The 60,948-nt window shown below is 41.3% G+C and overlaps 4 protein-coding genes across 4 annotated transcripts; all 4 read left to right on the plus strand.

Moving 5' to 3' along the window:
• The first annotated feature begins 23,921 nt into the window (after positions 1-23,921).
• Positions 23,922-27,685, plus strand: LOC310853266 (beta-1,4-galactosyltransferase 1-like). The gene is made up of 2 exons (XM_083757532.1): positions 23,922-24,344; positions 26,785-27,685. Exons 1-2 carry the CDS (start codon positions 23,994-23,996, stop codon positions 27,445-27,447), a joined length of 1,014 nt encoding a protein of 337 aa, XP_083613658.1. The 5' UTR covers positions 23,922-23,993; the 3' UTR covers positions 27,448-27,685.
• Positions 27,686-30,566: 2,881 nt separating this feature from the next.
• LOC310853671 (beta-1,4-galactosyltransferase 1-like) lies at positions 30,567-31,884 on the plus strand (the record flags this gene model as incomplete). Its single annotated transcript, XM_083758066.1, has 2 exons — positions 30,567-30,599; positions 31,167-31,884. The coding sequence occupies 2 exons, from the start codon at positions 30,567-30,569 to the stop codon at positions 31,830-31,832; spliced, it is 699 nt and encodes a 232-aa protein (XP_083614192.1). The 3' UTR covers positions 31,833-31,884.
• A 6,711-nt stretch (positions 31,885-38,595) lies between these two features.
• On the plus strand, positions 38,596-39,933 carry LOC310853332 (beta-1,4-galactosyltransferase 1-like). Its single transcript, XM_083757637.1, has 2 exons — positions 38,596-38,833; positions 39,263-39,933. Exons 1-2 carry the CDS (start codon positions 38,750-38,752, stop codon positions 39,923-39,925), a joined length of 747 nt encoding a protein of 248 aa, XP_083613763.1. The 5' UTR covers positions 38,596-38,749; the 3' UTR covers positions 39,926-39,933.
• Positions 39,934-49,822: 9,889 nt separating this feature from the next.
• LOC310853672 (beta-1,4-galactosyltransferase 1-like) lies at positions 49,823-53,971 on the plus strand (the record flags this gene model as incomplete). The annotated part of the gene is made up of 3 exons (XM_083758067.1): positions 49,823-50,281; positions 50,366-50,602; positions 53,255-53,971. Exons 1-3 carry the CDS (start codon positions 50,264-50,266, stop codon positions 53,969-53,971), a joined length of 972 nt encoding a protein of 323 aa, XP_083614193.1. The 5' UTR covers positions 49,823-50,263.
• Positions 53,972-60,948: the final 6,977 nt, after the last annotated feature.

Genomic DNA, 60,948 nt, shown 5'->3' on the forward strand with positions numbered 1-60,948 from the left:
CTGCTAATATGAGAGAGAGAGAGAGAGAGAGGGAGGAGGGGGAAGGGGGAGAGGGGAGTTGCACCACTCAGTTCACACAGGTGTGATTTTTATATATCATATATCTTTATATATTTATTCTGCTTCTGGGAGTTCCTGGAACAAATATTTTGAGATGCAGCCATCACTACTGTACTGTATGTTAGTAATGAGGTCATTTGAAACTGATGTCACAGCGGATTGGACACTAAGACGTGGCAGTCTTTATCATAGTCATCGATGGCATATCGCTGCAATTACATCTCTCCGTCAGGAGAGGGTGTCAGTGGCCATACAACTTACAGGCTGTAGCTTTAAGTTACAACAACATACTTTTACTTTGAAGAATGAACAGGGATGAAATACATACCTTAAAAAAAAACCGCTGGGTGTTCCACAGTCCAACATTTACTGTTGAAACATGATCATAGTCTATAGCTCAAGGAGGTCTGGCTGGAATCCTACTCTTTTGTGCATCTGCATCTCCTACATAATCGTAATCGTCACTGTCAGGCAGAAACATTGTATCTCCATATTTCATGTATTTTCATTGAATGCCCTACTTTATACTTTGCCGCATGACTGTCGTCCAATAGTAGTTTGCAATGCATTGCGATGCGACACGCTGTAAGATTATAGATTAGATACACTTTAGCTATCATTAAAACACCTGGAAAAAAAGATTAACAGTTCTGGACATACAAGGTGTCCGCTCGACAGAGGCGATATCAAATACACGACTCCACAGGAAACGGGTCTGAAACGAATCGTATACCGGCTGCTCTTTTAGCTCTCCCAGGACAGACCAAATGCAGCTTCTGACATTTCACCAGGAGGAGGACATGGGAAATAAAAGACACACAAAAAAAACTGCAATGTTCGTCTTTCAGCAGCAACCTATGACCATGCATTGCCAGCGCATGCCATTAGCTCTTTTTACTTGCTTAGCATAATTCGATGCCTCTCTCTTGGTCTGAGCTTAGCGCCAGTCATTAAAAATGCATCTGTCTCAATTAGGCCGGCAACACATTAAGTCACATGCAAGGTGCTCCCACCTCTCACAAACACGGTGGGTAATTACTAGAACACCGGCCACCAGCCAAACACTGGTAAACTTTGCCTGCATGTGGCTCATTAACTTTAGCCATTAATCCAGCCATCACCTGCTGCTGGCCGGTGGTTTTCAATGTGGGGTCTGGGGCAGCGCCGGCGGTGGACCGCAATGAAGTACATTTTGTTAAGATGTTGGGCTTTTCGTGTGTGTTCTTTTTGTAAATTCACACGCTACTTGATCATACTACAGCATCACACAAAAGCATCAAAAGTAGCAGATCCACAAGATTGAAACGAGGCACAAAGCGATGTGTACTATACTTAAGTACATTTTGTGAGTATCTGTGTGCTTATATTTGTATTTCTGGATACTTGGATGACTTTCACTCCACTGCATTTCAAAGACGGATATTGTACTTTTGACTCCACTACATTTGTAAGAGAGGCATAGGGAATAGTATAAATAAACCACATACAGTAAGCCATATTTCAAAGATAGTGAGAATAGGACATTTACTTAGTCACAATATGCTGCGATGCGGTACGTCCATTGTGAGCTTGTAGATCTAATGTTGTCACTATTATTGATATTTTTTGCATGCATTGATATTGAAAAGAAAAGGCCATTTTAAAAGCATGTACAAAGGTACATGATTGTACATGAATACCAGTAATAATGTGCCGTATGAGTATCTATAATTTGACTTAAGTACTGGGTCTGGGTGACCCCCAGGGGTCCTTGAATGGGTGTCAAGGGGTCTCAAGTCAGAATGATGAGTAGGCTACTTCAATTCATCAGTCCAATACAAAACATTTATAGCAAATAAAGGTGAATAAAGATAAACAATTAGAGGTGTAAATCTCGGATGGCACAACTATTTATTTTCAAAATATTTTTATTTTCGTTTTATAACAGTATGGGTGTCAAGTCACAGATTCATAGAAAAATAAAAAATAAAAAATACCAGATTTTAGTATCAGTGACTGGGGTAAACAAACTGATGGCACAACTATTTGATTATGATTATTTTCTTAGGAAATAATTGTATTCAGAGAATGACATGCAAACACAAGTGACCTACTTTTTGAACATAACAGGGTTCAAATGATGCCAGAGGAAAGAGAGTGACTTCATTCTTCTTAACTTTCTTCTCTTGTTTTGTTTGCCTTTGGAACTTGATCGCTGCACTATGTGTTTGTTTCACAAATGCTGGGGAGGCATTTTGGATACTGTTACATGTGAATGTGTATGTGCAGTTGTGCAAGCATACGCAGTTAGGTAACAGGTAGCATTACCCTGCATGAGGATACACAATCCTACAATGCAAAAACAAAACAAAACAAAACCAATCAATCAGTCAATCTTGTGTCACTCTCATGGAAAATACAGTTTATAGGTGAAGCAATTGCTTTTTTTTTTTTGCTCCATTGTGCCATAAGTGCAGAGATATTCAAATTACTGCCACCTGAGCACCTAAAAATCTCCCTGACAGCCTAATCGGAGAGACTAAGTAGAGAACCTTTTTGTAAAGTGTAAAGTGTGTTTAAAATATGACACGGCAGTTAATTGCTCCCAATGTGGAAACAACTGTGGGAACGTTTAACCACTTGAACCCCAGCATCCCTATTCGACAAGCTGTGGCGCTCTGTGAGTTTGTAGATCTGCTATATTTTTGGCGAAGAGATTTGGTGTAGATGGGGGAAAAAAGCTGTCCAGTTGCAACTCAGACCCGGTTCACTAAGACTAGACTAGACTAGACTTCAAAGTTTTTTCGGTCCAAGGACTCCTTAGCTGAGAGACAGATGAAGCAGGGACCCCCACTACATATTGTATAACAGTGGTGAAACGTGGTCCATGACCAAACCGCAGCACACCTGGACAAATTATAGAATAAAGAAGAAAAAGAAAGTCACCGCGACAGCGAGTTGAATTATCCGTTGTATTCACTGAACTGGACACCATGTTTGAAGGCAAAGAAAAAGAGGAAATGACAGCTAAAATAAAGCAAATCCCACTCTCAGATTCCACTGCAACCAGTGTACTGTATTACTGGCTGGTGATTTGTCCAAACAGCTTTATGATGGAATACAAAATGCAGAGTGCATTTCCCTAGCAGTGGTTGAGTCCACTGACACCACTGTTGCAAAATGTTGTTGTTAAACCTCAGTGGACAAAGTCTTGGTAACCAAATGTGCTATTTCTCTTAAAGATCTTATTAAGCAGGCACAACTTGACAAATAATTGTTCTTTGTGCCTCAACACAATACCTCTCTTAATTATTTGCTGTGGATTTTTGAAGGTGAATATTTGTCATACTCAGATTAAACTTTTAGCACTATCATCAGTGTCAATTAAATGTGCTTTGATTTGTTTATTTACACAATTAATTATCTTTTCTATTAATATGTTGGATTTATGTTAATGTGTATTCTCAGACAGTTAACCTTTTAAACCCTCAATATTTTAGTCGACTTGACCGTTGGCTCTGTACTTCTGTACGGTCTGCGCTTTTTCCCCTCTACACCAACTCTCGGAAAATAGCAGATCTACATGCTCACAACGCCTCGTTGTAGATCTTGTTGTAGAGCCTATATCACAAAAAATGCCATAAATCACGAACGGAATGTCCAATCCATCCCAAATTTCAATCACATGTCCGGGGTGGTTCAATCAACCAAGTTCCATTTTCATCCATAGGGGGCGCCGCAAATGCGAGAAATGTAACCGTTTGTCGCAAAAACATGAATTTCGGGGGTTAAATCCCCTCCGAATTACTTACGCATGATCTAAGGCGTGACTTGAAATTGTAATTGGCTGGCAATACTAGTGGGAGGGGCATATGTAAGCCACTGCGGCAACCACACTCTGCAATTTTTTTAAATTGCGAATTTTCTAGTTATAGATCGTGCTTGTAGGCCATCTCTACGGAACGGTATGAAGCGAAAAGGAAAGTTTGGTCAATAAACCCCATTTGCTGCTATGGGGTGATCATGAACTGAAAGAGCAAATGGAAATGGAATCGTGCACAAATAACTTCTTTGACTATACAAGTATATAAACACAATGGACACAAGTGGCAGGCACTCGACTTCTGCTGATTATAGGAAAATTACAAAGAGATAGGAGAATAAGGAGAGATGAGGCAGCCTACTCTGTGCCTGCAGATATCTCCATTGAGGCGCACGCGGCATGCGCCGCTCTAACAAATTTGGCACGGCTTACGGATGCTTTTAAACTCCACTATCGACTTCCCAAATGTATGTGACCAAAATAGCAATTTAGGGGAAAGCGTGCCAACACGCCCATGACCACACCTCTAGGCGCAAATACCGGTGTAATTTTCGGGCAGCGGCTGAATTGCGGGCCGCGCTGCGGGTAAAGTCTGAGACAAAAATGGAGCCCTTTGTGTGGTAACTACTAACTGCACATTGAAAGCATTTTCCCCATATCCTTATATTGCATCATAATACCCAAGGGAAAATAATGGTAAGACACAAACTTTAAACATAGAAATATAAAACATTTTGGACCAAACTTTTAATTTATACCCCTAGGATGTTTTCAAACCATAAAACGTGGCTGTTTTTAAAGCATGTGTCCTCCGCATCGAGCCTATACGTCAGTCAGTGTAAGAATGGGGAGAGATAATCTCATAGCCCTGTTTCAGCATGGAGGGAGATGATATATCTCTGCCTCGGGCATAGAACGAATGCCTGGCCTTCCCCTGCTTTCTGTCACTGTCTCCATTCCTTCTAAATCTCTGTCTCTCTCTCTCTCTCTCTCTCTCTCTCTCTCTCTCTCAGCTCATGGTTTTGCTCTTCCTCTATTTCCTTTGTCTTTTCATCTCTCCCTGTGCTACAGGTCTCTCCCCATCCATTTGTGTCTTTCCCGTACTCTGTTCATTCCACCCCCTCCCCCATACCCCCCACCCCCTTCTCCCCCTGCCCCTCCCTGACAGTGCCGGTATCGCGTTCCTCTTTCATCACACCATGTCTTGCTGTTTGACAGGCGAGAAGTTGCCAGGCCTGATGGGCGAGCAAGCGGCCCTTCCCTCCTCTCTCCAACCCAGAGACAAGAGGAATGAATGACATTGGGCTTTCTTCTGAGGTTAACCTCATTCACTGTGAACCGTTGGTGGAAGAAGTGGGCGGATATTTTTACTTTACTTTACTACTTTAAGTAGCAATACCACAAAAATACTTACTTAAAAGTAAAGGGCCATCATGTATTCAAAAGTAGAAGTAGAAAAAGTTCCTCAAAATTGTACAACTGAAGTATAATAGTAAATATAGATTTTCTTTCCACAACTGGCTATGAAAAAGAACTTAAAACATAAAACAATTATATCTTGTAGCAATGTGTCTTATTAAATTAGCATTTCTCTTCAAATGAATGCCATGGCAAACTGCCAGGGCAGTTTCACCCGTTGAGGATTATTTTCTTCAACCACTGCATCTTGATACAAGACAGCTTCTTTCTTGCTTCATGTTGCGTCACTTGATTCAAGGAAATACTTTAAAAAATGCATAACATCGCTGTCGGTCAGAAACCAGCTAACTTCATTTTTCAACGTATTTTTTTATCCTACTATAAATGCGCCACGTCTCTGTATGCGTTCGTGCGTGCGTGTGTGTACGGTTGAAATGCACGTAACTCGAGAACCGTTTGCCTCACCGACTTCATATTCGACACATGCATTTCACACCCCCGCAGGGAGTGCAGTGCCGGACTTGAGTCGATCGGACCCACGGTTCTCCAGAACCACCACAAAAGGCTTTTGTCAGGCTCTGCCAGTGGGCCTAATCAACCTAAATCCCCTCACCTGTGCAATTTCCAGCCTCTGCCTCAGCCAATTGATTGCCATGGCAACCTCATACCTGACAATTGATTAGCCTACTTAACCACAGTCAGTTTGCCCTCTTCACACATGCAGGCAGATACAGAGATCTCCATGTGGGACACAGACAGACAGTTAAAACGGGTGATGTGACAAGTTTTACGGGTATTATTAGGTTCCCAAGTTGCATCGTTCTCAAGTTGGCCGGTAGCCGGCGGGCACGTACAGGTCTAGTATATATAAATCAGTGCTATTGAACGCCGTCTGTGTGTGAGTTTTATGAAACAATGAAAAATAAGCACTTATCGGTCAAACCACATTAACTCCAACTTTGGAGAGTTGTTTTTTTTCCATCATTGATTAGAATGACGAAATCAGACGGGGGAAAAAAACTCTGGGCCACATTAATGGTCAAAAACCTCCTAACTACACTTGGGCTGAATTTGGGTAAAGTGATGATAATAAGGACACATTCAAGTATCATAATCTGACCATGTATAAAGTCACCGTACCAACCATACCTTTTTTTGTTTGTTTGTTCATATTAATGTATATTTTCAGACTGTTAACCCTTTGTTTTTTTCACCCACTACAGTGTCAATTATCTAATGTAACACTTACATTAGATAAGTGTTACACTTCCTCTGCCATGCTACACTTCCTCTGCCAACCTGGGGGGGCAGCGGACTGACCTCATGCTTCCTTCCATGCATGAGGAGTCCAAGCTGTTTCTTTTCACCTGACAGGGGAGAGTTTCCCCGGCCGGACGTAGCACGTGGAAGGAACACGTTATTCCGACCAGTTCCTTTCCCCTCCATCAGGCGCCCCGGCTGGCCAGGGGGAGGTAGTTTAGAGACAAGGATTACTGCATGTTTTTTGTGAGGGTACCTACCCTAGGGGACACGGGGAGAACATGCAAACTCCACACATGAGGCACTTTCGCCAACCCCACCTCGGTATGGGCACTGATGAAGAAGGGGAGAGAACACGCCCCCAGCGCCCACAGCATCCCCAGTGGGAATCGAACCCAGGACCTTAGGTCTGTACTTGGTTCTGTCCTTTTTCCGTCTACACTACACCGACTCTCTGAAAATTGCCGTTGCGAGGCATTGTGAGCTTGTAGATCTGCTATTGTCGGCTTATGTTCCCCATCACACAAAGAAGATTTAACTCTGTAAAGTAACTCTGAGGACCCCCTGTCCCGGACCACCTGTTGAAGACCCCTGATTTGAACGCCTTAAAATCTCTATACTTAGTGAAACGGACCTGAGTTGGTTCTGTACTTTGTCTGCTCTCGTTTCCTTCCATCTACACCAGGGGTTTTCAACAGGTGGTCCGTGGACCACTGGTGGTCCGTGGAGGTATTGCATGTGGTCCCTGACCGTGCATTTAGTAATGTGTTGAGTAATGAGTTTGTATATGCGCATGCATAAAGTGATTGAAGACGGATATACCAAACAAACGATTCCTATAAGCGAAACTAAGCCGCACCATGGTTTTTTTTGGGTAGGCCCTAAAATGATGATGCCCTTGAACGTGGGGAATTATTTTGGGGTAATTCTGGTTCCGGGTTTGGCGGTTCCGGACTGATGACAACAAACCAGTGACTGACTACACCAGGGGTTTTCAACTGATTATGAACCAGGGACCACCACCCTGACTGAGAATCAACCTGGGGACCACTGTTGTGTTGGGAGGGGGGATATAGGCGTGGTGTGGAGGGAAAAGCAACCTTCCATATTACAATCATGTTGCTGTTCATTGTAACTTACACATGCAATTAATTATGGGCACATTTCCTTATAATGGTGAACCAGGCAAACCGGTACAGTTTCCCTTGAGATTCTACCTCCCTTTTCTGTGGAAGTTCTTGACGTCCGACTTCCCAGTAACTGACAACATTGATCGAGCGTCATCGTATGTCACCACGTCATTTACTGCATTGTTTCTCAACTTGTGGTCAATACAATAAATTAAAATACAAATCTTCCCTTTCCAGAGATGGGAAGTAACGAAGTACAAGTACTTCGTTACTGTAACTAAGTACTTTTTTAGAGTATCTGTACTTTACTGAGTACTTATTTTTCTGACTAGTTTTTACTTTTATCCGTTACATTTGAACACAAGTACTAGTACTTTCTACGGAGTACTTTTTCAAAATAGGCTCGTTACTTTTATTTTAATGCATGACACCGATTAAAATAATATTAGACCAAGGAATCTCTTTTTAGACAATAAAAAAACAGCTCCTGTAGATGGTTCCAGTCTCCGCCAATCGTATGAAGCGTTACTAGTGGTGGTCCCCTACAACACCACCAAACCTCCTCGCCTGAAATAGCTGATCTACAATTTCACAGCGGCACGTTGTGAGCTTACAGATCGGCCAATGTTCTAACACTGGATTAGGGAGCGCTATAGGGTTCAAGTGGTTAAGATGAATATGTGTGGCGGTGCACTCTCTCTACCTGGAACACCTGATTGACTAGATAACAACATCCATATAGGACTGCCCTCCTATTTCAGTAATTGGAAACAGACACCCCTGTGGTACATCCACGGGGCACATCATGCTCTTCAATCATCAAGGACAGTTTAAATTAGTTGGGGGGGGGGTTAGCATAGTACACCACAGTGTCCATCGATCACGGAAAGGAAGGAGCAAGCCATCAGTAATACTTGGACGTAATATGGGCAGAAGATATCCCTTCCTTTAAAGGCAGGGTAACATGTTGTGAGCTAGATGGGATATTTTAAAATTATCGATGCTTATCCGAATGTAGTTGCGGACCCGCTGAAACCACCTCAAGGACCACTGGGGGTCCACACTTTGAGAATGAGTACCACTGATCCAGAGCCATAAACATCCTTTGCATTATAATTGAACAATTAGTGTAGTTACTGTATACCCGACTTTCCTGTTGTGTTGGACAGAGTATAGCAGTGAAATAATTGGAAATCAGAAATAGGCTACTCAAGTAAAGTACAAATACCTCAATATTATACGCAAGTTAGGATACTTAGTTGCTTTCTACGACTGCTCCTCCCCAACAACTTTCTATTGCTGGATTTGGGGGAAAATCCTTTGCTTAAGTTTCAGTCTTTCAAAGGGAGTTTCTAAATACTTTGCTTTGATGAATAAACATCTGTTAGGGGATTTGGGAAAAAATAAATTAAAAATCCCAACAAGAAGAGTTTCCAGCTGAGATGGCAGTGCTGTTAATCTTTAATTGGACTCAAAGAGGATTGTGGCAAATGTGTTTTTTGGCAACCGTTCTACCACCACGTACACTCTGTCGAAGTCTGCCAGCGTAACATTTAACCAGAGAGAGAGAGAGAGAGAGAGAGAGAGAGAGAGACAGAGACAGAGAGACAGAGAGAGAGATAGATGGGCGGCTATAAGAGAACAAAAGCGAGAACAAGGGAGAGAGACAGATGAAAACAAGAGACTTTGAGCCAGAGAGAGGAAGAGAGGATTAGGTGTGCCTGCCAAATCAGTCTAGGGGGTCCCTGATGCAGAGTGTGCAAAAAAAGAAAATAAATTAAATAGGGGGGCTGGCGAGCTACAACAGGGGCTTTACAGAGGTGCTATAGTCTATAATACGCCATGCCGGCTAACATCACAACATTCAACTTCCCTGGTGATCATTACCATTGTTCGACAATACAACACACAATCGCAATGCGTCCCGGCTGTGAAATATTGTCAGAATAATTTCCACAAACCAATTTTGTAATGCAGCCATTGGCTGTGAAAAAGGGTTTTCCTTGTTAAGAGCTTATACAGTACACCACGCTCTGTGAACACTCCATTTCACCCTGACCCCCCCCCACACACACACACACACACACACACACACACACGCACACACACACACACACACACACACACACACACACCCCCACCCTGGAGGTAAGCATCCTTTTTTGTCACTGATAGTGAGAAAGCACCCCACCTTCGCCCATTAGCCTGACAGAGTACTAGTGGTGCAGAGCTACCAGTGGAGAGAGGGGACATCTTAAGGGCCCATTCTTCACAGCGTAAACAGGACCATAAACCATCCATAGAGGGAGCCAATTACTTCCTGATCTGACACCGCAACCCCGGTCCAGCCAATCAAACGGCAGCGAAGGGGGGGGCCCTCCTACGGCTATTTCATATGGCTGCAAACCGGGTTAGCCACGCCGGCTAACAGTGGCCCCAATGCACGTTTGGCTCTTATCAAATTGGCCCGGGAGATTTACCGTGACTCATTCACACGTACGGTACCCCCATGGCAATTACACGAACCTATAGTCTGAGCGCTTGCCCGAGCTACTGTATGCTAACCAGCTAGTAAGACAGGGGGCTGGTCCTCCTGCCAAAGTGCTGATCTATGGGACAATGGCTATGGCTGTTTTGCATATGTCCTCCTTTGGCTCCTTTATGGCTAGCTCTCCAGCACCTGCGATGCTGAAAGGGCCTGTATTATTCACAGCATCGCTGCACTTTTTGCCATAATGGCACTGCTAAATTATGGAAAATGTGTTCTCTGTTCAAATTTATGGCACGCCTGTCGTACACAACACGTCCACGCTCTATGGATGGGAATGAGACTGAGAGCTGGAAGGTGGATGAAGAGGTTGGATAGGATTTTTTTTTTTCTCCTTTCAAATAAAAAGGCAGTTAGACCATTTCAAACAGTAGGGAATTGCATGTGCGCGCGCTGCACCGGATTTAAACACCATGGGAGTTCCAACTCCATTATTGATGTGTGTAGAAAATGATATAGGCCTACAAATGTGACTAAATTTGACTGAGGGACTGCCATTGGATTTTTTTGAAGTTTTTTCATGTTTTATGAAAGCAGGGAATCATAGCTTCAAATTGACATATTGGTTGTCCAGTTTGACCCACCAGTTTTGGAGATATGTCTTATAGAGTAATGTCTTGCAGAAAACAGCGAGTTGAGAAAACAGGCTTGAAAGGTTCACTTCTGTGGTCTCTAACATCACACCTAGCTACATGTTTAAAGGTTTTATGACATTCATTTTCATTTATTTTTCTTTTAGGTTTTATGACCTGAACTTTGAACATTCAGTGGATTTTCTGTGGTCTGAAGTTTTCTTTGGGGTTTAGCCTTTTGAGCTACAATGAAAACAGGCAACACAGTGAAAACAGTGACATCTGCTGGCAAATCCCATTGACATATATGGGATTTGCAGGGTACCTGTTTGAGCCAGAAAACCCCAGATCACAGAAAATCTACTGAATGTTAAAAGTTCATGTTTTTTGGGTGCAAATGAGATTAGAAAACCTAAAAAAACCAAGAACAATTCCAAAACCTTTTTTTTTATGTCACAATCCCTTTAAGCATTTATTTCATATTTACATGTCGATTTCAGCTCTGACACTTATTTCAGACATGCTCTAGTGTGTGAAGAGTTTGCCTGTGCTATTAACTCATTTTGAAGAAAAAAATAAAAGTTTTTCTCCTCTGGTGAAAAGCTGGAGTTTGCGCGATGGCAGGCTCTCAGTCAAATCTGGTCACAATCATTTGATTAACCAACATGAGCAGTTATGGTTCTAAACATCAGTTTGAATATATATATTTTTCATTGTGAAGGTTAAGTAGGCTACATCAAACACATTACATTGTGCCAGAAAAGTGACACAAAGAAGCACTTGCTTGCTACCTCTTTGAGGAGGAAAGATTCTGTTGATGGGCTTTGAGCCGAGAAGAGATAATAAAAAAAAGAAAGACCTGTTTGACCAGCTCACTGCCACTATTGGCAACACAGAGCAGGTGTTGATTCACCATTAAAAGTCCTTTTGCATGGAAACATCATACCACCAGAACTTTGTTATGAGCTTTGACAGTTACTGTGTATTAAAAAGAATCACGCCCATGTGAAGTGAGGGGCGCTCTTATCATCTTACAAAGTAAGATGATACTTTGTTTTACGTGTAAGTTGTAACCTCTATTATTAATCTAACTCTAATATATTAAAGTCTAACTCATGTTGCTATGGTTAGGTGATGTAATGGTGATGTAAAACAAACGGTGTCAAAACAAACATTAAATTATCTTTATTGTTAATGGGATTCCATGTTTGTGTTAGGGACTAACACGTCTTATGGCGACATGATGTGAACTTGTTGATCGGCTATTTTCTAGTATGCATTGGGTTGAATTGATTAAAGGACCACTTCACCACTTTTCAACCTATCTTCATATAATAGGTACTCACTAATAATCATGATAAAATGACACGATTCTTTTCTACTCAGTCTGTGTCTCATAGGAGGGCTGTGGGCAGTTTAGAAACTGTCTTCCAGTGGCATCATCATTACGCAGACTATTCTTTTAACAAGATTTTTTTACAAAAATGTTTAGATTTTCATTATCGTGAGAACGATGGCGTCCGTTTTCGCATTGCAACTTTTCAGGACTAGAAAGCCTGCAGTTTTTATTAGCTTGTATTCCCCATCGATGATGTCACTGGAAGACGGTTTCTGAACTGCCCACAGCCCTCCTATGAGACACAGACCGAGTAGAAAAAAATTGCGCCATTCTTTCATGATTATTAGTGAGGACCTATTATATGAAGATAGGTTGAAAAGTGGTGAAGTGGTCCTTTAAACATATTTTCTATCATTTGCTGTGAACCCCTGGTTCCCCTGGAACCTCTTCAAGGACTCCTGAGGGTCCGGGAGCCCCACTTTGAAATCCACTGGCCTAAACAGATTGCCTTTATATTTGAGTGGATATTTTATCCTGAGTGCAAGTTGTATCACTACAGTTCTTCAGTATGACTGGACAAACAAAGCTGAAAGATACAACTGCTTGTTTGCCGTTACATGCTCATAGTTTACGGCCATTTGTTGTACTGTAAGGGTGAGCATAATGCTGCTTTTTCTTTTTACTTAAGTAAATATATCAATACTACACTATAGAAATCGGCCTACTCTGTTACAAGTCAAAGTCCGGAATTCAAAATGTACTTTAGTAAAAGTACAAAAGTATTGGAATCAAAATGTACTTGAAGTATCAAAAGTAAAAGTACTGCTGCAGAATGTCCCATTTCATGTATGCAGATCTACAAGCTCACAATGTGTCGCATCGCTACGCATTGTGAGCTTGTTGATCAGCTATTCAAATGGCCAAAATGTATAGGGCTGAAGTGGTTAATGTTTAATGTGGTTTATGTTTATGTTTTGTAATAATAATCAAAATCTACAAAGCAACTATAGTAACAAAAGTTTTCAAATAAATGTAGTGGAGTAAAAGTACAATATTTGGAAGATGGAATCACTGAAGTAAAGTAGCCTACAAATACCTCAAAATTGTACTTAAGTACAGTATTTAGGAAAATGTTATTAATGTTACTTCCCCCAACTGCTTGTATGTCCAAAACCGGTTCCTTTGTTGTTATAATTTAAAGACATTTAAAAGCTTCTGGATAGTTTCACTACCTTTGTGTGACGTTCTGGTATTATTAAGTAGCTAGTGCATTCAAATATTTACGAAAAAACATAAAAAGTTGAAATATGGAGATACTGTACATGGTTTCTGGCAAGACAGCAATGATAAGGCAGATGAGAAATAAAACCAACACTTAATTGCATACTGGCATTAAATGCTGACAGTGGAGTTGAAGGTAATGGAAAATGAGCATACTGCCACCTACTGGCTTAAACAATACAGTGCCTTTACCACATTCTAAGACCAATGCCATCTTTGACTGCATGCTTTGAGTAGCCTACAAGAGTTTTCTGAGAAAGCTATGTTTCTCAGTGGTTCTTTGATTTTTCAAAAATAGCAGACCTACAATCTTGTAGCGTGCCACTCGGTGGCGCACTATGAGCTTGTAGATCTGCTAAAGCATAACATAATGCTAACACCAAAAGGGGTTCCCGCCAAAAATGGGTTAAACCCCAAATACTTTGTTGAACAAGGTCCCCCAGGGGTTTGTACTTCATTTCATTTGTTTCCCTCTACATCAGAGGTTTTCAACTGGTGGTCCGTGGACCACTGGTGGTCCGTGAAGGTATTGCATGTGGTCCCTGACCATGCATTTATTATGGTTTTTATCGATCGCTAGTTGGGAAACGAACTAGTTCACAAAATGATCCAGAACATTTTTCACCATGATTGCTCCTGCTTCAATTGATTTATTTTACTGACTGGTTGTTCTGCATTAAGTTCCTTTGTAATTTATCCTGATTTATAATGTGTTTGATGTATTGTTTTTGACTGTATTTTGTGTATTGTAACCTCGGCTACATTGAAAATGAGGGCTTGCCCTCAACTGTATTTACGACTCTTCCGAGTATAAATAAAGGTGATGATGATGATGATGATGATGATGACCTGGTGATGTACAGTATGATGACATCAATCTTGTCAGTTACTGGGAAGTCGGATGTCAAGAACTTCCACAGAAAGGGAGTTCGAATTTCAAGGGAAAGTGTACCGGATTGACTGGTTGAGTCTATTAGGAAATGTGCCCATATACTGTAATCATGTGTCATCATGTGTCTGCTATCTATGAGTTTAATATGGAAGGTTAAGATAAGAGTAAGGGCAACCATGGGAGAGGACGACTAGCATATGTCCGTTCAATTACTGTTAAGGGCTTGATTCAATTCACCTCAAATTAACAAATTAAACAAAGCCCTTAACTGTCAATATTTTCCGTTTCTTTTTTACCCCCACACCACGCCAATTACAAATTGTACTGGCAAATTGAACTGGCTTTGACTGACATTCTTGCCCTGTGTGGTGTTTTTAGTTTTTGGCTGGGGACCCCCGGAAATGCTTTGGCAATGTCTCGCGATATTTTCACATGTACATATTATGTACCTAAACAGTGCATCTAAGTGACAATAAAGTTAATCTGAATCTTGCTACCCTTGCACATTTGGGTTTACCAATATGGTCCCGCCAAAATAGAGATTGAATGCCTTGTAGTTGTAGCGTTCTTTTGTTATAAATTAGTTTCCTACAGTACATTTATACCAATGAATTTCCAAAACCTTTCCAGAATATTTAACTCAATTTCCAGGCCTATGTAACAATCATTCAGCACAATAATGAGTCTCTTACTCCTATGTGCAATGCCCAAAGACATGCAGGCAGTGTATAGCAACAATAAAGCATAGAATATAGAATGGTATAATTCCATTCCAAATTTGAGCCAAATCTTTGCTACTCCACCTATCCTATGGCATAGGATCACGCTGCAGTACGTTGTGAGCTTATAGCTTGTTCTCACATCCAGTACACAATAGGCTATCACCTATCACGTGTGGGGTGCCGCAGGGCTCAATACTGGGGTCGAAACTGTTTATACTATACATTAATGATATATGATATGATATAGATTTTGGTCAAAGATACTCACCTCATCTAACCCTGGATAACCATACATGGAGAAGACTGGATCATCAGCTAGATCTGCATATATGGAGCCGGCCAGCAACCTCAAACCCTTATTATATCTCCATATATGGAGCTGTTTTGACATTTCATAATTCTGTTGATCCCACCCCACCCCTACGTCCTTCCTGTTCTGACATTCCATATGTTGATCTGACCTCATCAAAACCTGTACACTCAAGACACGCTCCATATATGGCCAGTACAGAATTAATTGTTGATCTGACCCCCCCATGACAAAGCGCCAGCGCTCGCCCAGTAGTCTGCCGTCTGCCGTTACCCTGCAGGCGGATGCATGCACGCAACGTCGCCCTTTAGGGCGAGGTCGCTTCTCACCCTCAGCCTCAGGGCATCTTACTGGTACGTTGGCTGTAGTAGGTGTGAAAACAGAAACAGCAGTGGCTCAGGCTGCTGCTGTCACTGGCTGACCAGGGATCAGATCAGGTTACTGCAGCGCAATATATGGGGGAACTGGGAAAACGTATTTCCCGGTCAGTTAAAGTGAAAGCAAAACGCAAAACGCATCAAACCTCCATGGACTCAATGGTGTGAGTGATCAATCATGGATTACTTTATTCATTGAGAAGAAAACATGCGATTTAATGTCATTCCGGTGCGTGGCTGCCTCTTTCTTTCTTTCTTTCTTTCTTTCTTTTTCTTTTTGTTATGTCTGCTCCACTCGGATCTCAGAACAAAATAAATAGCCAAAAACAATGGATAGCCAAATGTTTTTCCAGGACCTGTGATAAACTCAAAATATTTCCAGGAATGTCATGACCGTGGGAACCCTGTATAAATGTTAGTTTTTCGGTTGAATTACTCATTTGATGCACCAGCACCAGCCACACATTTTCTTTACAGTGACAAATATGAGCAAATCCACCTCTCCCCTTTGTTACAGCCAGAAAGTGCTGTCTGGAAATATGCAATGGAAGGAAATATAGAATGGTGTAGGCTACTTTTTTGTTCTTGATTTTCATAAATATCGCTGTTTGCACATATTAATTTGTGCTCAGCCTCATTTTCATACATATACACATACCTTTCATGGCCACAGGTATTCGAAATGCAATGAATTCAGGTACAGGCAGCTGTGGCGAGACATTAGTAAGAACTAAATGCATTTCATTACATTTGATTAGGTGGATCCATATGGGAACAAATAGCTCACGTGTTTATCTTTGTGTGGCCAGCCTGTGGTGTCAGTCATTAATATGAATTTCAATGACACACACACACACGCACACACACACACACACACACACACACACACACACACACACACACACACACAGCTGCCGAGCCAAGCATGCAGTAAAAAAAAAGAAAGGAGAGCAGATGTTCAGGTTTTACAGTTTCAGACTGATTAAGGGACATGAAAGGATTGCTGAAGATGAAGTGGAAAAGAAGTTATCAAATCTTACCCATTACTGTTTATAATTATAGTGAAATGAGCTTGTATATCTGCTATATTTGAATGGCCAAAGTAAAAAATAAGTGGTTAGAAGATTGTGATACAAAATAAATTACATAAAATGACACAGATACCCGTTCGCCAAAAAGAGCAGAGCTACAAGCTAACAACGTGTCGAGGCTCAATGCGGTGTTCATTTGAAGATCTGTCCCTTTGCTCCCACCGCCCCTCCCTGTGTTGCTGCTCAGTTCTCTTCTCTGTCAGCACTCAGCAGCGGAGCGAACGCAGCAGGGTAGCACAGAAGACAGAAGGACTTGCTAGGACCCCGACACGTTGAATACTAAAGTTATTTCGAAAATTTGTAATGTTAAAACATCACTTGATATAACTTTTAACCAAACGTGGGTGAAACAGCGTGCAGCCGCGCACGTAAAGAGTGCACGTGCGCACGCACATGGAGTGGACAGATTGATTGATATACCAAAACAACCCTTGCTTAGCACCTCGCTAAAAGCGTGTGCGCAGCGCAATACGAATGACTGACCTGGCTGGATATATTAGTCAGTGCCTAGCTCAGGTCCATAACTCTAAATGCAACGCTTCTGAACTGAAGCAGTCAAAGCCAAGGAGAATGTTACACTAATTCACCATCGAGTAGCCTCTGCACTGTCTAAATGTCACACTCACATGATAGAACAGCAAGATAAAAACGGATAGTCTGTCTGTCTGTCTGTCCATCCATTCATAAAATGAATTGACTATCTATCTATCTATCTATCTGCATACCAAACTAATAGTCTATCAGTATAAAAACAAATTGATTATATAGATTATATAAAAAATATGATATCCAGATGAATATCAATATTGTGATAATTTCTGAAAAGATATTGTGATATAATATTTTGTCATATTGCCTGCCCCTACCTCATATCACTTTATTAAAGAAAAATCACACCTGTGTGAAGTGAGGGGCGCTCTTATCATCATACATCATGATTTAATTTATGTCATATTTAGCAGAATTTTTACCTAATTTCGTTATCGCTTGGACACCCAGCAACATATCCATATCCACTTTTGTGCCCAACCCAACTTCCCAAGACCATCTGTAAACAATTCCCCACACTGAACATAATTTGCTGTTCATATATTCAGAACGGGTAAGGACTAGTCTTAATAATTACAACAACATGGCTATTCACACCCTGATGTTGCCACACTGCTGCCATCCATAATCACAGACTATATAGACTTTATTTTTGCCAGTCATATTAGCAGTCTACTACTACTACTACTACTACCACTCATACAAAATTAGCAGTCAATACAGACAAACGTACACAAACATTTATACTATAAAATAGTAAATGGTGCACCTTTCTCGAAAGTGCAACGCTGATTATACAGGAACTTCTGGACATAACATTCTTGATCCATTGCAGTTTGCTTAGGAGTGGCAAGCTATATAACCTGTTTGAATTGTCATCATCTTTCAACACTTCAACCCCCGGCTGTTTGTGGATGAACTCTGTAAACTGCTTTGGTGTTGAGTTCAGGGCTCGACGCTTAGCATTTTTCCAAGTAGCACGTGTGCGCCTAAGTTGAAAAATCTAGTAGCACACAAATTATTTTAGGAGCACGATGAAAAGTTATCAAATTATGTGTTTTTTAGGGGCGCTAGCCCCTCCTATATACAGCTTTAGTCCCCACACGTCTCAATATTTTCCATTGACAATGAACGGAGAAATTAGGTCAAAATTCCAAAAATTATGACGTAAATTAAACCATGATGTATGATGATAAGAGTGCCCCTCACTTCACACAGGTGTGATTCTTCTTTAATAAAGTGATATGAGGTAGGGGCAGGCAATATGACAAAATATTATATCACAATATATTTTCAGAAATGATCACAATATTGATATTCATCTGGATATCATATTTTTATTTATATAATCTATATAATCAATTTGTTTTTATACTGATAGACTATTAGTTTGGTATGCAGAATTGCAGATAGATAGATATAGTCAATTCATTTTATGAATGGATGGACAGACAGACAGACTATCCGTTTTTATCTTGCTGTTCCATCATGTAAGTGTGACATTTAGACAGTGCAGAGGCTACTCAATGGTGAATTAGTATTGTAACATTCTCCTTGGCTCTGACTGCTTCAGTTCAGACAGAACATCGGACATAAGGCTACACCTCGGCATGGTGGAAGGAGGTGGTGGGGGGATCTTTGCCTTTTTTACGTTGCTCGTTATGCAGGCCAGTGAGGCCACTGACTAGCTCTGGTCCATAGCTCTAGTCTAATGCGTTGCATTTAGAGTTATGGACCTGAGCTAGCCACTGACTAATAATATATCCAGCCAGGTCGGTCATTCGTATTGCGCTGCGCACACGCTTTTAGCGAGGTGCTAAGCAAGGGTTGTTTTGGTATACCAATTAATCAGTCTACTCCATGTGCGTGTGCAAGTGCACTCTTTACGTGCGCGGCTGCACGCTGTTTCACCCACGTTTGGTTAAAAGTTATATCAAGTGATGTTTTAACATTACAAACTTTCTAAATAACTTTAGTATTCAACGTGTCGGGGTCCTAGCAACTCCTTCTGTCTTCTGTGCTACCCTGCTGCGTTCGCTCCGCTGCTCAGTGGGGAAGAGAACTGAGCAGCAACACAGGGAGGGGCGGGGCGGTGGGAGCAAAGGGGACAGATCTCCAAATGAACGCCGCATTGAGCCTCGACACGTTGTTAGCTTGTAGCTCTGCTCTTTTTGACAGCGCCGTTCAGAAATATAGATTTAGGTATAGAACCGCGACTATAGATTGTGCACTTGCTGTAGACAGAGACTTCTCTTTATCACGATTGAATGGTCAAATCCTGTAGTCGCACCTGTGCGACAAATTAAAATTTACAACTCGCACGGTGATATTTTTAGTCGCAAATGCGAGTACTTAGTCGCACTGTCGAGCCCTGGTTGAGTTTGACTCTAGTTTTGTTGGATCCTCTCTAATAGAAGATGGTGAGGCTGAATGAGAGAATGGTCAGGTGGGGTGTGGTCTGTAATTACTCATCGTCTCCACCAGGCCGAAGGCATGGGGAGAGAGTATGTTTTGCACTCAGTCCGTGCATGCGTGCGTGCGTCCGTCCGTCTGTTACTAGCTAATCTCCGGCACCGTTAACCCAGTCGATGCCAAATTTTGCACACACCCTGGATGCCAACGATGAACCTCTGCCCAAAACTTTCCAGAACAGCCTGTTATAGCGCCACCAGGAGGCCGACTTTTGTAAAACACCTTTTTTGATATTACTCCTCCAGATTCAATCCAAAATTTGCAAATCGTTACACAGTATCTCTATAGTCATGTGTTCAAGACGGATCTGTCCGATATTTCATATTCCATCCTAATTGGCTAACATTGGCTTTCAAAGTTTGCAGGATTGGCCGTTTTGAACAAAAAGCCTCAAATCATGAACACATCGTGCAATTTACTTGAAGTCTTTCACAGACTTTCCTACTAGGCTGAGGAATATATCCCACACTTTTCACATTGGCCTGTTATAACGCCACCAACAGGTGGAGTTTTGCAAAAAACATTTTTGGAACAAAATGCCTCAAATCATCCAATTGCCATCCAAGGCATAAGAAGAAATGCCACCCTTTTCACATTGGACTATTATAGCGCCACCAGGAGGCCACAACCTGACCTGCCCTGGTGGAGAACTGTGCCCCGAGGTTTCCCATTGTTGCCCTTATTCTGTTCTCTTAACCTTCGATATTAAACTCAATCATAGCAGACACATGCGATTGCATGATTATATGGGCAGTTCAACCAGTAAATCTGGTACACTTTCCCTTGAAATTCTAACTTCCTCTTCTGTGGAAGTTCTCTACATCTGACTTCCTTCTCAGTAACTGACAACATTGCTGTGCCATCATACATCCATCACCATTGTCACCAGGTAAAAAAACAAACTAGTGGTCAATAAAAACAAATCTTTCCTACATTACTAAATGCATGGTCAGGGACGACATGCAATACTTTCACGGACCACCAGTGGTCCACAGACCACCAGTTGAAAACCTCTGGTGTATATATATAAAAATAAATTATGTATGTATTAAACTTCAGATCTTGTCCAGCCTGGTGTCATCATGATCTCTGCACACCCGACTCAACTGAAACGTCACCATTAAAGCCATATGATGCATAATATCATACCATACCGTTGCAGCTAAGTGGCTCTTTTAGCATTGATGAGACTCAATTATTATTATCCAACATAATTAGTGTTTTTTTTAAGTGGCTCAGTAGTTAACAGACATTGATTTAAAAATGTGTAGCACATAATGACACATTAGGAGTGTTTTTGCTTAAATTATTATTTTGCATGTCTGTGGCAAAAGTGAAATATCTAAATTCAACAAAACCAGTCAGTTGTCTGTAGGGATGCACCGATCCGATACTCGTATCGGAGATCGGCGCCGATCCAGGCTAAAATTCTAGATCGGGTATCGGATCGGTGGCCGATCCATTATCCGATCCGATCCGATAATTATGTGTAATTATAGTATGAAAACAACTCTACCTCCTCTGTGACACAGCAGTGTAGTATTGACAGTATAACATGTGGAATGCAGCCAGGCTAGCCTGCGCACACATTAACCTGGTCTAATTGTTGCACAGTTATTTAATAAATAATTCAGTGCATTTATATCTGTGTTTGTTACATTTTGTTTTACAAAGTTGGGAAAGTAATGTTTAAGTCAAGCCTTGATGTTGCCTTACACAAAATAATGATTCCAGACTCCACACAGTGAGGCATACAGCTTAATAGGTTATTACGTTTCTTTGTGGGGGGTATCGGATCGGTACTCTGTATCGGCAGATACTGGACCCCCATGTATCGAAATCGGTATCGAATGCCAAAAAGCCGGATCGGTGCATCCCTAGTTGTCTGTTACCATTTCCTTAGCACAGAGCAAGACTGCTGCTCGCTTAGGCGGACATCCCAAAACGCCATGGCGCACGGACAGCCTCCAGGGACATCACGAAAAACCGCCCTGTACTCACGCCTCATAGTACTACAGTTATTTGACAACTTTGCAATGTTCGAACGTCACTCGATATAACTTCAAACCAAACGTGGGTAAAACAGCAGGCATTGTGGGGGTTACGTTCTGTCTGAAGTAGTCAAAGCCAAGGAGAATGTTACAATAGGCTACTGCACCGAATGTGATCAAATTAACAGCAGGATAACATCGGATCGATTATCTGTCTATCAGCAACCACGGGTCGCGCGCGTCATTCAAAAACACTCGCCCCCGCCTGTCAGTGTTGTCTAAACCAGGGGTTCCCAACCTTTATATTGTCACGGACCGGCTGATAGTTCATAAAATGTTCACGTTGACCTAAATGGCGTTATATCATTATCAACAATGATAGTATGATTTATTAAAAAAAAAGGATTAGGCTTATGTCTTTTTCATAAATTGCTTTGGACATGTGGAAAACTTAGTTAAACATGCAGAGTGACACATTAGGCATTAGGCCACAACTTTACCTGGATAACATCATCTTTTCGTTTTGACATGAAATAATAATCCTGTACCGTCACCGTGTGGCGTTTGGTTTCATTAGCGCGATCGTGACAAAATAGCCACAGAGCATACATGAACGGTAAAGATACCAAGGATTGGACAGTGCTACGCAACATGGAAGTAACACTGACTCGAAGCCGTTTATAAATCAAAGTCAGTGAACAGACGAAACTTTTCACCGCCTTTTTGTTTGTCCCCGTCGTCCGTCCGCCCCCGCCGCACAATCAGAAGTGTTTTCAAAGAGATGAGTAGGATACAAAGGAAGCCTGAAAGACAAGCATTTGCATTCCAATGGGTGATTGAGCGTCGCGCTCTACACGCAACGGCCATGAGGTCTGGTGTTTGTCCTCTCTCTTTTCTCCGTGTTTTCAAATGGAATTTTATACGACGTGAAAACTTGGAATTCCCCTCTCACGTACCAGTGGCACCTGTCCCACGGACCGGTGCCGGTCCGCGGGACAGGTGCCACTGGTACGCGAGAGGGGAATTCCAAGTTTTCACGTCGTATAAAAATACCGGTGGTGGTTGGGAACCTCTGGTCTAACCTGTACTGTGTGTGCCCAGGGCGCTGCTGCCGTCTAATCCATGTACATACATACATGTACAGTATTTATGTGAGTCCCAGGAATACACAGACATCCCGCCAGGGAATGCTCCGCAGACCATTTGCCTAATAATTTTAACTTTGTGCCCTTCCACCAGGCTCAACCGTTAACAATGTCCATCATGAGCTGCCATGGTGATCAGTCGTCACCCTAGCCCTGGTCCAGGGCTTACAGCGAGTCTCTATCTAAAATGCACTATTTTATTCATTAAATATAATGAATCCAACCAGATCGGCGCAGGCAAAACCCGGAAATGCCATAGTAGAAGAAATTACTCTGCCCGGTAAATTCAGGGTACATTGCGTTATTAAAATGGCACAAAGTGCGTTTTAGAGAGAAACTGGGGACCTGAGACGCTTCCCAGCTACGAGAATAGGCTTTTACCAAGGTCTAGCAGGCTTTGTTTCGGTGAGTAGTTAGTAGTCGTTTTGTTTATTTGCTGGGATTTGAAAGAGAATATCACCAGAGGGCTGTGGAAAGGACTTCCACAGGGCGTCAGAGAGAGACTCGCTGTAAGCCCTGGACCAGGGCTAGGGTCACCCCTGAACAATGGTAATAGCCAGTATCCACACCTTCTTGTAGCCATAGGAAATATCAACTCAACTCGATGTTGTGCTTTGGCGATAACTGTAATAAACTGTAGTGCAGTTAAATGTGATCATTTACAAAATCAATAAAGGGTGAGGAAGTAAAACAGACAAAATAGGCCCTACATCAACGTAGCCGATGCTTTCCATTTGTAACCAATATCATCAGTCTTCAGGTTTCTTGACTTTAACAAAGCTTACCTGGCTACATTAAGTGAATGGGGAGGGGCGTGAATGTGAAGGAGCAGGTGATTTTCTGCTACTGGCCCCAGTCAAGCCCTTCTCGCATTTCCTGCCAGACCAAAAAACCTGTCTGGTAGCATTTCTGGCATGGCAGAGCTTTAAACAGCTGAGGGACAGTATGGCCAGTACGAGAGACTGCTCTTATTTCCTTTACCGTCGATTGGTTCCACATCTGCCACTAAACCGCAGCAGGAATATAAGCAAATATGCAGACACAAGTAGCAATTCTTTCTTTAATAGTGATTCAGGTAGTGGTGTTGCTTGTGTACTGGCTGCGTTCTACACAGATCATTTTTTTCCATCATGTGGAAATGTCAGATCATCATCATGTGGATAGGCTGAATGAAGAACTGCTCGTGCTCAACAAAACCCAGACGGAAAAGCCAACTGATGCTGTGGTTCTGCCACCCTGTCCCGGGTACTCTCCTCACCTGGTGGGTCCACTTCGTGTGGAGTTCAATTGGAGCTGGACCATGGAGTCTGTGAGAGCAGAATTAAACCCTACTCTACTTGAGGGAGGACGATACAAACCACCGGACTGCATTTCACATCATAAGGTGGGAAAATGAATGGAGTAATGGAAAGAATGGGGGTTGGCTTGTTCTGTTTCTAATTAAATATCCTGCAACTAATCACTAATCCTCAATTGATTTGACACATTTCCGCAAACTACGGCCCATCTTCTCAGAATAATTAAGGGGCATCAAAACAGAATGAAATTCAGCTACACAGCAAAAAATTAAGTCTTTGTTGATTTGTCTTAATCCAAACTACTGATTAAGCACCAGTACCTGCTATAGCCGCACAGGATACAGGATTTTCTGCACAGCAATTTTGGAAACGCAATATTACAGTATGTGTAGGTTTGTACATTTTACATGTGTGATACATGCAGCAGGCCTATGAATCACAACTTATGTTAATTGTCATTGTAAGTCATTCTCCTGTCCTCCATCTCTGCTCTTCCCCTCATCTCTACTGTCCCGTCTATCCTCCTCTTCCTCATACCCCTTCTATCCTTCCTTCTATCCCTGTCTGAACTTTATGTAGTTCTGTTGTTTGCATGTGCATCTGTGTCATGTGTGTGAAAACAATCACAATGTTGGCCTACTGTTAAAGGGACATTTCACTGCTGGAAGAAACTCCAGTCATTCAATGTTAATAGTATGTGTAGTATATATCCGAGTAGATATCTTTGTGTAGTAGATCTGCGTGTTTGACTAGGGTTTGACTGGAAATTGCTGGATTACTAGATTACTATAATGACCATAATGCTTTGTGTGGAGAGGGGGAGGGCTGTCTTAATGAGACAACATGTAGCACCCCCTCGGGTGTAATATTGCAATTATATAACAGTTACCCTTAAAACTAAGATAATTGCAAGAAAAAAATGACAGATGTAGCCACTACGGCCACAAATATCCCAAGAAACTCGCTAGCCTAGCCACCCAGTCTGCTGCGCTCTTGGAGAGCAGCACATTTATTTTTTTGTTTGTTCCATCATGCTCGTTTGAAGCACGGCTAGAACGCTTCAACCAATAAGATTGCTTCCTCGAAACTCGAAAATGTTGTATTATTTGTGTTGACCGTGTGCAGTGGCTTCTCATTTGGATCCTTATTTGCATGTATTTGTGTGGACATGCACTGGAAGACTGATGCATCCTGCCTGTAGCGTCAGCAAGCACAAGCTGAAGTTTATGGAAATCGGAATTGTGCCGATTAGGCTATACTGTACTTGCCATTGGATACTTAACAGCACTGATATTGATGATTGAGTAAGAAAACCAACCAACCAAACTGTTTGTGTGCATCAGTGATGAGTGATGTGAAGTGAAATATGTTTTTATTTATTTATTTTTTAACCTTTTTTAAACTGTAAGCTTATTGTTTCTGCTGTCGTGATGACATATGATATAGAATGATGTGCTATAGCTGCATCCATATTATGAGCAACTTAAATGCTCACTTCAAGGGAAAGGCTCGCTCAACTCAAGTTGACAGTCTATGAGGGTTCAGGCGTACGCTGGGTGCAGGTTCAGTGAAAACATATAGAAAGTTTAAAAAAAAATCCGCACTCTCAGTAATAGTAGGAATCTTGTTTACTAAAGTTAGCAGCAGTCAAACCAGAAAGACACGTTTCGGCGCGCAGGCCTTTGTCAGTGTCGACGAAGGTAGAACCTTGAACACTATTGTACAAGTTTCTTTATTGTTGTTCTGTCCTGTGTACAGTGTATACGTATAAACAGACACTAAATACTTTTGGTCGGATCCTTGGACATTGTAAAATGTCCTACAGGGTGTGCTATAAGGCAGTGACAGTAAAGTAAAGTGACACATGACAGTAAAGTGCCAATTTAATTTAAAAAAGCAAATAAATGAAAATGAAAAAGACCATTACTGCATCAAAAGTCATCGATAAACTATACAATAAAAGTGGTCACACATTGGCCAAATTGTTAAATAATATAAGAAAGAGGCTAGCTTTGTGAGCTTGTAGATTGCTATTATCACAAAATTCACCCGTGGACGTGAGTAAAACTAAATTGTATGCTACAATTCCGAGTGCTTGTCAGTTGTCAGGGTGGGGGGATCCCCGGTTTAAATATGATTATTTTAGGAGGTCACGCCATGGGGGTGGGGTGGAATTTGAAAAGGTGAGTAATGCTTTGTTGTATAATTATTTTCTATTGGACTATGATGTAATAGTGTGCATGCCTTGCCTGGAGTGTCATGGCACACAGACAGCTCGGATATGTTTAACTTTACATACAGCTTGTTGTGGAGCCTGTATGTCCAGAGGGCCTGTGTCCGCCACAATTGACACCCACTCAACCAATGAGTGTGTTTCGATGTCAGTCAGTGAGTGTAAGTCGGTGAGTGCGTGAGTCAGTGAATTTAAGTCAGTGAGTGTGCCATCACCACAGCAGCAACCTCCTTAGCTCTTCACGCTCTTCCCTTTGATGCTAAAATATTTAAAAAATGCCCCTTCTCTTTTAGGTGGCAATCATCATTCCGTTCCGCAATCGGCATCAACACCTGATACAGTGGCTTTACTACCTCCATCCCATTCTGCAGCGCCAACAGTTAGACTATGGAGTTTATGTCATTAACCAGGACGGAGATGGGACTTTCAACAGGGCCAAATTGATGAATGTAGGCTTTGCGGAGGCAATGAAGGACAATTACACCTGCTTTGTCTTCTCTGACGTGGATCTAATCCCTCTTGATGACCGAAACATCTATGGCTGTTTTAATAAGCCAAGACACCTGTCTGTGGCTGTTGACAAATTTAACTTCAGGTTGCCCTACCAAAACATCTTTGGAGGGGTTGTGTCGTTCTCCAAAGAGCAGTACTTGACCATTAACGGCTTCCCAAACGAGTTTTGGGGCTGGGGCGGCGAGGATGATGATGTCTTCCAAAGAACTGCCATAAAATTCACCAGTGTCTCTCGGCCTGACATGCAGACTGGGAGGTTCAAAATGATCAAGCATAACCGAGATTTGCATAATGAGCCTAATCCCCAGAACCCCGGAAAGCTGTCCAGAACGGCATCCACGATGGATAAAGATGGACTCAACTCCCTCACCTACACCAGAAACAAGGTTGAGAAGGATACGCTCTACACGTTTGTCACAGTGGACATTGGCAGTCCAAAATAGATTATTATGAGGCTTACGTCATGGAAAACAATTCAGAGATACCTGGCACTTGTGAAATATATCAGGGCGGGTGGAACAGTGGGTGGAATATTGTATTACTATTGTTGAGTAGTGCTAGCCACTTCTATACGCAGCTATGTGTGTCCCTATACGTGTCCCTGTGTCCGAGCACGAACAGCTGAAACACCTAGCTAATACCACTGGATGGAACTGTTGAGCAGTTCACTCACTCTCTCACACACACACACACACACTGTACAAGCCCTCCTAGGGAGGAGGGCTTGTACGAGTACAGTACAGCACCACTCACTTCAGTCTGGTCTGATTTTTTTTATACCTACTACAGTACATCAACTTTGTTGTCTTTGAGTGTGTGCCAGGCACCGCCTCCAACCGTGTCAGACAGTGCCTGACCGTCTGCCAGAGCAGTTGTCTCTAGTCTATGTTTCTATGTTTCAGTCTATGTTTCACTCAATGGTGTGAGAATGACCATCTTCACCTCAACGCCAACAACACAAAGTAAACTAGAACTGCACTCTGTTGAGTGCATACTTGCTTGTTGCACACTAGTAGGCCATAAATGGCCAACTAGTGCGCAAGCAGAGCGCGCAAGTATTTTCGACCGCTGTAAACTGTGGAATCTCAGTATCTCTGTGAAGGAACGTTTGAAATGTCTAATTATTAGGTGTAACTATTTGCTACCTATCTACTTTATGCATGTAAACACCTAGTATTATTAAGTATGGTTCAAGTTTCTATCTATATAAGAAATACACTTTTATCAATTTTGAAATATTCTAGATCCCTTTTTTTTCAAAGAAATATAAATCATTGATATGTGATGAAAAAAAGGTATATAAACTGAATTAAAATATGTTATACAGTATAATTATTTTATTATTTATTGTAAATTGTCAATTGTTTTAAATGTATTTCATCTTGGACTATAGTGAATACTATAATATACTAAATCTATGTATACATATACATATACTATATAGAGTATGTAGTTGTAAGTTGATTAGCGGTATACTGTGGTTACTTTGCGCCAAAAACCGTGCCAGCCAACCCGCCACTTGATGCATATGCAAATAAAACAGCAGATTTGTGCCTGGTTTGCTGGGACCAGATTACATAAATGACCATATTTCTTACGTCATCATTGAGAGCATACATATACACATCATGTACTCTGGTCCCAGCAAATCAGGCACAATTTGCTATTTTATTTTACTGATTATGTATATAGTATACGTATGACTAGCTCTAAATGATGACGTAAGACATATGGTCATTTATTTAATCTGGTCCCAGAAAACCAGGCACAAATTTGCTGTTTTATTCGCATATGCATCAAGTGGCGGGTCGGCTGGCAAGGTGCACACAGACCGGGCGAAATTATTACTTGTGCGCTCTGCTTGCGCAAGTAATAATAGTTGTTCCCACCTCATTCCATGAGCATTCCATTCTCATCGATAACCAAACAGTTGATATAATTGATGGTTTCAAATACCTCAGAGTGACACTGGACGTCATACCAGCACAATAATGACCCCCCACCCCCCCCAAAGAAAAAATAGCCACTAAACACTATCAGTCATCAGCCTGTATATGCTGTCCCAGATCTCCTGTTGTTGTACAAGAGCATTATTCAACTAATCCTACAGTACTCTTCTACCTGCTTCTTTAACATGTTGGTAACTGAGCCAAATTCACACGCAGAACCAACAAGAACATTGTTCTCACCTGACCACACCCAGCCTCACAGAACTAAACAATAGGGCCAACGTAAACCACAATAGAACACACCATCTCACCACCTTATCCTACTACCCTCTAGGCACTACAGAAGGGCTCGCTTGGGAGAAAGCCTGATACTCGCAGCCACAACAGGCTAAACCACTTAAATCCGACTTTGTTGTCTGTCAAATAGTGAAATTAGCAGCTCCACTAAGCCTATTTTTGCATGTTTGTCTATTTCCGCTCAATGTTCACCTACCGTAGTTTCAACAAATGTGTATGTATTATTTCATTTCATTTCATATTTATTTATTTCATTTCAGTTATGGTTTTACATGATTATATTAATTTTACTTTGTACTTATTATTATTATTATTTTTTACATATTCCATAGCAGAAAAGAAAAGGAGCAGGAAGAAGATAAATCTTATTATGACAGGTCCATGGACACTAGGGTTCATGTGGTAAAAAAAAGGCGTTTCTGAAATGCAAGGCAGTGTTGTGACACGTGAGCTTGTACTGTAGATAATAGATAATATGCTATATATTTTTGCCAAAAGGCGTTTCTGAAATGCAAGGCAGCGTTGTGACACGTGAGCTTGTACTGTAGATAATATGCTATATATTTTTGCCAAATGTTCACCAGTATTCATCGAATGTTCACATGTGGTTAAAAAAATCACACCTGTTCCCAGTTTAAAACTATGGGTCATGAGCCATAAGTGGGCCACAGCAGGGGGTTACGTGGGTCACGGTGTGGCCATAATTATAAACCATTTTCATTTCAATGATATATATTTTATAAATATATATTAATATTTTATAAAACCCTTTAAAATAGTTCACATAGCCGATCTACCAGCTCACAATGTCTCGATGTAGATCGGCTAACTATTTTAAAATGTTTTTCAAAAACGGTAAATAAGTTTAGGTATGGGATACCTAGATGGATATTCACAATACTTGACCATTTTTAATGTTCTAATTTGCATGTTTGAATCTTGATGTGAACTGAATGTTGAAAAAGTTTAAATAAAATATCTGTATAAAATAGTCTGACTTTGGCATGCCTCATCTGTTTGGTTTGATCTATATGTAAAATGATTTTTCCCACATTTTGGACATGGTAATGAGACATGGTTGGCTAGACCTCACTCTCGCAGTAAATGTATTGTTTATTTAACTGTAAAATAATACTTGGTGGGTCCTGGGCCAAAATTAAGAACCTTCACAGTATGAAACCGTTTGTGAACCCCTGCTCTTGCAGAATGCATACTAAATATTTTTGGTACCCATTTGCATGGGGACCAGTGGCAGGCAACCGAGAAAATGGCCAGTCAAATACACAGATTTTGCATACAGCTTGGATCGTTAGAGTATGGATAGAGCCTGGGTTGCTAGTGTGGGACCTGTATGTCCAGTCCTTAAATTATGAAATGAAATACAAATATAATGTCCCAATCTAGCCCTGACAGTGCATTTGATTTAAGCTTATAGGCTGGTTAATTAAAGCTGTCATAGAGCTACCATATTGAAAATCTATTACATCATCCAATTCAATGCTGCCTTTTGTTGACACCTCCTCGTGGAGGTTTTGCGTTGAATATTCATATCCATGAATATTTTGACACCAGCAAGATAACACCGTTTTGTTTCAGTGGATTCTTGTCAGTCTATGCGAAAATTGCCAGGAACACACAGAACACATTCATGTTTTAGTCTGTTTTTGTAAAACGTATATCCACAAACACTATAGACATTACGTGAAGTTGCAATGTCATAATAGCATGCAACTCTCCCTAAAAAGATGCATTTCATAGCGACCGATCCATTCGCTACAGATTATATATGTTTGGCTTTGTGGTTGAGCACCACTCCTATATATCTTTAAAATTAAATAAAATTTAAAAAAATAATAATATATATATATATATATATATATAAAAGTTTATAATTTAAAATGCCCCTTTTCTTTTAGGTGGCAATCATCATTCCGTTCCGCAATCGGCATCAACACCTGATACAGTGGCTTTACTACCTCCATCCCATTCTGCAGCGCCAACAGCTGGACTATGGAGTGTACATCATTAACCAGGATGGTGAGGGGACATTCAACAGGGCCAAATTGTTTAATGTAGGCTTTGTCCAGGCACTGAAGGAGTACAACTATAATTGCTTCGTCTTCTCTGATGTGGATCTAGTCCCTCTTGATGACCGTAACATTTATGGCTGCTTCGGTAAGCCCAGACACCTGTCTGTGGCTGTTGACACATTTAATTTCAGGTTGCCCTACGGAACTATCTTTGGAGGGGTTGTGTCATTCTCCAAACAGCAGTTCATAACCATTAATGGCTTCTCAAATAACTACTGGGGCTGGGGTGGCGAGGACGACGATCTCTACCAAAGACTTACCATGAAATCCATGACTATTTCTCGGCCTGACATGCAGTCTGGGAGGTACAAAATGATCAAGCATGTAAGAGACCGGCATAATGAGGCTAATCCCCAAAGATTTAATAATCTCGTCAACACCCAATCGGCCATGCAAAAAGATGGGATCAACTCCCTTGAATACAAAATAAACAAGGTTGAGAAGGATAAACTCTACACGTTTATCACTGTGGACATTGGCAGTCGACAATAGATGACTGTGTATAGGGCATAGTGGTGGCAGCAAGATTGTGGTGCCACAGATCCGAAAGAAACATTTCAAAATGTATTTATTTAAAGACCTTTTAAGCATCGTACGAAGCCAACTCGAGTCGTGACAAATCATAACAAACACAATATTTTGGACCAAACAAATAATTACAAAGAAGAAAAGTGTTGTAACCTGCCGTTTTTTTCTACTTTCTAATTATTTGTTTGGTGTTTATTGTCATGATTTGTCACGACAAGAGTTGGCTTTGTCCGCGGCGTAAACTTCTTTAAAGAAATACTTTCTGAAAAGTCTATGAGGAAAATGAACGGGGATTTATTTTCCCGGTCTCTCGAGGGGGCGGGACTTCGACGCTCTATTGTTTATACTGTACAAGCAGACTACTTATTTCATCAGGCATGCAATGGTTCATGTGTAGCGTGAGAGGGTTAAATGTCAACAGGAGAAGAGGATGGTTTCTTCTTGTGAGACACAATGTCCATGAGATCACTATCAAGGATTAGCGCCAAATGGCTTACCGTCGTTACGGGGAAAGATATCAGAATCAGATCATATAGATCTGATGACTCCAAGCTAAAGACATTCTTTAATGGAGGATTTTCACATTTTCAAATTCACTGGGTTCACGAGACGGTCAACAGTGTTGTTGAATATTAATCTAGGATTATGTATATTTGCACTGATTGGTAATTCTATCAGAATCATAACTTTTTTTTTGTTGCCATTTTGCCAAAAAAGCCTAGACCAGGTTCACTCCCATTTGATGACATTTTCATCTCTGAGACCCCCATTCTACACTGAAATGACTTGTGACATATTTGTTTTTACATTATTTAATAGGTTAATAAGATAATTTAGGACAGGGAGTTCATTTGGGCTCTGGATTTGACTGGGCCGACCGTTCTGAGGTCGTAGGATTTGACGGGGACCGACTACGTTGTTGTACCGATCTCAATACTCTTCAAGGAAACAAGCACTATTTTACCTTGTTGTGTTCTCTAGACTAGAGGGTCAAGTTTGTCAAGTTCACACACACACACACACACACACACACACACACACACACACACACACACACACACACACACACACACACACACACACACACACACACACACACACACACACACACACACACACACACACACACACACACACACACACACACACACACACACACACACACACACACACACACCCCTCTCTTTTGTCTATGCACATTATTTTGTTTTGTTATGTAACAAGAACCCCTGAATGTTACTAGTCAAAGTGGTGAATGTATCAACAATGTAATGTTGTATTTTCCATATTCATAAAAAGGAAATTAAGCATGGACAGTCCATGCCAAACTTGAATTGCTTGCCTTAGTGAGACAAACAACAGGAAACCTAAGAGGAAGACAGTTTAGGGGATGTTTTGCTGTAGTTGAGGGGAAGGGAGCAGGACACTTTTTTACTAATTATTAGGAACCGGCTGTTGTGCATTTTTAAGATTTTCAAGTGTGCCCTGATCCAGAAAAGGTGTGTTAAATACTTAGAAGTCTTAGCAACTCCAACTCTCCCTGTCATAGTGGTGCACAGACAACTAATTAGAGTTGAATGTGGACAAAACAAAATAACTGGTCATTGAAACAACCCACACTGGACTTAACCCACTCCTCATTATTGGTAAGACAGTAGAACAGTTAGTTTCACATATCTTGGACTCACCCTGGACAATAGACTTAGGTTTGATCAACATATTACATCTATCCAGTCACGTTTTCAGCAAAAACTTCATGTAATCCGCAAGCTAAGATCATTATCTGTTGCTCCTCATCTTCTTTTATTATTGTACAAAAGCATTATTCAACCTGTTCTGTTGTACTGTTCCGCATGTTTTTACAACATACTACCCATGCCTAACAGAAACAAACTTTTCAGTATTACCCGTATTGCTTCCAAGATTATCGGACTTCCCACACCAACACTTTCTGATATGAACAATAATGCCATCACACGGCTAGCACTCTCAATATCACGTGACGCTGATCATCATCCCCTGTATCGCTTCTTCAACATCATGCCATCAGGACAAAGATACAGAACCTTACCCTGGAAAAAGGTTCGTTTCAGTAGGAGTTTAGTCCCCTCAGCCATCGCGGCATTAAACAAACTGCCCCGCCGATAGGATGGTTCTGTACACAGTGGGGAACTCATGTTTTTTGTATTGTCTTGGTGTTATGTTTTTCTGTACTATGTGCTGTTTTTGTTGTTGGTGTTGAACAGACCTGTGAAGATGAATATCCTTCGGGACATTGGGGACAATAAAAATTATTTTTATTATTATTATTATAGTGGCATTACATGGATGGGGGTATGAATTATGTACAGAGTTAATAGGGACAACTATTATGGGCGTGCAATAATGGCATCTGGGCTATGTGTAACATTTATGAACTTTAAAAATGATTTGCACTGTCATGAAGTATATATCGAATGGATTGTGTGTGTGTGTGTTTGGGTGTGTGTGTGTGTGTGTGTGTGTGTGTGTGCGTGCATGTATTATGTATCTACATATGATATGTATAAGTGTATGTATGTATACGTTTAACTGTGTTGTATTAATGGGTTTTAATTACTGATGTACAGTGAGAGTATATATTGTTGTACCTTTTTGATATTGTTGTGTTCTGGTATATTAATAATAAAGTCTATTTTATATTCTCTTCTATATTCTATTCTGTCAATATGTTATTCAGTTTTTCTCTTATTTAAAGATAGCATAATGTTATATTTATATATTTATATGTTCTCTATAGATGCCTTATCAGACGATGTCACACTGATAAGCACCAGCATGTGCGGCGTGCGCACAGGCGACAGGCCGGCACCACATGAACCCCACCTCTCATAAGATGCACTGGAAATGTTCTAACTGCACTCATGTGTAAAAATGCACCATCAAACTTTCAGATGCTGACTTTCTCCCAGTGTGGAGGAAGAATGACATAGGATTTGTATTGTGATCTCTCGCCCTTGAAATATACAATCGTTGGCTTCTGTTTCCTCAAAACCACACCTACAGTCCTGTGACTGTCATACGAACGCAGGGAGCGCTCTATGAATACGGCAGCAGGGCCTGAACGTGCACACGCAGCTGCAGCCCAACAAGCCTAATTTATGCTCTGCCCCACAAAGGTGAGAACGGCCGAGAATAGCAGACCTCTATACTCACAACGGTCACATCTGGACACGTGAGCTTGTATATCAGCTGTTATCTGTGCGCAATACTGTTGCACAATGAAGTAATAAATGTCTCCCTAGGCCTAGGGTGCGCCTCACTAGCCAACACACAAGAGGAGGTTGAATGAATTGAAACCAGCGCTCCCCAAAACAACAGGTTTGGAGATCTGTTGGGAATTGATTACATGAAACAGTCACCTCACCCGTGCAACCAGTCTTAATGTTTGTAAAGTAAACAAATAATTGGTCTGTTGGCCATGCATTTGAACTCCATCACACAAAGTCAAGGGGCCGGGCGACCTCTAGTGGTCATATGGTATACTCACAGGTGAGGATGTCCCTCCAGTTGTCCCTTCATGCAGGAACAGCTTTATTTTATTCCAATATGTTTTGTAGAATATTTGATTTGGCTGTGTCTTCCTTTTATTTGACCCGTGTTCTGTCTGTTGTCCCTTCTCTCTTCTAACTCTTTCTGTATCAAAAACAATAATAATTGTGCCTACTCCTTTATACCTGCTCCAGCTCAGTGGCTTTGTGGTTTAAGTGTCCGGCCAGAGATTGGGAGGTCGGGGTTCAATGCCCCAGCCTCGGTTACACCAAAGACCACAGATATAAAAAGCTATCGGCCGCTGCAATTCATTGGAGCGACTTGTATCGCATGGAAGCACAGGCAATTGGAGGAAATCAAGCGGAAGTGCGAAAGGCACGCTGCCACTCACGTGACTAAGATCCACCCCCACCTGCCTCTGATTGGCCTACCGAACATCCGCTCTGTGACGCACGTGGAAGCTTCTGTGGCTTCCTTTCCTGTGAGATGGCGCCCCAGAGCCAAAGGAGGCGTCTACCTTTCTATGTCTATGCAAAAGACTATACAATTGAGGCCCAGTGCCACAAAACGTGTCAAACGAGTGAAAGAACAACAGCTGGGAATCTTTCTTTTTTTTAATTATACTTTTTGGCTATTTTGTTTTATAGGGAACAGTAATTAGACAGGAAAGAGGGAGAGAGATGGGGAGTGACACGCGGCAAAGGCTGTCGGGCTTGGGAGTTGAACCCACGGCACGTCGGCCGGCTTTTTTTTTGCAACTGAATGTTTGGAAAATGGAAATGAAGAGTTTACATATAGTACACATAGTACATGCATACACCTTCCCTAATGATTATATCTGGTTTCAGTATTTATTTATGGTGTATTGTCTCTATTATTAAGGTTATTGTAGCAGTCAATTTATATTGGGGGTCGGGAGGGGGCGGGGCGGGGCGGGCCAAAGCATTTCCGGGGGTCCCAAGCAAAAACAAAACGTTGAGAACCCCTGATATAAGGGACTGTTGATTGATTAGGCCACATAAAGAGTGCCACACACACTCAACAGCTTTCACTAGGTCATTTTACTTTACCATCTATGTTACCATTTTAAGGTGTAATACATTTAAATGCATGCATATTAAAAAAAATAATGTGTTTTTTCAACTATGGATTAATATTTGACCCATATAAATTATCTCAAATAATGGGGTTGTGTACTTTGTCCACCACACGTGCGCACGCACACACACACAATTGAAAATAATTTATTTATGTCCACACAAAGGAAAATGCACAAGGACACAAACATTATGGGTGCAGTTATGTTACAATCACAAGCCTATGACACATGTCTGTCATTATCTGTTGCTCCTTATCTTCTGCTATTATTGTACAAAAGCATTATTCAACCTGTTCTGTTGTACTGTTCTGCATGTTTCTACACCATACTGTCCATGCCTAATAGGAACAAACTTTTCAGTATCACCCGTATTGCTTCCAAGATCATCAGACTTCCTACACCCACACTTTCTGATATGAACAATAAGGCCATCACACGACTAGCACTCTCGATATCAAATGACACTGATCATCCTCTGTATCGCTTCTTTAACCTCATGCCATCTGGACAAAGATACAGAACCTTGCCATGGAAAAAGGTCCGTTTTAGTAGGAGTTTTGTCCCCTCAGCCATTAAACAAACTGCCCCGCCGATAGGATGGTTCTGTACACAGTGGGGACTGTAAATGAGTCCGTTTGATGAGGGCTAGGTGCACAGAAAAATGACATACCAAAAGATCTCCATCGTTGCCAAAGGTTTATTTCCAAAAATAAAGGTTCAAAATAATTTTGCAGGAAAATATTTTTCCCAAAAATAAACTACAACTTTCAAATAAAATGAAAATAACAAAATTAAATGACATGCTTAAATCCAAGCATCCAGTGTGGACATTTACCAGTCCCTACACTGTCCTAGGGCAGAGCTTCCCGCATTGTGCCCCCTCCCCTCCATGTCTCACCATGGACTGACTACATGAACTCCAACTCAGGCCTCTCACTAGTGGTCCATACCATCTGTCTAGAGACAGGTTTCCCCAAAACATTCACTTACACAACTAGTGAACATGTAACCCAGAAAACATTTCCAAACATTTACAGTATACTTGTCAATCCTACAATAATTAACAAACCAGGTTTTAAACAACCCGTCCCGTTGTAATCATACTAAATAGTATGTATTACCAGACCCATGCACACCTGCAACATGGTGCAACCCAATTGAATCCTCCACCTATAAAAGGAGTAGTGGATTCAGTAGTGACTCTTTTGTGAAACTTTGACCAGGAAATGAGGACGGTGTGAGTAGTGGGTGTTTGAGTTATCATTACTATGTTGTCTTTGAAAGGAATAAAAGTATGTTTGACCAACCCATTGTCTCTGTCCAAATGATGAAATGAAATGAATGACTATATGCATATAAAACGGTAGAAGTCAAGAACAACTGATTGCTAACTTAGCCGGCATAGTTAAACAGCAAACTGTTGGATAATGACTGAATACCGACATGTGGGAATACTGAGTATGAAATGAGGTTATGCCAAACAGAAAATGAAAAACAAACAAACATGTGTGGCTCAAGAGGAAAAGTGAGAAAGCATTCTGTCTTTATCACAGGGACCTCATGTTTTGTTTTTGTTTTTGTATTGTCTTGGTGTTACAGTATGTGCTCTGTGTTGTTTTTGATGTGGGTGTTGAACAGATTGTGAAGACAAATATCCTTCGGGACAATAAAGATTATTATTATTATTATGTCTTGGAATCATGATACAGCAAGAATGTCACTCAGCAGCAGCGTCTCTGATAGCCGCACACACACACACACACACACACACACACACACACCCCCCAGATACATCCTGATTGGTTGTAAAAAGTTAAACATTAACATAAATTTGACCACATAGCTCACAACCAGCTTTGTATCAAATAAATACGTGTCCGATATAGTTTCAATGTCGACATAGTACTAACACACTTAGGATACTGAACTGAACACAATGCAGGAGCGGCAGTAAATTAGATTGCTGGGATTTCAAAATCCAAGAGGAATAAGAAAGATGCAGACAAAGCTGGTGATGCTAATCATACTACTGATTCAGTTTGTGATATTGCTTGGGTTATGGGTGCGTTCCACAGACTATTTTGAGGTCATATCAGGATACAGGCTACCTGAACAAATACAAGACTTCAGCCTCAATAAAACCCAGAATGCAGACACAAAAAGTATTTTACAAGAGGATCTGTTGTCCTGTCCTGAGAAGCCTCCTCACCTGGTGGGTCCACTTCATGTGGAGTTCAATTGGAGCTGGACCATGGAGTCTGTGAGAGCAGACTTAAACCCTACTCTACTTGAGGGAGGACGATACAAACCACCAGACTGCATTTCACATCATAAGGTGGGAAAATGAATGGAGGGATTAAATTAATAGACTGACTGATCAGCTTATGTTCTTTCACTACTTTATTATTTGTATATGTAACAATGCATAACATTATATGAGAGCCGCTATAATTAAGATTTCCAGGGTGAATGCCTCCGACTTAATTGGCCTAATTTTCTACAGTGCCACCCTGCTCTTTGGGCCCTGCAGGGCTTGTGCCCAGAATTAAGCCATGTCTATTGGCCTGTTTTGTTTTATGTGTTCCTTCCTTCCTTTCTGTGTTGCTTTATTCTCTTCCCAAACTCTTTCTGTATATATGTGCAATATTGAGTGTCCGCATAAAAAAAACAATTTCACCCACTGTTATGAGCATTTTCCTGTTTTTCTTTCTTCACCCTACCAACTCAGTGCTCAAAACATTAAAAAACAATCCTTTTCTTTTAGGTGGCAATCATCATTCCGTTCCGTAATCGTCATCAACACCTGATACAGTGGCTTTACTACGTCCATCCCATTCTGCAGCAGCAACAGCTGGACTATGGAGTTTATGTCATTAACCAGGACGGAAATGGGACTTTCAACAGGGCCAAATTGATGAATGTCGGCTTTGCTGAGGCAATGAAGGACAATTACACCTGCTTTGTCTTCTCTGACGTGGATCTAATCGCTCTTGATGACCGAAACATCTATGGCTGTTTTAATAAACCCAGGCACCTGTCTGTGGCGGTTGACAAATTTAATTTCTTGTTGCCCTACCAAAACATCTTTGGAGGGGTTGTGTCATTCTCCAAAGAGCAGTACTTGGCCATTAATGGCTTTCCAAATGAATACTGGGGCTGGGGCGGCGAGGACGACGATATCTACCAAAGAACTGCCCTAAAATTCACTTCTGTCTCTCGGCCTGACATGCAGATTGGGAGGTTCAAAATGATCAAGCATAACCGAGATTTGCATAATGATCCGAATCCCCAAAGATTTGACCAGATCGCTAGAACCAAATTGACCATGGACAAAGATGGGTTCAATACCCTCACATACACTGTCAACAAGACTGAGATGGATAAGCTCTACACTTTTATCACTGTTGACCTTGGCAGTCCAAAATAAATAAGGGTGTATATGCCATGCCATGGACAAATTGAAATACAATGCAGGGTGGAGCGGGGGTTCTATTTAGCTCCCACTGTACATCAACATACATAATCCATTTACAAATAGCCTGTAACAAATAATTATACTAACATAATAATACTAGAGCTATCAGGTGGCTTGTATCGGTGAAACCAAGCTGCTTTGTAAAAAACTATGTGATAAATTAGGCTACTAGCCAAAAGGTGAACCCGGACATGTTGAGTACAACAACGTTTTATGTTATAAATGTTTAGTATGGGTCCCCAGCATGTAGAAACTGCCGGATGCTAACTTGCATATGTTGGGCAATTTTCATAATTGGCATAATATGTGACCATACCATTAACAACTAGAACTGCCCTCTGTCGAGTGCATACTTGCTTGTTGCACACTAGTAGGCCATAAATGGCCAACTAGTGCGCAAGCAGAGCACGCAAGTACTTTCGACCGCTGTAAACTGTGAAATCTCAGTATCTCTGTGAAGGAACGTTTGAAATGTCTAATTATTAGGTGTAACTAACTAACTATTTGCTACCTACCTACTTTATGCATGTAAACACCTAGTATTATTAAGTATGGTTCAAGTTTCTATCTATATAAGAAATAGTTTAGTTTAGTTTTTCAAAGAAAAATAAATCATTGATATGTGATGAGAAAAAAGGTATATAAACTGAATTAAAATATGTTATCACGTATACAGTATAATTATTTTATTATTTATTGTAAATTGTCAATTGTTTTAAATGTATTTCATCTTGGACTATAGTGATATTAATACTAAATCATGATTAGAGTAATATGTGTCTCTAACTTCAATTTCTGTAATAATACTTTCACATTTGTTAAAATATACATGACCTAAATTCCTAAAATACTTCCGTAATCTGTAGTTGGATTTGTATTTAATTGTTTAAAGCCTAATCTTGACATGAAGGTCTTTATACTTCTACCTTTCTCACTATATTGGTCATTGAAATCTCCTATTATCATAATTGCAGAAGTCGGAGATGATAGATACTTTACCATGTTTTCGGGAAATGTGTTTAATTTCGAAAGGTCTGTTTTAGGTAGCCTGACCTAAGCAGAGACATTTCTGGCCTAGATGGGAGGGCCGCGGCTCCGAAAAACGCGCACCCTGATTGGATCTCATCGATCTGTCCGTCACCCCCGGCCCCTCCTCTCCCCCCTAGTGCAGCGCTACGTCACATCATTTAGAGCGACGCCTACGCGGAAGGGTTGACTCCCACTTTTAGACTGGTTCAGCCCACGGCTTTTTCCAGGCTTTCATCTTTCGCGCAGACGAAATGAAAGCCTGGGTAATGGGTATCGAGGCTAGTTTTAGGTGATCTGTACATAAGAATGATATATAGATCTTTATCTTTTACATGTATGCATACGTGTTCTACTCTTTCTAATATCCTGATTTCATTTTGAATTATTTTAATGGAAATATCTTCTTTTATAGCAATTACACTCTGGCATTGGGTCCTTTAATCCACATATTTCTTACGTCATCATTGCAGCAAATTGTGCCTGATTTGCTGGGACCAGATTACATACATGACCATATTTCTTACGTCATCATTGAGAGCTAGTCATACACTTTTGATGCGTATGCAAATAAAACAGCAAATTGTGCCTGATTTGCTGGGACCAGATTACATACATGACCATATTTCTTACGTCATCATTGAGAGCTAGTCATACATATACTATATGTAATTTGTAAGTTGATTAGTGGTATACTGTGGTTACTTTGCGCCAAAAACCGTCCCAGCCAACCCGCCACTTTTGATGCGTATTCAAATAAAACAGCAAATTGTGCCTGATTTGCTGGGACCAGATTACATACATGACCATATTTCTTACGTCATCATTGAGAGCTAGTCATGCTATCTACATTGAGCTTGTAGATCAGCTACTGTTAATGCTTTTAAATCTGAATCCTGAAACGTAACAGTTTCGGACATAATGAGGTTTCCAATCGACAGACATGATGTTTTTCAGAAAACCGTTTATAAGGCATTTGTAATATCGGCCTCAGGTTTGGGTTAAAATAGGCCGTGCCTCTGTGGTGTGGGACACATGCCCCCAGTGGCAAACTGAGACTGGGTAGATTCCCCAATAGTCAAAGCCTACTCCCCCCCCCCCGCGAAACGGAAAATTCGAAACCAAACCATCCCCTGCCCCAACACCATTGTCCTGCACACCTCACCAGGCGACTCCACCTTCCCCCTCCCTCTTGTAGGGGTTTTCCACTGGGGTTTAGTACGACAGTGTCTTACAGTGTCTTGTGGTACAGTGCTTTGGAGAGCACTTATTTTGGGGTTTCCTGGGAACCTTGTATCCAGGTTCTGCTGATTCCTGTTAGGGCAGTTTTTTTTTTTTCTTTTTACTTAATTTTTATTTGCAGGTAAACATAAAAATAAAAAACATAAAATGACAGTTACAGTGCAAGGGTTAAAATATATCATACATTTTTCTGTGTCGTTCTGTTGGTTTCTATATTCAGTCCATTTCTCAATGAATAGTTCCTCTTGTAGTCTCAGTGTATGAATTAGTTTCTCCATTACAAATATCTCACAAATATCTCACAATGCTCAGCCACTGCTCACAAACTGGAGGTTCTATATTGTACCATAGCCTTGTAACCTGTTTTTTTACTAGCTGCCAATAATACTTTGACCATATCTTCTCTCTGTGTGTTATCCTGTGTCAAATCACCCAGGTACAGCACAACATTAGTCTTAGGTATCTCATAGCTTAGTATCTTCTTTATCTCTGACCATACATTATCCCAATAATTATTTATTGGGATAAATTCCAAAATATGTGTTCATGGTCAACATTTATACTTCAACATAACCTCCAGCATGGTTGTTGTTTAGACTGCACTCTTGGTTTAATCTTTAGAGTTATGAAATATCTGGTATTCTTCCAGACGAATTCCCTCCACATTCAAAAGCTTGTGTCCTCATCCGTAACCCGCACCCCAAATCCAGCTTCCCACTTCTCCTTAATATAGTCTTTACTTGCCATAAGAGCTGAGATTACTCTACCTTTTTTCTTTTCATAGGCCTGAACCATAATCCTAATAATCTCATTCCTTGAGTCCGTTTTTATCTCTTTTTCATAGAAATCCCTCATTTGGTATCGAAAAAACTCATGTTTATCTAAGTCATGTTTTATCCTTTAAATTTTCGAAACTCTGCATTTCCTCCTTTTCTATCACTGTACATACTGCTGTAATATCCTTCCATATTGCCCATCGTTTAAACCCCTGGTCATAAATTCCCGGTTTGAAACGTGAATCATATGCCAGCCAAATAAGAATTTTTGTTTCCTTTTCCAGTTTGTATTTTACTTTAACTATTGTATTCCAAATTTCAATTGTAAATGTAGTAATTGGGTCCAGATCTTTCTCCAATTTCATTTATAGCTCCTTATCTGCCAATAAATGTTGTGTCTGGCATCCTTCACATTCCAATAAAATTTCCTTCCATTTCGCGACATAATGTCAGGGCAGTTTTAGGTCAGACGAGCAGCTATCTACCTTTTCTGCTAATCTTGAACAGCTGATTCCCTTCTCCTCAAATCAGCCTCTCATATGACAGTCAGGTATTCCAGGTTAACCAGGTCAGATCAAACTCATAGAAACTGACCCCATCCGATGTTAAAATTGCCTTGTGGGTGGACAGTGGAAGGTGGGCATCACAAACGCAACATGCCTATTTTCAGGCATGAATATATCAATATATGACGTAAACCGTTTGTCAGCCAAGTCTATGGACTTTGAGGATATTATAATGTTTATAATGTTATCATGTGGCTGATATAAATACAGTGTGCGCCCCTCACTCCCTTTGTAGAGTGGACCCTGCGGGTCCATTTGGTTCCATTAGTGCACTCTGTGGTTAATTGCCTTAGATGACCATAGCCTAAATGACCTGTAAGTTACCTGTAGACTATGAAAACTATTTGTGTTTCTGATATTGTCCACTCGTTTTTATGTCCACTAGACGTTTGTGCCGTTACGCAATCACATCTAGCCCGCCATTTCTCTCTCTCTCTTCTATCCCCTCTCTCACTCTCCCTCTTCTCTCTCTCTATCTCTCCCTCCCACTCCCCCCTTATCTCTACCCCCCACCCTCTGATCTCCCTCTCCACTCCTCCCCCACCTCTGCTCCTCTCCTCTCTTCCCCTCTCCTCGCTGCCACTTATATTGGCTCATGTGATTGGTCACATGAGGTTAGTATGCATTATCTGTGGCACACAGGATACTCTAACAACAGGTACAGTAAATACTCTCTGACTCTGGTACAACAGGGTATTGTTACTATTGTATAACCATGTGGGGCATGCCTTTTCAACTTGAATCATTCCTGACTTGCTTGGTCCCCAAGTAGCTCCCAGTTTGAAATAAAGCCCTCATAGTGCTGAAGGTCATCTACAAGCCCTCGTCTCACTGACACTAATCCAACTGGCTGAACAGGACACAGCCAGTCCGTGTCATTCTTATTGGGAGATGTACAGTATGAGCCCAGAAGCACCTAAGCTCTGTCATGGGTATGGTATTACCACCTGAGGGTGGAAGTGAAAGTGCACTTCCTTGCTGATAGAACACTAGAACCACTGTCAGCCACTGGGTACCCCATTTATCCTTACATTGGCTATTTCCACTACTACAGTACAATGGCATCAGTCTCCCGCATCTCTTCCCTGCCCCAGTACCATCATTTAACATTGAAATGTACCCTTTTCTTTCTTTTAGGTGGCGATCATCATCCCGTTCCGCAATCGGAGTCAACACCTGATACAGTGGCTTTACTACCTCCACCCCATGCTGCAGCGCCAACAGCTGGACTATGGAGTGTACGCCATTAACCAGGATGGTGAGGGGACATTCAACAGGATGTCCTCGTGACATCACTGTCAATACGTAAGACGTACGCACAGTGCACCACACACAGACCAACAACACAGACACTGACGTATCCTTGAGGAACATACAGCAACTGTTTTAATAAAGATCTCTATGACACAGAGCAACAGGTCTGGAAAGAAAGAAAGAAAGAATAACAGCCACGAGGAATAGGCCTACATAATGTAGAAAGGAGGTGTTGCGACCAAGCCAGTCATGAACCAATATCAGCCACCCTGTCAAAGATCACAACTTTCAACATCAGCCACAGCACAGCAGACATACTGCAGATACACATCAGTCTTAATCTTTTCCATATTAACATTTGGAGTCAATGTCTGTTATGTCAAAGACCTCTAGCTAAGCTTGAACTTAAAAGGAAATAGTAAACTCACGCATAGGATAATTGAGTGACCAAGAGCCACATACTGTATACACATACAGGTATACTGTTACCTGTTACAACTCACTACCATCAACTGCAGACACAACACAACATACAGACTGCAGATTCACATCCAGAGTCGTTCAATTCCAGAGCCAGTCACTGAACATGTTGACCCATTGGGTCCCAAACAAGCATACAATACAAGCGTTTCCTACCTTGAGCTGTCTACTTGACTTCATCAGTTGTGTAAGTGATGGCCAGGATCCAGCGTCGCCCGGCTGCCATCTTCTCACTCAACCTCGGTAGCACACTGGGCGGGTTATGAAAAAACCTGACCCGTCCATCACTACCAGACATGTTTCTGGTGTAAGGATAGCAGCTTCTCGTCGGAGGCCAGCCAGGGAAATTCCTTCTGGCATGTGGAACACAGGGGTGGGCTTCAGGCAACCAGTTATGATCCAGAGAGTGTTGGTAATGGTAGTATCAACCTTTTTGGCATATGGGCTTCTACAGCAGGTTGAGGCACAGTATTCAGCTGCAGAAAGAAAGAAAGAAAGAAAGAATAAATGTAATGTACTGTAAAATGTCCTGTCACTTTTCTTTTATTCTCCATTGTTCTGTAAAGCACTTTGAGCTGCATTTGATGTCATGAAAGGTGCTATACAAATAAAGTTTGATTATTATTATTATTACAACTACCTTCACTGCATTCAGTCGCAACATACACATGCAGTTAACACATGAATCAAACAAATTATATACTGATGCTCAACAAACTCTACATTGTGCAGAGGGATGTGATCAGATCACACCCATTAGATCTATCAAAAGGTATTTTGGTTTTATTGTTGTTAATTGTGTAATAATTACTGCCACAATGGCAGAACTGCACTTATAAATGTGGAAGTGTGGAAGTGTAAAGCGCTATAATGACGCTATAGGTGGCGGTAACGGGTTGCCAAATAGACCAGTCAGTCACCCACGTACAAGAAGAAGAACCAGGTAGCAACAATGGGTTTGTATAGGAAGGGGGGGAGCTAAAATTATTATCAAATAACAAAAAAGCACTGAATCGAGCAGGTTGTGTTGTGAGTATGAAATTTGGCACAAATCCTCTGTAAAGGCCACTCAAAAGGCACTGGCCACTCAAACATTCAATATGGCCACCATTTCTTCAAGATCTAACCCTTTCTGACAGCAAAATTATCAAAGTTAGTTAGTTTATTTATCTCAGTCATGTTTAAACAATACAGTTGAACATACAGAATGAGGGTTACAAAGTTACAGTTTGACTGAAATAAAACAAGAACGAAAGCAAAACTGATTGTCTACAGAGCTATGCTTCTTAAATATCAATGATAAACAAAATGAAAAGACACATATGGCTTGTATGCTTTATACTAGTTATAAGTGGTTGCTTCAAATATATAGTGTATATTTTTATTATTGTTTAATATTTTTACTGCATATGTGTTTGTATATTTGAAGTGGTTACTTCAGAACGAAAATACATTGCATGGATGCAACTGGGACGTATCCTCAGTGATGTATCCCAAGGTCATCAGGGTTTAGGGTCTCGCGAACATCATACCCCTCACTCGGGTGACCCAGCCGGGGTGATCAAGTCCCGATCAGACCCACTAGGAAAATACCAGGGCCACACAATCCGTTGGAACCACTCCAGAACTATGCCGGGACTGAGAGGTACATTCTGGCATGTGGAGGGACTAGGCTCTGTGGGTTGCCTCCTGTCCGGGCCCCTCCTACGTCTCACCAGGAGTACAGCGAGGACCTGTGCGTTGCACCAGACTCCCAGCACCAGACACTCCATTCAGGAGTGGTGGATTCTTGAGCCGCAATGGTTCTGCAGGCTCCACCTGGGCAACGGTAGTACTGCAGGCTCCACTTGTGGCTCGAATGGCCCTCCTAAAGGCCTCATCGAAGGTTTTTGGGCTTCCTCCTCACGGAAGATGCAGGCTGGGGCGTTAACCCATACTGCTCCCGGGGTGTCGTCTACATTCCGGCTGTCACCCGTCTCTCCGGTGGTCACCAGACTAAACCTGGTTGTCACATAGTCTATTCCTATGAGTCACTATAGAGTTGAAGTGGTTACAGTAATGTATGTTTTTCTAATCAAAATGTAAATCTCTAAAGTAACTAGTAACTAAAGTTTTCAAATAATTGTAGCAGAGTAAAAGTACAAATGTTGGCTCTGAGATGTAGTGGAGTAGATGTAAATGTATTGGAAATTGGAATACAGTCAAGTAAAGTACAAATAACTCAAAATTGTACTTAAGTACAGTATTTGAGTAAATGTACTTAGTTACTTTCCACCACTGGGCTAACGGCAGGAGGATGAGTTAACAAAACGTCAACAAAGAGAGAAGTATATGACCAAGCTGTCCGTCTGATGACAAAAAAAGATTACAAAAGAAAGGAGAGAGAAGTATGACTAAGACACAGAAGTGGTCACTGTTATCCTCAACTTCATATTGACATCTGTTGTCCAGATCATATCTCACAGCAGGGCTGAAGGGCTGAATCATTCAGGCCGCGGTAGTCAAGTCCAAGGCCATAGAGTATAGACAGAGTTGCGACATTGAGGGGGCAGAAAACAGCCCGGTCATGTGGTTATGTACTCACGCGAGCCCTATCGACTACAATTTTTTTTATATTCCAGTTCCCTTGAGTTCGTATCTACTCTCCCTGGGTTTGAACAGATCCTGCATGCAGGTTGGAAGTAGCTTATTATTATAGATCTTATACATTATTGTCTCCACCAGGCCGAAGGCATGGGGAGAGAGTATGTTTTGCACTCCGTCCGTCCGTCCGTCCGTCCGTCCGTGTGTGTGTGTGTGTGTGTGTGTGTGTGTGTGTGTGTCCGTCCGTTAGCAGCTAATCTCGGCCACCGTTAACCCGCTCGATGCCAAATTTTGCACACACACTCCCTGGATGCCAACGATGAACCTCTGCCCCAAACTTTCCAGAACGGCCTGTTATAGCGCCACCAGGAGGCCGCTTTGTGCAAAACAAGTTTTTGCACAGCACACCTACAGATTTTGTCCAAACATCACGCAAATTGGTACACAGTCTCTCTAGAGCCATTCAACCAAACCAGTCTTTCAGATTTCTCAGACTCCATCCTGATTGGTTAAGATTGGCTTCCAAAGTTCACAGGAGTGCTCAGTTTCAAACAAAATGCTGCAAATCATGAACACATCGCGTGATTTCCGTGAAATTGTGCACCCACATTCCCACTAGGCCGAGGACAAAATGCCACATGAACAATTTCAACTCAGCCTCAAGGTGGCGCTATAACTGGACGAAAAGTGTTTTTACCTCTAACTGCACGGATCTGTGGATAACCTGGTGGAGACCTGTGCCCAGAAGGGCACTTTTTCTAGTTGTAGCTGTGTTGAGGTTGACTAGGTCTTCAAGTTTCAGTGTGTTGTTATTTATAAATAGTGTATTTGTAGGTACATAGTATTCAGCCAAATTGATTATTCTTATTGCTTTCTTTTGTAGGAGAAAAATGGGATATATTATTGTTTTGTAGGTGTTTCCCCAGATTTCAGCACAGTAGGTTAGATAAGGCAGTATTAAAGAGTTATAGAGTGTCTGGAGTGATTTTTTATTAATAATGTATTTACTTTTATACAGAATTGCAATGGTTTTTGATATTTTGGTTTTTAAGTTGTCTATATGGTGTTTCCAAGTGAGTTTGTTGTCAATAATAATTCCTATTGCTTGTTCCATTTCCTTCCCACAAGGTAGCTTTGGTTTTGTAACCACTAGCTTACAAAAGGTTTTGTAAGCTAGTGTTTACTCATTTGCTTTGGCAAAAAGGCGTAAGCTCAAGACAAAACCTGTGTGATAGCATTTTTTAAATGTACATTTTTTGGATTACCAGCCAAGGTGCCTGGACCATTGAGCCATGGCCCAGGCCGTCTGATAGCATTTTTGTCATAAGATGCAGGCCATGATGCAAAAATCTAATCATGCTGAACACAAAACACACTAAGCAAGTCGAGTTACAAGTGACGGCGCCAGACATAACCCCATAATGAGTATATAACTATGTAAATAATTAATATACTGTCCGATAGATATGGACTGGGACTTACAAGGTTAAAATAAATCTATCAGACCTAAACAAAGATATTAGACAAGACATACGGAAACGAACACATAATATGGGAAACTAGATAGATGCACTCTTTGGAGCAGCTGTAGATAGCTGTAGACTGTAGGCTAGTGATGACTGTAGACCACTGATTTTTCATTAGAAACCATTTTTTGTTTTAATTAAAAACCTGATTTTAATTAAAGATGGAGTGATTTAAGTATTTTTTCCAGTTTTTCATGTGTTTATGAGGTGACAGTACTTCATTAGACCCCTCGGTGTGGTTTTTATGTGCAATGATGTCTTCCCTTTGTATTTAGGGTTTCTTCCTGGGGGCTGAAACCTTGACAGTCAAACCTGATGATCATGTTTTAGGGTGGGAAAAAACTCACGGCACTCCATTTTTCTTTCTTTAGTATGACCTAGCCGTGATCAGGAGTCAGGACGGACACTCTAACCGCAAGGCCACTTATGTAGGCTACATAAACTAGGCAATCAGGTTTGTACAGATGATGACTTTTTTGGAGCGCCCGTTTCACCTGTTTTGCAACACCTGAACATCCACTGCCTTCTTCCTTCTGACAGAGAAGAGCGGAGGGAAGCACACAGAGCGAGAGAGAGAATGACAGACAGAGAGAGAGAGAGAGAGAGAGAGAGAGAGTGGTCAGTTCACGAGGGATGACAAAAACCTGTCCGGTAGTGTTTCTGTTACCTGATAGCTAGTTCAGTAGTTAATGTCTTGACATTAGTGTTACCATAACAAACTCATACTGGACCATGCAGGAGTGGCAGTGAATGACGTTTCGATCGCTGCTATTTCTTTGAACCGTCAGTTGTCCTTTTCTTTTCTTTTTTTTTTACAACTCAAGAGAAATAGGAAAGATGCATATGATAAAGCTGGTAATAATATGTACAATACTGTTTCAGTTGGTGGTATTATTTGGATTATGGCTGCATTCCAACTACATCTCTGTTATCCAGAAGATGACGGTAGTTACCTCTGTTAAGTCACATTACACTGACCAGAGGTTTGAGCCAGACTGCAACAAACCCCAGAATGCAACCATGACTTGCTGTCCAAAGTCCTCTCCTCACCTGGTGGGTCCATTTCATGTGGAGTTCAATTGGGACAGGACCATGGAGTCTGTGAAGACGGAATTAAGCTCTACTCTACTTGAAGGAGGACGATACAAACCACCAGACTGTATTTCACTTCATAAGGTGAGTAAATTAATGGAGGGATGATAGTGATAGTAATAGGGACTTGATTGTTTTGTGTCTAATTAATTAAGGATGGGTGATACCGTTGATTACATTCTACATTTTACGGGGGCAAGTTTCGAATTGCAGCCATCCGTAGGTGCCTTTTGAGAGCGGTTTTGAAGGAGTCAAGGGATTTGCATGTCTTATGATTAATTTAATTAATTCATTATTTTAGTCCCTTGTTTGTGCCGAATCTGGGTTGCACATGGTTTGTTGAACTCCCTCTGGTGTGGTGGGAGTGGACTTCGTTAACATTAAGGAAGTATTTAGACAGGTACATGGGTATCTTGGTAGACCAGACCCATTGCAAGATGTTGTACTCTGTCGTCAACCCTAAGCCATTCCAGCCTGTCAAAGTGGGTTCGGGGAGTGAGGCCAAGTAGTAGCCTGACCAGTTTGTTTTGGGATGTCTGGAGCCTTGTTTTAATTAAGGACCTTTGAGGTGGTGTGGTACCAAGAGGTGCATGCATAGTCGATGAAACCTTGTACGAGAGCTCCTGTTAGGGTCTTCAAGGTGTTTTTGTTGACCAGTGAGGAGATCCTGTATCATACATACATGTATAGGAATTGTGTTCTTTGGTTGACTTTTTTGATTATGTTGGTGGCCATTTTATCACCGGAAAGATTTGCCTCCAGGATGGAACCTAGGTAGGTAATTTCATCTTTTCGTGTAATAATATTGTCACCCACTCTAACCAAGAAGCCATCTGCCTTGCTGAGATTACTATTTGATCCAAAGAGAATGGATTCAGTTTTTACCAGGTGTAAAGATAGTTTGTTTGAACTCATCAAACCCTGGATAGCCATACATGGAGAACACTGGATCATTAGATCTGCGTATATGGAGCCGGCCAGCAACTGACATTCCATATGTTGATCCTTCCCCACCTGTCCTTCCTCTTCGATGTATCCTTTTTGACTGATACCTGTCCATTCAAACTAGACGGCCCGCCCGGGCTGCCCCAAAGTTATTAGTGCAGCTGCACCCGGCAGCCGGAGAAAACTAGAGTTAGGTTCATTAAATTACACGACATTAACAGGCCCGAAAATTAAGACCCATCCCTACCTGGGCCCTCATCAAACCCTGTACTATCAAGACACTGCCCCCACTGCCACCCTTAGATCTCCATATGAAGCTGACCTGTTCTGACATTCCATATGTTGATCTGACCTCATCAAACCCTGTACACTCAAGACATGCCCCATACATGGCCACACCTCATCAAGCCCTGTACACTCTAGACACTGCCCCCGCTGCCACCCTTACATCTCCATATATGGAGCTGAGCTGTTCTGATATTACATATGTTGATCTGATCTCATCAAACCCTGTACACTCAAGACATGCTCCATATATGGCCAGTACAGAATTCATTCCATATGTTGATCTGACCCCCCATGCCAAAGAGTCAGCGCTCACCCAGCAGTCTGCCGTTACCCAGGCAGATGCGTGCACGCGAGGGTGTCTTACTGGTAGTTAGTTACTGCGAGAGTGAGGTCTATAGCCAATACCAACTCGGGATTCCTGGATCGCTGCCCTCCACAATTTCCTATATCTAACATCAGGTTCTTGAACTCTGTAGTGTTGTTAGCTAAGCTGTCGCGCTGCAGTAGTCCACATACTGTAGGTGGTACTCTTCTTTCCCCTCCTGGCTTTGCCCTGGGTTGGCTCCCATAGAGTCAATTTACTTCCCTCAAGTTTGGGGTGCCTGACGCAGTGCCCTGCCAGCCTCATCATTCTCTCTTTGACTTTATCTGTGACCCGTGGTAGGTCCCCATAGAGGTCCACATTTCTGATGCGGTCCGTCCATGTGACACCTAGTGCCAATCGTAGCATTCTTGTGTAGACTCCATCCAGGGCTTTTTCCTGTTGTACTGTGAGGGTCCATGTCTCAGCCCCATACAGCAGTACTGACTCCACAGTAGCTATGAACAGCCACCTCTTAAGGTCTTCTCCCATATCTGGTATATACAGTAGGATGATTATACCTTTTATTACAGTTGTTCACAGTTGACCTTAATGATTATGTTCTGACGATCTGAATATCAGTAAAGATGACATGGCATATGTATTGTTTAGGGTACAGCCAGGTCCCATGACATGCTCTTTTCTCTCTGCTTTCCTCAGAGAAGTACTGTACCAAGACCCTGCATGTGTCATGTACTTCTGCCATGAGCTTATACAGTATGTTAAACTTCTATCTTTAACACACTATAAAACTATAAAGAAAATACAATGGTTATCTTTACACTTCACATCATGCCCGATGGGAATGGTGCACAAATGTACATCACTGTCATCTAGGGACCCCCAAAAGATCATGTGGGGAGTGGAGTGGACCACTGTCCTAAGAGATTATGGGCCCCATCTTCTGCCTTATGCCTTATCCCATGCCTATAAATTACGAGCCATTTTGTATTTTTTTCAATTGACTGGTTACAACCACCAAAATACTTAAAGGAAATTAGTGCCTACTAGAATTTGTCTAAGGAAGTAATGTGAATATTTTTAAGCCATTTATTTCTGTATCAAAATGTAATGTAATCGTGGTATTTCTTCACTGCCCCAACTCAATGCTCAACACATAAAAATATTTCCTTCTCTTTTAGGTGGCAATCATCATTCCATTCCGTAATCGGCATCGACACCTGATACAGTGGCTCCACTACGTCCATCCCATGCTGCAGCGCCAACAGCTGGACTATGGAGTGTACGTCATTAACCAGGATGGAGAGGGCACATTCAACAGGGCCAAATTGATGAATATAGGCTTTGCTGAGGCAATGAAGGACGGTTATAACTGCTTTGTTTTCACTGATGTGGATTTAATCCCAATTAATGACCGTAACATCTATGGCTGTTTTTCAAAGCCCAGACACCTGTCTGTGGCTATTGACAAATTTAGTTACATGTTGCCCTACACAACCATCTTTGGAGGTGCCGTGACATTCTCCAAATCCCAGTACTTGGCCATTAATGGCTTCCCAAATGAGTTTTGGGGCTGGGGCGGCGAGGACGACGATATCTACAGAAGAACTGCAAAGATATTTTTTTCCATCTCTCGGCCTGACATGCAGACTGGGAGGTTCAAAATGATCAGGCATGATGCAGACTTGCATAATGATCCAAATCCCGCAAGATTTGAACTGATTAAAAACACCTACTACACTATGGTAAAAGATGGGTACACATCCCTCAAATACAACGTCAAGAAGGTTGAGATGCATAGACTCTACACGTTTATCACTGTGGACGTTGGCACACCTCCTTTGGTGGAAGTTACCGTGGAACCTACGCGCCTACTACAAAATACAAGTACAAACTGACTATAGTTATTAACTATAGTGGAGGTGAAGCTTCATGTTCTGTATGGAGACGAGAGTGGAGTTTGTTTTACATCAACTGTGTCTGTCACTTCCTCCTCATAATTGACACAGTGGTTCTGCATACTGATAGTGTATTTCAGCCCTCTTACGGCTCAAATAACACCAACGTTGAACTACATAAAAAATGAAACAAACAAATGCTCGTATTAACGCCAAACCATGGGTGCAGTACTTAGTTTAGACAGTATTTGGTTTAGACTAGTCATTGGTTAGACCAGTCATCAAAAGAAAAAAAATAAGAAAAAAAATAATATAAACAAAAGAAACAAACCTTGCTGGCTGCATATACTTTAGAGGGAATGAGTCCTACGATAGAATCACAGCAACACAAACTGCAATAAAATCAATACATTCAAACCAAATATTGACTTAGGTCACATTCTCACCTAATACTTCGGTAGACTCAGATCCGTATGGGCGGGGAAATGGAATTCTTGCATATTTAATTGGCTGGGGTTTGCCTTCACACTGTCATTCGCAGCAATTGGAAACGCAGCAGGGGGGACCTTTATCAATGTGTTCCGTTCATAAACTATAGCCTACACAGTGAAATCTATGGTGATAAAATTACACTCATAACGTGCATGTGTCGTGCCGTCTGGGACCCCCCCCCTCTCTCTCTCTCTACGCACGCAGCCGCCACACACTGTTCTTTTGGGCATGGAGGCACAGCGCTGCATGAGCGCACTGATATAACTCCCCAGTCCCACACAGTGACAGCACTCCATGTTTACGGCACGCACAGACAGACAGAATATTATGTAGGCTATAATACACTGCAGTGTTTTTATGTGTTTTCTTAAGCAATTGATTAATGTAGGCTACACGTCCTCATTTCGATCAGGGCTTCAGTCTCCTTATTCGACCACGTCTATCCACAGTAACGGGACATCTTTGCGCTGCGTAAAATATGCCTTCTCCGTCTCCAACTGTGTTCAGCTCCTCACCCGCCACATTATGTTTGCTTAATTTCCTTTATTTACTGCGGATTGCATTCACACCTGCACCGAATCGTAGTCAAGTGCAATTCGAAGCGAAGCGAAACGCACGTTTTTGGGCGGAGTAAAATGCGGTTATTTGCTGCGCATTAGGATTCGAATGAGCCTTCACACCTGCCAAACGAAGCGCACTTTCTGACAATGCGCAGCAGGATTCGTTTTAATCGCAGCAAAGCTCTCTGGTATGAATGCGACCTTAGATGCCACAATTCAGAAACAGTTCAGGAAAAAAAAAACTTTCTCTGTCCTGCGACAAGTTCAAACGCTGAGCAGAAGAGTTGATGTTGCACAAGAACATGGAAAAGCCAAGTTCAGGGCAAATACATGATATAAAAAATATAACCAAAATTAGAACTTATATGGCAGTCACAGACTAAGTGTCTTTGTTCGGTTTGGTTTGTGCCCCATGTTTACACAGGAGATTTAAAGTAGAATACATGTTACCCAAACATTGTTTGGTGTCAGAATGTAGCCAATTGTGACTGGTTAGTTTCACCTATTCTCATGCAAACCTCCACTCCTATTACAAGTACATCTGCAAACCATGAAATGTGAACAGACAGGTTTCTGGTGACTATTACTGCCTAGATTTTCAGTCTAGTGTTGTTTTAGAACCACTTGTAAGAGCCATTTGAGCCATGTATCTATTCTGTGCTGTCATTGAAGTACTTGTCAATCAAGGCCTTAGTTATCATGGTTACAGGGAGGGGTATTTAACCCTGGCCCGCCCCTAATCAGGTGCAGGTGTTGCTGACATGCAAAGGCAAACAGTTTTTAGACTATTATTTTGACTTATATGTTTATTTATATGTAAAAGTATAGGGCTTTGGCAGCTAATAAATATACTTCAACTGAATGGACATGTTTGGACATCACTTTCTGGAGCACACGTCATAACTTCAATCCTGGCTGTAATTGGCAACCAGTAACGCCTAATAATGGGGTTTAGGCGCTACAATTAAGTCTAAAAACTGCCTTGGTTCCACAAAGACTAATAGGGAAGTCGAAGAACCAGCGGGCCAGTTTGGATTGGACACGCTGCACGCACGGCACAGGACCAGGCACAGCATGTGTTTGTGTAACAATCGGCTGCACGCAAGTTCTGCTGTTGGACTTGGGAGGTGATCGAGTCTGCAGCAGATCATCGGCACCAGACCATAGGACCGGACCGGTCACCGGACTGCAGTCACAGCAGCGGATCGGGACCGGAGTCTGACTGTACCGGACGGCCATACGGTGGAGAGATCACCCACAGCACGCTTCACCAACAAAGTGTGGTACGTTTCAGCGGTGCAGGGCCGCCGATGCAAACAGCATGTTGTGACAAACTATATCGAAAATGGTCCATTGACCTTTTCCTCATGGAGAAAAGTGAGGCACAAACTTGCGCTTACAAGCAGCCAACAAATGACAAGGGGGTTGAACTTGAGTCTGGTGATGGGGCTGTGGGTGAGGTCGAAATGACCCACAAAGATTTGATATTGACACTTTGCAAAGGGACAGAAGGGCAAAGCGGTACAAGCTGAAGCTGTCTAACCCAAGAGATGTTGCCTTGTGGAACGATGAGCAATATTTAAATGAGGCTAAAAATATATTTACTTATGATGAAGCTGAAAATGCTCTTCCAAAATGACAAAGTAAAAACGCAGAGTTTTGAATGTTTTATGGATAAAATGGACAGATGGCTCTATGGTCAAAGTTCAAGTTGCCCTGTTGTTGATGATGATGATGATGATGATGATGATGATGATGATGATGATATGTGCATTTCCCTAGCAGTAGATGAGATTGTTGTTAAACCTCAATGGACAAAGTCTTGGTAACCAAATGTGCTATTTCTCTTATAGAGGCTATTTATCTTATTAAGCAGGCACAACTTGACAAATAAGTGTTCTTTGTGCCTCAACACAATACCTCTCTTAATTATTTGCTGTGGATTTTTGGAGGTCAATATTTGTCATACTCTGCACACGTGCATGGGACGGGATCATGATCTTATTCAAAGATTGTTTGTAGACCTTCAGAATTTCTAATTAAGTACCCCTGATATAGACTATAGTGAAAAAGAGAACAACGTTGGCAGAAGTGATGTCCTCGTTATGCCTTTTTACAATGTTCCATTTATAAATAATAAAAAAAATATTTGCGCTGCCTAACAGACTTTCTGCCTAACCGGTTCTGAACCTCAGGTTAATTACACAATCACAACAAAGCCTGTTCCTCGACTGCAGTGGTAGGCAACTACGTTTGTTCTCAGGCCAATATCTCTGCAGGACTTTATGTGAGACTTATGTGAGTCTGTTTGATGTTGCATAATAAAAAATAAATCATATTCTCCAAATTACCTCACGGATCAGATATTATTTGTGCAAAATCAAAACATATTAGCGTTTGAGAAACTCACTTGAGAAACTCACTAGTCATGGAGTAACAAGGTATGCAGGTAATGCAGCATTGCTGGTTCCCTATCATCCAATCCAATCATTGAACCAAGGCACTGTACACTCTGTAACAAGAAATATACTACTAAATAAATAGAAATACTAAACAAACAATGCAAAATAAACAGGGGGGAGACATTTACAGTAATGTTTGGGTGGTGGTGGTGGTGGCCTGTGGCTTGCCATCCCCTTAATGTTGAGTTCACCAGACAATTATGAATTGTCTAGACAAAATATCTCATTTCAAAGGTGTGTAATGAACCGAATGGTGTTATTTTCCCCTACACTGGATAACACATTCTGAAACAGTAAAATGTAACAAATAATATACGGTCTGTAAAAAATATGACATGTGGCTGGCACAGTGGCAGACATGTGGCTGGCACACGTGCAATACTGAAATTGCAATGAGCTAGGATGAAACCTTGTAACAGCTAGGTCAATAAACACTTGGCTCTGTACTTGGTCTGGGCTCCTATAGTCTATCTATGCTCATTGTGGCCTCGTCCTCAACCTCAGCGCAATGTTTTGAACACACTGTTTTGTGTTGTTTGTCTACTTGGCAGCTCAAAGGGGGGGAAGGGGTGCATTAGGAACAGAATGTTCAACCCTGAAGCTGTCATAATGTTTACACTATGAATAAATACAATCCAAAAAATAATTAAAACGAACATATGTATAGCCTGCAGTGTGGTGATGAAAATATGAAAAACAAGTAAAAAGTGAAAACAAAGAATTTAAAGAAACAGTATTCAGATAGCCTAAAAATTGAAATGAAAAGCAAATTATGCATTTCTTTGGTAGGCTACATTTTAAACTTCACATAATCTTATACATATTGAAGAAGCGTTGCTTTGTTATGTTTAAAATGTGATTTGTAGCCTAGCTCAGTGGTTATTTGAACTGGGGACTGTCCACCCTGATAAGCACTTGGAATGTAGGAGTTGGCATTACATTTAGTTTGACGAACATTTAAAAATGTCTTTAAAGTCCTTAAATTGTCACTCCACTGTCATCTATTCTAGGGACACCCACAAAATGATGTGGAGATGCCGCCTGGGGGTCCTGACCCACAGGTTGAGCATCACTGGCCTAGTCAAAAATTTGATAATAACTGTGCTGTCACTTTAAGAGATTGAAATGTTTGGATGTCAATGCTGGAGAAGCTAAAAAGGGGCGTGACCCACAATAAATTGCATTAGTAATAATTCAAGGTTTTTTATGATCCTTAGGGCTGTATTTTGCGTGTCTTAAGTACCAGGTCTTATTCCCTAACTTGAGTAAACTAAAGACCTGGAGGCGTGATCAATGCCATTTGGCTATTCTGAGTGGCCAAAGAGCATTGATCACACCTCCAGGTCTTTAGTTTACTCAAGTTAGGTTACTTAAGACACGCAAAATACAGCCCTTAGGGCAGGGATGTCAAACTCAAATACACAGTGGGCCAAAATAAAGAAATTGGTACAAGTCGAGGGCCGGACTGTGTTTCAACACACGGGCCATTTTTGGGGAGAGAGGTAGCTGAAAGTTGACCACAAGTGATATACTTTCACTGCTGATCAATAGTGAAGAGAAGACGCATGCTTGCGCTTGTGGGCCCTCGATACGTGACAATGCACTCGCAGTGCATTGTGGGACATTGTTTGACATATATGCCTTAGGGTCATCCAAATAACATATAAAAAATTGTGAATTATATACATTTTGGATCATGGTAAATTCAGGGGTTGAAAGTTGGGTAAAAAATTTCACATTTTTATTTTTTTATTTTTATTATGCTTTAAGTAGCATTTAACGTGTCAAACTATGGGTTATTCATGATTCATGATTGAAGCCAACCCAGGGCAAAGTGAATGTGAATTGTAGCACCCAGCCAAGACCTGGCCCGCAACAGCCCTGCCAATCAGACTGCCTGGCATGACAGGTTGTGTATCGGTCTGGCGAGTAGGAGACTGGGATTCAATGTAATCACTACATAAAGATTCAAAAAGGTTTTGTGGAGTAAAAGTACAATATTTGCCTCTGAGATGTAGTGTAGTAGAAGTAAAAATAGGCTACTGGAAATAGGAAATACTCCAGTAGTAGTAATACCTAAAGAATGTACTTACGTACAGCACTTAGAGTAAATGTAGTTACTTTACACATCTGGACACTGTTTCTCAGCGTCCCATCAGTGGTCATAGTTGCTATGTCTTGGCCTACTTACTAAACTATTTATCCTCAAACACGCTTGTCAAAATTGGTAGTTGCGGTTTCTTGCTTTTATTTGGGCTTGTTTCTTTATTATTATTGGTAATTTATCAATTTCTAGAGTTTTGTTTGTTTCTTTGTGAGAAGCCCCACTGACACAAACAGATCTCATAGTGATTTTGAATGCCATACATACTGGGCCAATGGGCTAGGGGTGACCTCTAGTGGTCATAATGCATACTCACAGGTGAGGGGGTCCCTCCAGAGTCCAGGCAGTTATCCATTTTGCAATCTGGAAAACCATCTGCAAAACAAAGGGAAAACAGACGTGAGTCAATAGTCTATCTCGAGAGACTATCCATTTTGTATAGGCCTACTGAGTTAAGAGAGGGGTATCAGAGAACAACCTCTGTAGAGGATGGGGCTGTTGTGGTCTCCTCCTTTATATTACTCCAAAACAACTTACACCCACCCACTTGTCACTCAATCCAAATGATATACTGTAAGTAATGTTAAGTGAACAGAGATATAATACAGCAGCTGTAGATGCAGTTTAATGTTGGCTCTATGCACAGCAGTCATATTGGAAGGGCGTCCTCAGAGTTACTTGTTCCTATCTCACAAATAGGAACGTATCACCCCTACCCTCTCTCAGGCTACCTGTGAAATATATGCTATTTTCACTATAAAGTTCTACATTACAATACAGCAATGCACTGATAGGCTCTAAACTACTTTTTAATACTTGAGTATTTACTTTTCTTTTATTGTATTATTGTTTCCCTTTAACTGTCTCAATGAATTGAATACACAAACTGTTAATGAAGTATTAAAGGTATATTCAGTGATTTCACTTAATTCAAATATCACTTATTTTTTTGTTTTGTTGTGATAATCCTCCCTACTATAGAGTGTGCTGACCATATAAGGAGTTCCTCCCTGTCCCCAGTTAACCCCTGGGTGTCAAAAAACCTTAGGTTTCGTTTTTGACTCTCTATCCTGATTGGACGAAAGGCTGGGTCCCACAGACAAAAACGAAACCTAAGGTTTTTTGAGTGAAATCACTGAATATACCTTTAAATCAATTTTAAAAAGGAAAGAAAAAAAGAGAGGGGAAGTATTAAGTATATACCGGTACTTACTTTGTCCACCACTGTTTGTTGGCGCAGGCAGACACAGGTGGAGGCAGAGAGCCTCATCATTATCCTATGGGCGTGGTCTCTGAGCTGTCCATGTTTCAGTTCAGACAGAGTGCAGATACTGCAGGCCGTGGATGCATGTGTTTATA

This window comes from Protomyctophum parallelum (genome assembly GCF_964188405.1).
Source record: "Protomyctophum parallelum genome assembly, chromosome: 22".
NCBI classification, from domain to species: domain Eukaryota; kingdom Metazoa; phylum Chordata; class Actinopteri; order Myctophiformes; family Myctophidae; genus Protomyctophum; species Protomyctophum parallelum.

What these genes read in the sequence shown, in the direction of transcription:
- LOC310853266 (XM_083757532.1), top strand. Translation starts at nt 23,994, where the DNA reads ATGCAGACACAAGTAGCAATTCTTTCTTTAATAGTGATTCAGGTAGTG. An exon ending in ACTGCATTTCACATCATAAG is followed by an intron (nt 24,345 to 26,784) that starts GTGGGAAAATGA and finishes CTTCTCTTTTAG; the next exon opens with GTGGCAATCATCATTCCGTT.
- LOC310853332 (XM_083757637.1), top strand. Translation starts at nt 38,750, where the DNA reads ATGGAGTCTGTGAGAGCAGACTTAAACCCTACTCTACTTGAGGGAGGA. An exon ending in ACTGCATTTCACATCATAAG is followed by an intron (nt 38,834 to 39,262) that starts GTGGGAAAATGA and finishes CTTTTCTTTTAG; the next exon opens with GTGGCAATCATCATTCCGTT.